Source organism: Crinia signifera, chromosome 3, assembly GCF_055691185.1.
Source record: "Crinia signifera chromosome 3, ASM5569118v1, whole genome shotgun sequence".
Classification (NCBI taxonomy): Eukaryota; Metazoa; Chordata; class Amphibia; order Anura; family Myobatrachidae; genus Crinia; species Crinia signifera.
The window spans coordinates 332,911,792-332,983,880 of NC_139219.1; the positions used below are offsets into that span (position 1 = coordinate 332,911,792).

The 72,089-nt window shown below is 51.5% G+C and overlaps 1 protein-coding gene across 1 annotated transcript; it reads right to left on the minus strand.

Annotated features, from left to right (window-relative positions):
* Positions 1 to 328: 328 nt before the first annotated feature.
* On the minus strand, positions 329 to 48,353 carry LOC146062823 (DNA (cytosine-5)-methyltransferase 3A-like). The gene is made up of 16 exons (XM_083174833.1): positions 48,198 to 48,353; positions 42,361 to 42,431; positions 41,390 to 41,458; positions 37,550 to 37,642; positions 36,028 to 36,072; positions 34,502 to 34,581; positions 34,291 to 34,403; positions 28,065 to 28,248; positions 27,769 to 27,853; positions 17,813 to 17,958; positions 17,551 to 17,641; positions 17,213 to 17,361; positions 13,263 to 13,348; positions 11,281 to 11,350; positions 9,305 to 9,423; positions 329 to 740 (listed from the first exon to the last, which is right to left on the minus strand). Exons 2-16 carry the CDS (start codon positions 42,425 to 42,427, stop codon positions 599 to 601), a joined length of 1,539 nt encoding a protein of 512 aa, XP_083030959.1. The 5' UTR covers positions 42,428 to 42,431; positions 48,198 to 48,353; the 3' UTR covers positions 329 to 598.
* Between the last annotated feature and the right edge of the window lie 23,736 nt (positions 48,354 to 72,089).

Genomic DNA, 72,089 nt, shown 5'->3' on the forward strand with positions numbered 1-72,089 from the left:
GCAAGCAGGGGGTTACACGGCTGTGACATGTATAACTACGGGACATGCAGCAAGCAGGGGGTTACACGGCTGTGACATGTATAACTACGGGGCATGCAGCAAACAGGGGGGTTACACGGCTGTGACATGTATAACTACGGGACATGCAACAAGCAGGGGGTTACACGGCTGTGCCGTAAGTAGGAACAAGTCCGGTGACTACAGGACTTGATAACATGAGAAGAGACAGTGAATAAATTACTGGCCAATGGCTGCTATCATGCTGGATATACATAGTACTAAGGGCCACAGAGAAGTCACGCAGGGCCACAGTTGTAAATCACACATCTGTTTTTTATAACCATCATTAATAACAAAACAACTAAACTATAAAAAAAAATGATATAATAATAATAATAAACCATGATTATACAATAACAGAAAGAACCTATAAAGGGAGATGTGCACTAAGTGAGAGTGATAGTAACCATTCAGCTCCTAACTGCCATGTTACAGGCTGTGCTTGACAAATGACAGGAGCTGATTGGTAGTTTACCTCTCTCCACATTATCTCTCCCCCATAGAATGATATATAGTCCTCCGAAGGGTTTGTGGTACATCAGATGCTGGAAAAATATTCTTTCAGGGGGGCGAAGAGGTGGTGAATCACTGGGACGCTCCAGGCCCTGCCCAGGAGTTTCTGCCTGTCGCTCCGGCTCAATTTGGAGACATCTGTGTAATGTGCAGGAAATCCAAAGACCCTGCAATAAGCATGATAAATGTGTCACATGTGACTATACATTCCGCACACAGACAGGTGACCCTACTCGTTCCTCACACAGACAGGTGACCCTACGCATTCCTCACACAGACAGGTGACCCTACGCATTCCTCACAGACAGGTGACCCTACGCATTCCTCACACAGACAGGTGACCATACGAGTCCCTCACACAGACAGGTGACCATACGAGTCCCTCACACAGACAGGTGACCATACGAGTCCCTCACACAGACAGGTGACCATACGAGTCCCTCACACAGACAGGTGACCATACGAGTCCCTCACACAGACAGGTGACCATACGAGTCCCTCACACAGACAGGTGAACCTACGCGTTCCTCACACAGACAGGTGACCCTAGGTGTTCCTCACACAGACAGGTGACCCTAGGCGTTCCTCACACAGACAGGTGACCCTACGCATTCCTCACAGACAGGTGACCCTACGCATTCCTCACACAGACAGGTGACCCTACGCGTTCCTCACACAGACAGGTGACCATACGAGTCCCTCACACAGACAGGTGACCATACGAGTCCCTCACACAGACAGGTGACCATACGAGTCCCTCACACAGACAGGTGACCATACGAGTCCCTCACACAGACAGGTGACCATACGAGTCCCTCACACAGACAGGTGACCATACGAGTCCCTCACACAGACAGGTGAACCTACGCGTTCCTCACACAGACAGGTGACCCTAGGTGTTCCTCACACAGACAGGTGACCCTAGGCGTTCCTCACACAGACAGGTGACCCTACGCGTTCCTCACACAGACTGGTGACCCTACGCGTTCCTCACACAGACAGGTGACCCTACGCATTCCTCACAGACAGGTGACCCTACGCATTCCTCACATAGACAGGTGACCCTACGCATTCCTCACAGACAGGTGACCCTACGCATCCCTCACACAGACAGGTGACCCTACGCATCCCTCACACAGACAGGTGACCCTACGCATTCCTCACACAGACAGGTGACCCTACGCATTCCTCACACAGACAGGTGACCCTACACATTCCTCACACAGACAGGTGACCCTACGCATTCCTCACACAGACAGGTGACCCTACACATTCCTCACACAGACAGGTGACCCGACGCGTTCCTCACACAGACCGGTGACCCTACGCGTTCCTCACACAGGCAGGTGACCCTACACGTTCCTCACACAGACAGGTGACCCTACACGTTCCTCACACAGACCGGTGACCATACGAGTCCCTCACACAGACAGGTGACCATACGAGTCCCTCACACAGACAGGTGACCATACGAGTCCCTCACACAGACAGGTGACCCTAGGTGTTCCTCACACAGACAGGTGACCCTAGGCGTTCCTCACACAGACAGGTGACCCTACGCATTCCTCACAGACAGGTGACCCTACGCATTCCTCACACAGACAGGTGACCCTACTCGTTCCTCCCACAGACAGGTGACCCTACGCGATCCTCCCACAGACAGGTGACCCTACGCGTTCCTCCCACAGACAGGTGACCCTACGCGTTCCTCACACAGACAGGTGACTCTACGCGTTCCCCACACAGACAGGTGACCCTATGCATTCTCCACACAGACAGGTGACCCTACGCATACCTCACACAGACAGGTGACCCTACGAGTCCCTCACACAGACAGGTGACCCTACTCGTTCCTCACACAGACAGGTGACCCTCTGCATACCTCACACAGACAGGTGACCCTACGAGTCCCTCACACAGACAGGTGACCATACGAGTCCCTCACACAGACAGGTGACCCTAGGCGTCCCTCACACAGACAGGTGACCCTACGCGTTCCTTACACAGACAGGTGACCCTACGCGTTCTTCACACAGACAGGTGACCCTACGCATACCTCACACAGACAGGTGACCCTACGAGTCCCTCACACAGACAGGTGACCCTACTCGTTCCTCACACAGACAGGTGACCCTACGAGTCCCTCACACAGACAGGTGACCCTACGAGTCCCTCACACAGACAGGTGACCATACGAGTCCCTCACACAGACAGGTGACCATACGAGTCCCTCACACAGACAGGTGACCCTACGCGATCCTCACACAGACAGGTGACCCTACGCGTTCCTCCCACAGACAGGTGACCCTACGAGTCCCTCACACAGACAGGTGACCCTACACGTTCCTCACACAGCCCGGTGACCCTACTCGTTCCTCACACAGACAGGTGACCCTACGCGATCCTCACACAGACAGGTGACCCTACGCGTTCCTCCCACAGACAGGTTGACCCTACGCGTTCCCCACACAGACAGGTGACTCTACGCGTTCCCCACACAGACAGGTGACCCTATGCATTCTCCACACAGACAGGTGACCCTACGCATACCTCACACAGACAGGTGACCCTACGAGTCCCTCACACAGACAGGTGACCCTACTCGTTCCTCACACAGACAGGTGACCCTACGCATACCTCACACAGACAGGTGACCCTACGAGTCCCTCACACAGACAGGTGACCATACGAGTCCCTCACACAGACAGGTGACCCTACGCGTTCCTCACACAGACAGGTGACCCTACGCGTTCCTCACACAGACAGGTGACCCTACGCGTTCCTCACACAGACAGGTGACCGTACGCGTTCCTCACACAGACAGGTGACCCTACGCGTTCCTCACACAGACTGGTGACCCTACGCGTTCCTCACACAGACTGGTGACCCTATGCGTTCCTCACACAGACTGGTGACCCTACGCATCCCTCACACAGACAGGTGACCCTATGCATTCCTCAGACAGACAGGTGACCCTATGCATTCCTCAGACAGGTGACCCTATGCATTTCTCACACAGACAGGTGACCCTACGCGTTCCTCACACAGACAGGTGACCCTACACGTTCCTCACACAGACAGGTGACCCTATGCGTCCCTCACACAGACAGGAAACCCTACGCGTCCCTCACACAGACAGGTGACCCTACGCATTCTCCACACAGACAGGTGGCTCTACAGGTTCCATAGACAGGTGGCCCTACGGGTTCCTCAGACAGGCAACCCTACACAATCCTCCAACAAACAGGTCACCCTACGCGTTTCTCCAACAGACAGGTGACCGTACGCGTTCCTCCAACTGACAGGTGACCCTACGCATTCCTCCAACAGACAGGTGACCCTAAGCGTTCCTCCAACAGACAGGTGACCCTACACATCCTTCACACAGACAGGTGACCCTACGCATTCCTCACACAGACTGGTGACGTAGTACATCAGATGCTGGAAAAATATTCTTTCAGGAAATCCAAAGACCCTATAATAAGCATGACAGATGTGTCACATGTGACTACGAGTTCCACACAGACAGGTGACCCTATGCATTCCTCATACAGAATGGTGACCCTACTCATTCCTCACACAGACAGGTGACCATACGAGTCCCTCACACAGACAGGTGACCCTACGCATTCCTCACACAGACAGGTGACCCTACACATTCCTCACACAGACAGGTGACCCTACACATTCCTCACACAGACAGGTGACCCTACGCGTTCCTCACAAAGACCGATGACCCTACGCGTTCCTCACAAAGACCGATGACCCTACACGTTCCTCACACAGACAGGTGACCCTACACGTTCCTCACACAGACAGGTGGCCCTACACATTCCTCACACAGACAGGTGACCCGACGCATTCCTCACAGACAGGTGACCCGACGCATTCCTCACACAGACAGGTGACCCTACGAGTCCCTCACACAGACAGGTGACCCTACGCATTCCTCACACATGAGAGAGCAAGGAGAGGGGGTAGATCTGCACTCCACCTATTAAACCCTTATGTACGGGTATTGGGTCCACCTTGTTTTGGATTTTACCGGTTGTCTTATCCTATATGTAGCATTCCTCACACAGACAGGTGACCCTATGCATCCCTCACAAAGACAGGTGACCCTATGCATTCCTCACACAGACAGGTGACCCTACACATTCCTCACAAAGACCTGTGACCCTACACGTTCCTCACACAGATAGGTGACCCTACGCGTTCCTCACACAGACAGGTGACCCTATGCGTCCCTCACACAGACAGGCGACCCTACGCGTCCCTCACACAGACAGGTGACCCTACGCATTCTCCACACAGACAGGTGGCTCTACAGGTTCCATAGACAGGTGGCCCTACGGGTTCCTCAGACAGGCAACCCTACACAATCCTCCAACAAACAGGTGACCCTACGCGTTTCTCCAACAGACAGGTGACCCTACGCGTTCCTCACACAGACAGGTGACCCTACGCGTTCCTCACACAGACAGGTGACCCTACGCGTTCCTCACACAGACAGGTGACCCTCTGCGTTCCTCACACAGACTGGTGACCCTATGCGTTCCTCACACAGACTGGTGACCCTACGCATCCCTCACACAGACTGGTGACCCTACGCATCCCTCACACAGACTGGTGACCCTACGCATCCCTCACACAGACTGGTGACCCTACGCATCCCTCACACAGACAGGTGACCCTATGCATTCCTCACAGACAGGTGACCCTATGCATTTCTCACACAGACAGGTGAACCTACGCGTTCCTCACACAGACAGGTGACCCTACTCGTTCCTCACACAGACAGGTGACACTACGCGTTCCTCACACAGACAGGTGACTCTACGCGTTCCTCACACAGACAGGTGACCCTATGCGTCCCTCACACAGACAGGTGACCCTACGCATGCTCCACACAGACAGGTGGCTCTACAGGTTCCATAGACAGGTGGCCCTACGGGTTCCTCAGACAGGCAACCCTACACAATCCTCCAACAAACAGGTGACCCTACGCGTTTCTCCAACAGACAGGTGACCCTACGCGTTCCTCCAACTGACAGGTGACCCTACGCATTCCTCCAACAGACAGATTACCATAAGCGTTCCTCCAACAGACAGGTAACCCTACACATCCTTCACACAGACAGGTGACACTACGCATTCTCCACACAGACAGGTGACCCTACGTGTCCCTCACACAGACAGGTGACCCTACACGTTCCACACACAGACAGGTGACCCTACGAGTTCCTCACACAGACAGGTGACCCTACTCATTCCTCACACAGACAGGTTACCCTACACGTTCCACACACAGACAGGTGACCCTACGAGTTCCTCACACAGACAGGTGACCCTACGAGTTCCTCGCACAGACAGGTGACCCTACGCGTTCCTCACATAGACCGGCGACCCTACGCGTCCCTCACACAGACAGGCGACCCTACGCGTCCCTCACACAGACAGGCGACCCTACGCGTCCCTCACACAGACAGGCGACCCTACGCGTCCCTAACACAGACAGGTGACCCTACGCGTCCCTAACACAGACAGGTGACCCTACGCATTCCTCACACAGACAGGTGACCCTACGCATTCTCCACACAGACAGGTGACCCTACGCATCCCTCACACAGACAGGTGACCTTACGCGTCCCTCACAGACAGGTGACCCTACGCGTCCCTCACACAGACAGGTGACCATACGCGTCCCTCACACAGACAGGTGACCCTACGCGTCCCTCACACAGACCGGTGACCCTACGCGTCCCTCACACAGACCGGTGACCCTACGCGTACCTCACACAGACCGGTGACCCTACGCGTCCCTCACACAGACCGGTGACCCTACGCGTTCCTCACACAGACCGGTGACCCTACGCGTTCCTCACACAGACCGGTGACCCTATGCGTTCCTCACACAAACCGGTGACCCTACGCGTTCCTCACACAGACAGGTGACCCTACGCGTTCCTCACACAGACAGGTGACTCTACGCGTTCCTCTGACTGAAAGGTGAACCAACGTGTTTCTCACACAGACAGGTGACCCTACGTGTTCCTCTGACTGAAAGGTGAACCAACGCGTTCCTCACATAGGGCCTTATTCTAGTTCACTCTTTCTGACAAAATCCTTCTTTGATGGACAAAACCATGTGCACTGCAGGGGGGCAGATGTCAAATGTGCAGAGAGAATTAGATTTGGGTGAGTTATTTTGTTTCTGTGCAGGGTAAATACTGGCTGCTTTATTTTTACACTGCAATATACTGTAGATCTCACTTTGAAGTAAAACTCCACCCAAATCGAATTCTCTCTGCACAAGTTACAACTGGCCCACCTGCAGTGCACATGGTTTTGCCCAAAAGGATTTTGTCAGAAAGAGTGAACTAGAATAAGGCCCATAGACAGGTGACCCTACGCATCCCTCACACAGACAGATGACCCTACGCGTCCCTCACACAAACAGACGACCCTACACGTTCCTCACACAGACAGGTGACCCTACATGTTCCTCCCACAGACAGGTGACCCTAAGCATCCCTCACACAGACAGGTGAACCTACGCATCCCTCACACAGACAGGTGACCCTACGCGTCCCTCCAACAGACAGGTGACCCTACGCATTCCTCCAACAGACAGGTGACCCTACGCATTCCTCCAACAGACAGGTGACCCTACGCGTTCCTCCAACAGACAGGTGACCCTACGCATCCTTCACACAGACAGGTGACACTACGCATTCTCCACACAGACAGGTGACACTACGCATTCTCCACACAGACAGGTGACCCTACGCGTCCCTCACACAGACAGGTGACCCTACGCATCCCTCACACAGACAGGTGACCTTACAGTTTCCTCACACAGACAGGTGGCACTATTCTGAAGAATCTGAGGAAACTGGTTTTTACAAGACTGGAGAAACGCGTCAAAAACCTCCCTTCCTAACAAGAAATCTTGGTGACACTATTGTTATCACCAAAGCAACAACTTGGTAACACACTTGAGACCCGGCACTTGAGAACCGGCAATTGCGAGTCACGCCGCAAAGCTCTCTCCGGACTACCACTCCCTCCTCTTCGGCATACGCAGGTGATGAGGAAACCATTGGTGTACTAGCACTCATACGTTGGGAGCCGACCCCGCACGGCGCAGGTATCTCTAGCCCTGTGGCTCACCGCCTGGAGCCGGAGCTCTGTGCTCTCTGCTGAAGTACAGCTGCCTCTCCATTGCCGTCTGAAGCGGGCAAACATTATCCTACCCTCTACCCACGTTTGCTGGTCTCTGGAAGAGTGAGCTCCTGCTGCTGCTGCCGCCAACAGCTACGGTAATAACACTCTGGCTTATAACTCTGTAACCTGTGAGGAGAGGTACAGGGAGGACTGGCCTAGGCTCTCTGGCGAAGCAGTGGATCTCCGGGTGGCTTAGGTGCTCTCCGTGTCCCTGGCCGCATGTAGCTGAGGGCGGGAAGGATCAGTGGCGGGAATCATTATGGGATATGCCACCTACTGTCCCCAGGGGAGTGGCTGTGAGGAGAGCCCACTCCCCCTGCTAGCAAATGGGCACTAGTGAATCTGCCTCATGCAGCGCTGGAACAGTGGCGTGAATCCAACGCTCCCCAGGTGACCCCCCTACCGGCACTGCTACACACACACAAAGTCTTCCTGGTGGTCCAGCAGTGTAAAGAACAAGAATTCTAAATTCTAAATGAAGAAGTATAGCTGCATATAGCAGCCTCTCTATGGTGCGTGTGGCTCCTGCCAGGACTGGAAAAAACTGAGCTTCCTGACCTGGAGGATGGGAGGAGCCTGGCTGCCTGGGAGGCGGGGTAGAGGGTTGGAGCCTGGCCTGGAGGTGGGGTAGAGGAGGGGAGGAGCCTGGCTGCCTGGGAGGCAGGGTAGAGGGTTGGAGCCTGGCCTGGAGGTGGAGTAGAGGAGGGGAGGAACCTGGCTGCCTGGGAGGCAGGGTAGAGGAGGGGAGGAGCCTGGCTGCCTGGGAGGCAGGGTAGAGGGTTGGAGCCTGGCCTGGAGGTGGAGTAGAGGAGGGGAGGAACCTGGCTGCCTGGGAGGCAGGGTAGAGGAGGGGAGGAGCCTGTTTTCCTGGGAGGCAGGGTAGAGGAGGGGAGGAGCCTGGCCTGGAGGTGGGGAGGATCCTGGGAGGCGGGGTAGAGGGTTGGAGCCTGGCCTGAATGCGGGGTAGAGGAGGGGAGGAGCCTGGCTGCCTGGGAGTGTGGTAAAGGAGGGGAGCAGCCTGGCCTGGAGGTGGGGTGGAGGAGGGGAGGAGCCTGGCCTGGAGGCGGGTTTGAGGAGGGGAGGAGCCTGGCTGCCTGGGAGGCGGTATAGAGGAGGGGATGAGCCTGGCTGCCTGGGAGGCGGGGTAGAGGAGGGGAGGAGCCTGGCTGCCTGGGAGGCGGAGTAGAGGAGGGGAGGAGCCTGGGAGGCAGAAGAAGTTTAATCTCTTGGGTGCTAGACGCTCTCTCCCACTCCCACTAACCAGCGGGCTCCCATTAACCTGTGGCCCCTGATGTGTCCCGAAGAATAAATGTTCATATTACTAGTGATGGCACAGCCCTGATACAGTGGTTAAGTCCCCTCTTCAGTTCTCTGTACCCCTCCCTCCGCCATTATAGGTGCCTGAGTTTGGTCAAGTCCTACAACTCGCCCACCCTGCAGTCACCTACTGCCACCCTATACCTGTAGATAATCACAGTGTATGCAGGAGGTATTGCTCCGTTACCTCTCCATCTCCGTGCACCACAGGACGTCCTCCTTCCCGTTCATAGTCACTGGGAATCTGTGCTCCTTCCCCTGCCGCAGGGAGCTGGGTTTGGTGGTTATAGTGCAGACTTTCTGGAACTGTAGACAAGAGATTCAGGTAAAGTAGTAACAGTGCAATGGTGGCGGAGAGAAAACACCGGGGGAAGAGGAGCAGGGTACCAGGGAGGGTACAATAAGGGGTCAGAATCCTAACCCTAGTCCAGTCCCACAGCCTAACGCTACCCTAACCCTACCGATACCCCCCACCTAGTGCCTAACCCTACCAATACCCCCCACCTAGTGACTAACCCTACCCATCACCCCCACCTAGTGTCTAACCATACCCCCACCTAGTGCCTAACCGTACCCATATCCCCCTCCAGGAGCCTTACCCTACCAATACCCCCCACCTAGTGCCTAACCATACCAATACCCCCACCTAGTGCCTAACCATACCAATACCCCACCCCTAGTGCCCAACCCTACCAATATCCCCAACCTAGTGCCTAACCCTACCAATACCCCCACCTAGTGCCTAACTCCACCAATACCCCTCCCACCTAGTGCCTAACCCTACCAATACCCCTACCTAGTCTCTAACCCTACCAATACTCCCCATGTAGTGTCTAACCCTACCAATACCCCCACCTAGTGCCTAACTCCACCAATACCCCTCCCACCTAGTGCCTAACTCTACCAATACCCATCCCCCACCTAACGCCTACCCCTACCAATACCCCCCACCTCGTGTCTAACCCTACCAATACCCCCACCTAGTGCCTAACCCTACCAATACCCCCCACCTAGTGTCTAGCCCTACCAATACCCCCACCTAGTGTCTAACCGTACCAATACCCCCACCTAGTGCCTAACCCTACCAATACCCCCACCTAGTGCCTAACTCCACCAATACCCCTCCCACCTAGTGCCTAACCCTACCAATACCCCTACCTAGTCTATAACCCTACCAATACCCCCCACCTAGTGCCTAACTCCACCAATCTGGGCATTATTTATGTTAACATTAAGATTTGGGCCCTCCCCATCTATACAGCACACCTCAATCATTACAGCTTAGAAGTAGTATGACTGGACTGTATCAGCTGTGCAGGGAAGTGACCACCAGGGGGCAGCAGAGAGCTGTATTACTGCAGGAGGCTGTTACCCAGTACATGGTGCAGAATTATAATCACATAGATCTGATACCGCTGTGTTATATAACATAGTATATGGAGAATTATACACTATGGGCGGTATTCAATGTGAATACCGGCGACGTGCAGCAAATCCTCTTTAGGATTCGCTGCACATTCGCCACTGCTCACTGCGTTCCGGATCCTCCCGGCTCCGGTATTCAACGAGTCAGGGGCTCGGACGGTGGCAGGCAGGGAGATGGAAGTCTCACTGCCTGCCCCAGAACGTTTGTGGGGGGCAGGTGGGCTCCCCGGGTGCCAGGCAGCACAGGCTACCCCCCGGGGGTGCCAGCAGGGGACCGGGTATATTCACTACACCCGATCATGCATATGTAATGATCGGGTGAAGTGAATATATGAATATCTAATGAGCGGCTCGGCTCCGGCCCCCTGCTGGCTGGTCTGTGTAAAAAAAAAAAAAATATATATATTTTTTTTAAAATTAAATATATGTTCATGTGCTTACAGCACATGAATAAAAATAGCATGCCCCTCCTCAGAATAAAATTCCTGATTTTTTGACACCAATTGTAAAAAACAAAACACTTTATTTTAAAAGTTCAGCTTCCACTTCACCATAAAAAGATAGCGATTGCTACTCGGTGAATCATGGCGAAAAAAACCTTGAAATGTATTCGCCATCTGGTCATTGAATAGGGTGATTCACCGTTTTAGTCAGAAATTCGCTAAACAGCACAAAATCGCCATAAAAACCTGGCGAATCAGCCTCATTGAATACCGCCCTATATCTCTGCCCCCTCACCTTTGCTTTCCGCCCAGGTTCCAAGCAGTCCTGAAGTTCCAGCTTGTCATGTAATGTGGAAACCAGCGGCCTAGAGAGACCACAGGTAATAATGGGGGGGTTAGAACATAGGGACCGCTGGTAATAATGGGGGGGTTAGAACATAGGGACCGCTGGTAATAATGGGGGGGTTAGAACATAGGGACCGCTGGTAATAATGGGGGGGTTAGAACATAGGGACCGCTGGTAATAATGGGGGGGGGGGGGGTTTAGAACATAGGGACCGCTGGTAATAATGGGGGGGTTAGAACATAGGGACCGCTGGTAATAATGGGGGGGTTAGAACATAGGGACCGCTGGTAATAATGGGGGGGGGGGGGGTTTAGAACATAGGGACCGCTGGTAATAATGAGAGGCGGGGGGGGGGGGGGTGTTTTAGAACATAGGGACCGCTGGTAATAATGGGGGGTTAGAACATAGGAACTGCTGGTAATAATGGGGGGGGGGGGGGTGTTAGAACATAGGGGCCGCTGGTAATAATGAGGGGCGGGGGGGGGGGGGGGGGGGTGTTAAAACATAGGGACCGCTGTTAATTACGTCAACTATAAAGTTACTATTCATTGACATGTGAACACACCTAAGGTCGATAGAAGCACTAGGTCAACATTGGGAAGGTCAAAAGGTCAACATGGTTTTTGACATTTTTTGGTCCCGAAGGTCTCACATGGACACAGAAAAAGTGCACAGCGTCCTCCCGCATGGCTCGCCGCGCACTGCATCCCCTCGCATGGCTCGCCGCGCACGGCGTCCCCTCGCATGGCATCCCCGCGCACGGCGTCCCTTCGCATGGCTCGCCGCGCACCGCGTCCCCTCGCATGGCTCGCCGCGCACCGCGTCCCCTCGCATGGCTCGCCGCGCACCACGTCCCCTCGCATGGCTCGCCGCGCACCGCGTCTACTCGCATGGCTCGCCGCGCACTGTGTCCCCTCGCATGGCTCGCCGCGCACCACGTCCCCTCGCATGGCTCGCCGCGCACCGCGTCTACTCGCATGGCTCGCCGCACACCGCGTCCCTTCGCATGGCTCGCCGCGCACCACGTCCCCTCACATGGCTCGCCGCTCACCACGTCCCCTCGCATGGCTCGCCGCGCGCCGCATCCCTTCGCATGGCTCGCTGCGTTATTCTCACTCTACGACCACTGGGATGGTGAAGTATGAGCAAGTCGGTTTAACATAAAATCATGAAAAACATGTCAAACTTTTTCCATGTCGACCTTTTGCCCATGTGGACCCATTCAGCCCGGTGGCCATCGCCCAAGGGCACCGGGGACACCCCCAGGCTTCAGCCTGGACAGGTAAATTCTGGAAAGGGGTGTGGGGGGGGGGGGGGGGGGGGCAGAGCCGGATTTGCCCCTAGGCCCGTGAGGCAGGGCAAATGTCACTAACTCCGGGTCTCTACGGGCAGCAGCATCGGTTAGCGGAGCAGGAGCACTAACATCCCCCTTTGCACATAGAGACTTGGAGCTAGTGACCTGCAGGCAGAGATGTTCCGGCGGCGTGGAGAGGCAGCTGGAGGACGCGCTGGCGGGGCCGCTTTCCAGCTCCGTCACCAACCTGCAGTGCGAGGAGCGGCAGCTGCAGGAGAAGGCAGAGAGGCTGAGCCGGGCGGCGGGACTGAGTGCCGGCCGGAGGCTGGCCAGGTACTCGGGGGAGGAAGGGGGGTGCCTGGGGGCAGCAAGACCCCTAAATCCGGCCCTGGGGGGGAGAACTCTGGCTAAAATTAAATAAAGATCCGTGACAAAATGAGCACAGATAGGGCCTGGTGTCACAGCCCCCGGTCTGATCTCACCAAATGTGCATGGACACTGTATTACAGAACACACGGGTCAGGTCCGCTGTACACGACAGGGTGGAACACCTGCAGAGGTACAATACAAAAGAGGGGTGCACACCCTTACACCCCTGCACCCACCACAGCGAGATGCGGGCACCTGTCTCACCAACCTGGTCATGCCGGGCAGGTTACCCCAGAAGTATCGGGCTCTGTGTGCCGCGGACACTTCCTTGGCATCGATCTTCACTGGGTTTGTCTGAGGAGAGAGGAGAATGTGTGAGATTCATACAACATGAACAACGCCTGTCGGGTTACTGGTAGCGGAGAGGAAATAATTCCCAGCAGCCCCGGGTACACCAGGTTATACAGCATTATACATGGACAGAGGGGGGGTCTGGGCCCCCAGGGTACAGTATGTGCAATACAGAGGGGTCTGGGCCCCCAAGGTACAGTATGTGCAATACAGAGGGGTCTGGGCCCCCAGGGTACAGTATGTGCAATACAGAGGGGTCTGGGCCCCCAGGGTACAGTATGTGCAATACAGAGGGGTCTGGGCCCCCAGGGTACAATATGTGCAATACAGAGGGGTCTGGGCCCCCAAAGTACAGTATGTGCAATACAGAGAGGTCTGGGCCCCCAAGGTACAGTATGTGTGATACAGAGGGGTCTGGCCCCCAAGGTACAGTATGTGTGATACAGAGGGGTCTGGCCCCCAAGGTACAGTATGTGCAATACAGAGGGGTCTGGCCCACAATGTACAGTATGTGCAATACAGAGGGGTCTGGGCCCCCAAGGTACAGTATGTGCAATACAGAGGGGTCTGGGCCCCCAATGTACAGTATGTGCGATACAGAGGGGTCTGGCCCCCAAGGTACAGTATGTGTGATACAGAGGGGTCTGGCCCCCAAGGTACAGTATGTGCGATACAGAGGGGTCTGGGCCCCCATGGTACAGTATGTGCAATACAGAGGGTTCTGGCCACCAAAGTACAGTATGTGCAATACAGAGAGGTCTGGGCCCCCAAGGTACAGTATGTGCAATACAGAGGGGTCTGGGCCCTCAAGGTACAGTATGTGCAATACAGAGGGGTCTGGCCCCCAAGGTACAGTATGTGCAATACAGAGGGGTCTGGGCCCCCAGGGTACAGTATGTGCAATACAGAGGGGTCTGGGCCCCCAGGGTACAGTATGTGCAATACAGAGGAGTCTGGCCCCCAATGTACAGTATGTGCGATACAGAGGGGTCTCGGCCCCCAGGGTACAGTATGTGTGATACAGAGGGGTCCGGGCTCCCAGGGTACAGTATGTGTGATACAGAGGGGTCCGGGCTCCCAGGGTACAGTATGTGTGATACAGAGGGCCCCGGGCTCCCAGGGTACAGTATGTGAGATACAGATGGGTCCGGCCCTCGGGGTACAGTATGTGTGATACAGAGGGGTCTGGGTCCACGGGGTACAGTATGTGTGATACAGAGGGGTCCGGGCCCCCGGGTTACAATATGTGATACATAGGGATCCGGGCCCCAGGGTACAGGATGTGTGATACAGAGAGGTCCAGCCCCTTGGGGTATATTATGTGTGATACAGAGGGGTCCGGGTACAGTATGTGTGATACAGATGGGTCCGGGCCCCAGGGTACAGTATATGTGATACAGAGGGGTCCGGCCCCCGGGGTACAGTATGTGTGATACAGAGGGGTCTAGCCCCCAGGGTACAGTATGTGATATACAGATGGGTCCGGGCCCCTGGGGTACAGTATGTGTGATACAGAGGGGTCTGGCCCCCGGGGTACAATATGTGTGATACAGAGGGATCCGGCCCCCGGGGTACAGTATGTGTGATACAGAGGGGTCCGGCCCTGGGGTACAGTATGTGTGATACAGAGGGGTCCAGCCCCCCGGATACAGTATGTGTGATACAGAGGGGTCCGGCCCCTTGGGGTACAGTATATGTGAATCAGAGGGGTCCGGGCCCCTGGGTACAGTATGTGTGATACAGAGGGGTCCGGCCCCCGGGTTACAGTATGTGTGATATATAGGGGTTCAGGCCCCGGGGTACAGTATGTCTGTGATACAGAGCGGTCCAGCCGCCGGGTACAGTATGTGTGATACAAAGGGGTCCAGCCCCCAGGGTACAGTATGTGTGATACAAAGGGGTCCGGGCCCCCGGGTACAGTATGTGTGATACAGAGGGGTCTGGCCCCCGGGTACAGTTTGTGTGCTATATAGGGCCCCGGGGTACAGTATGTGTGATACAAAGGGGTCCGGGCCCCCGGGTACAGTATGTGTGATACAGAGGGGTCCGGCCCCCAGGGTACAGTATGTGTGATACAGAGGGGTCCGGGCCCCCGGGTACAGTATGTGTGATATATAGGGGTCCGGGCCCCGGGGTACAGTATGTCTGTGATACAGAGCGGTCCAGCCCCCGGGTACAGTATGTGTGATACAAAGGGGTCCAGCCCCCGGGTACAGTATGTGTGATACAAAGGGGTCCGGCCCCCAGGGTACAGTATGTGTGATACAAAGGGGTCCGGGCCCCCAGGGTACAGTATGTGTGATACAAAGGGGTCCGGGCCCCCGGGTACAGTATGTGTGATACAGAGGGGTCTGGCCCCCGGGTACAGTTTGTGTGATATATAGGGCCCCGGGGTACAGTATGTGTGATACAAAGGGGTCCGGGCCCCCGGGTACAGTATGTGTGATACAAAGGGGTCCGGCCCCCAGGGTACAGTATGTGTGATAGAGAGGTGTCTGGCCCCTGGGTACAGTATGTGTGATACAGAGGGGTCTGGCCCCGGGTACAGTATGTGTGATACAGAGGGGTCTGGCCCCCGGTACAGTATGTGTGATACAGAGGGGTCCGGGCCCCCGAGGTACATTATATGTGATACAGAGGGGTCCGGGCCCCGGGTACAGTATGTGTGATACAGAGAGGTCCAGCCCCTTGGGGTACAGTATGTGTGATACAGAGGGCCCCAGGGTACAGCATGTGTGATACAGAGGGGTCCGGGCCCCCGGGTACAGTATGTGTGATACAGATGGGGGCGGGCCCCAGGGTACAGCATGCGTGATACAGAGGGGTCCGGCCCCCAGGGTACAGTATGTGTGATACAAGGGGTCTGGCCCCCGGGTACAGTATGTGTGATATATAGGGGTCCGGGCCCCGGAGTACAGTATGTCTGTGATACAGAGGGGTCCAGCCCCCTGGTACAGTATGTGTGATACAAAGGGGTCCGGCCCCCAGGGTACAGTATGTGTGATACAGAGGGGTCTGGCCACTGGGTACAGTATGTGTGATACAGAGGGGTCTGGCCCCGGGTACAGTATGTGTGATACAGAGGGGTCTGGCCCCGGGTACAGTATGTGTGATACAGAGGGGTCCAGGCCCCCGAGGTACATTATATGTGATACAGAGGGGTCCGGGCCCCGGGTACAGTATGTGTGATACAGAGGGGTCCGGGCCCCCGGGTACAGTATGTGTGATACAGAGGGGTCTGGCCCCCGGGTACAGTATGTGTGATACAGAGGGGTCTGGGTCCAAGGGGTACAGTATGTGTGATACAGAGGATTCCAGGCCCCCGGGTACAGTATGTGTGATACAGAGGAATCCAGGCCCCCGGGTACAGTATGTGTGATATATAGGGGTCCGGGCCCCGGGGTACAGTATGTCTGTGATAAAGAGGGGTCCAGCCCCCGGGTACAGTATGTGTGATACAAAGGGGTCTGGCCCCCGGGTACAGTATGTGTGATACAGAGGGGTCCGGGCCCCCGGGTACAGTATGTGTGATACAGAGGGGTCTGGCCCCCGGGTACAGTATGTGTGATACAGAGGGGTCTGGCCCCCGGGTACAGTATGTGTGATATATAGGGCCTCGGGGTACAGTATGTGTGATACAGAGGGGTCTGGGTCCACGGGGTACAGTATGTGATACATAGGGGTCTGGGTCCACGGGATACACTATGTGTGAACAGAGTCATGGTATTGCAGTAGTGTAGGGTTGTGTCTTGTCTAGTGTGTTTATTGTGGAGGACCCTAAAAGAAGCTTTTCTCTACATTACTCCATTCTGGCCATGTAAAATGAGGGGTAACCCATATCCCAAGGACCCAGAGTTTGTCCCTTACCTCCAGGTGTTGGGAGATAGTCCTCTTGGACATTCCGTCCATGGCTACCACGTTCTCAAACAGCCAGAAGAACGGGCGGTCCTCACCCGGTTTAGGCTTGACTTTATAAAGCAGACGAGGGAAGTCAAAGAAGAGGCGTCCGGTACCGGCTGTGCGAGGAGACAAGATAAAAGGGTCCAAGGTTTTATCCTCATTCCCGTAAAGAAAGAAAAAGGAACTACAGGTGCTGCTACAGCTGCTGTATCGGAAGGGTGTACGGCTCCCAGAAGAAGACTGAGGTTACCATAGTCAGGGGACTACATGTACCACGCACAATGACGTCACGGTGCTCCACGTACCATACAGACCTTTCCGTAATGGGTTTACTACACAGAGGTCATTGCATGGGCTTCCACCAATCAACAGATCAAAAGGTCCCCACTCCGCGATCTGAGAATAGAAGAGGCACAATGTCATGGAGGGGTCTATAAAAGGGGACTCGCCTTTAACACGGCACCAGATATTGGGTGCGTTCTCAAATAAAAACATTGGGATATTCCCAATACGCAGAATGGGTCAACGCGTTAAACACAACTGATGCGAACTCTGCGGGTCACCCACCTGCCTGCTGGTGATGAATTCCACATCGCCCACATACTCTATCTCTCCGGGATGCCGAACCATTCCCACCGCTATGGCGTCCTCACACACCTCCGCCGCCACGTATCGCCCTACCTGGAAACCGAGTCTCTTCAGTACTAATAAACCTACAAATGGCAAAGAATATGAATACGGTTACATAGACGATGACATCGGAAATAATGGGGGAGGGGGGGGCAGAGAGGACAGGTAATATTATATTCTCATGCACAGTAAGAATAGCGGGTGTGTCCCTTGTACTCCGCTGTGTTGTAGAGAGGATACACAAGACATCACAATACAATGAATGTATACTATATGTGGTGAGTACTGATGTCATCGCTGCGACTCTCGTGTCATATAGTGCACCGGCACCACCTATTCATACCCGGAGCTTCCTACCATCTACACACACTGATACCACCTATTCATACCCAGAGCCTCCTACCATCTACACACACCAGTACCACCTATTCATACCCAGAGCCTCCTACCTTCTACACACACACCGGCACCACCTATTCATACCCGGAGCTTCCTACCATCTACACACACTGATACCACCTATTCATACCCAGAGCCTCCTACCATCTACACACACCAGTACCACCTATTCATACCCAGAGCCTCCTACCTTCTACACACACACCGGCACCACCTATTCATACCCAGAGCTTCCTACCATCTACACACCGGCACCACCTATTCATACCCAGAGCTTCCTACCATCTACACACACCGGCACCACCTATTCATACCCAGAGCTTCCTACAATCTACACACACCGGCACCACCTATTCATACCCGGAGCTTCCTACCATCTACACACACTGATACCACCTATTCATACCCAGAGCCTCCTACCATCTACACAAACCGATACCACCTATTCATACCCAGAGCCTCCTACCTTCTACACACACCGGCACCACCTATTCATACCCGGAACTTCCTACCATCTACACACACCGGCACCACCTATTCATACCCAGAGCTTCCTACCATCTACACACACCGGCACCACCTATTCATACCCGGAGCTTCCTACCATCTACACACACTGATACCACCTATTCATACCAAGAGCCTCCTACCATCTACACACACTGATACCACCTATTCATACCCAGAGCCTCCTACCTTCTACACACACCGGCACCACCTATTCATACCCGGAGCTTCCTACCATCTACACACACTAATACCACCTATTCATACCCAGAGCCTCCTACCATCTACACAAACCGATACCACCTATTCATACCCAGAGCCTCCTACCTTCAACACACACCGGCACCACCTATTCATACCCGGAGCTTCCTACCATCTACACACACCGGCACCACCTATTCATACCCGGAGCTTCCTACCATCTACACACACTGATACCACCTATTCATACCAAGAGCCTCCTACCATCTACACACACCGATACCACCTATTCATACCCAGAGCCTCCTACCTTCTACACACACCGGCACCACCTATTCATACCCGGAGCTTCCTACCATCTACACACACCGGCACCACCTATTCATACCCAGAGCCTCCTACCATCTACACACACCAATACCACCTATTCATACCCAGAGCCTCCTACCATCTGCACACACCGATACCACCTATTCATACCCGGAGCTTCCTACCATCTACACACACCGGCACCACCTATTCATACCCAGAGCCTCCTACCATCTACACACACTGACACCACCTATTCATACCCAGAGCCTCCTACCATCTACACACACCGGCACCACCTATTCATACCCAGAGCTTCCTACCATCTACATACACCGACACCACCTATTCATACCCAGAGCCTCCTACCATCTACACACACTGACACCACCTATTCATACCCAGAGCCCCCTAACATCTACACACACAGATACCACCTATTCATATCCAGAGCATCCTACCATCTACTGACACCACCTATTCATACCAAGAGCGTCCTACCATCTACTAACACCAGCACCACCTATTCATACCCAGAGCTTCCTACCATCTACACACACCAACACAACCTATTCATACCCAGAGCATCCTACCATCTTCACACACCGGCACCACCTAATCACACCCAGAGCCTCCTACCATCTACTGACACCGGCACCACCTATTCATACCCAGAGCTTACAACCATATATAGACACCGGCATCACCTATTCATACACAGAGCTTCCTACCATCTACTGACACCGGCACCACCTATTCATACCCAGAGCCTCCTACCATCTACACACACCGACACCACCTATTCATACCCGGAGCTTCCTACCATCTACACACACTGATACCACCTATTCATACCCAGAGCCTCCTACCATCTACACAAACCAATACCACCTATTCATACCCAGAGCCTCCTACCTTCTACACACACCGGCACCACCTATTCATACCCGGAGCTTCCTACCATCTACACACACTAATACCACCTATTCATACCCAGAGCCTCCTACCATCTACACAAACCGATACCACCTATTCATACCCAGAGCCTCCTACCTTCAACACACACCGGCACCACCTATTCATACCCGGAGCTTCCTACCATCTACACACACCGGCACCACCTATTCATACCCAGAGCTTCCTACCATCTACACACACCGGCACCACCTATTCATACCCGGAGCTTCCTACCATCTACACACACTGATACCACCTATTCATACCAAGAGCCTCCTACCATCTACACACACCGATACCACCTATTCATACCCAGAGCCTCCTACCTTCTACACACACCGGCACCACCTATTCATACCCGGAGCTTCCTACCATCTACACACACCGGCACCACCTATTCATACCCAGAGCCTCCTACCATCTACACACACCAATACCACCTATTCATACCCAGAGCCTCCTACCATCTGCACACACCGATACCACCTATTCATAACCGGAGCTTCCTACCATCTACACAAACTGGCACCACCTATTCATACCCAGAGCCTCCTACCATCTACACACACCGGCACCACCTATTCATACCCAGAGCGTCCTACCATCTACATACACCGACACCACCTATTCATACCCAGAGCCTCCTACCATCTACACACACAGATACCACCTATTCATATCCAGAGCATCCTACCATCTACTGACACCACCTATTCATACCAAGAGCGTCCTACCATCTACTAACACCAGCACCACCTATTCATACCCAGAGCTTCCTACCATCTACACACACCAACACAACCTATTCATACCCAGAGCATCCTACCATCTTCACACACCGGCACCACCTAATCACACCCAGAGCCTCCTACCATCTACTGACACCGGCACCACCTATTCATACCCAGAGCTTACAACCATATATAGACACCGGCATCACCTATTCATACACAGAGCTTCCTACCATCTACTGACACCGGCACCACCTATTCATACCCAGAGCCTCCTACCATCTACACACACCGACACCACCTATTCATACCCGGAGCTTCCTACCATCTACACACACTGATACCACCTATTCATACCCAGAGCCTCCTACCATCTACACAAACCAATACCACCTATTCATACCCAGAGCCTCCTACCTTCTACACACACCGGCACCACCTATTCATACCCGGAGCTTCCTACCATCTACACACACTAATACCACCTATTCATACCCAGAGCCTCCTACCATCTACACAAACCGATACCACCTATTCATACCCAGAGCCTCCTACCTTCAACACACACCGGCACCACCTATTCATACCCGGAGCTTCCTACCATCTACACACACCGGCACCACCTATTCATACCCAGAGCTTCCTACCATCTACACACACCGGCACCACCTATTCATACCCGGAGCTTCCTACCATCTACACACACTGATACCACCTATTCATACCAAGAGCCTCCTACCATCTACACACACCGATACCACCTATTCATACCCAGAGCCTCCTACCTTCTACACACACCGGCACCACCTATTCATACCCGGAGCTTCCTACCATCTACACACACCGGCACCACCTATTCATACCCAGAGCCTCCTACCATCTACACACACCAATACCACCTATTCATACCCAGAGCCTCCTACCATCTGCACACACCGATACCACCTATTCATAACCGGAGCTTCCTACCATCTACACAAACCGGCACCACCTATTCATACCCAGAGCCTCCTACCATCTACACACACCGGCACCACCTATTCATACCCAGAGCTTCCTACCATCTACATACACCGACACCACCTATTCATACCCAGAGCCTCCTACCATCTACACACACAGATACCACCTATTCATATCCAGAGCATCCTACCATCTACTGACACCACCTATTCATACCAAGAGCGTCCTACCATCTACTAACACCAGCACCACCTATTCATACCCAGAGCTTCCTACCATCTACACACACCAACACAACCTATTCATACCCAGAGCATCCTACCATCTTCACACACCGGCACCACCTAATCACACCCAGAGCCTCCTACCATCTACTGACACCGGCACCACCTATTCATACCCAGAGCTTACAACCATATATAGACACCGGCATCACCTATTCATACACAGAGCTTCCTACCATCTACTGACACCGGCACCACCTATTCATACCCAGAGCCTCCTACCATCTACACACACCGACACCACCTATTCATACCCGGAGCTTCCTACCATCTACACACACTGATACCACCTATTCATACCCAGAGCCTCCTACCATCTACACAAACCAATACCACCTATTCATACCCAGAGCCTCCTACCTTCTACACACACCGGCACCACCTATTCATACCCGGAGCTTCCTACCATCTACACACACTAATACCACCTATTCATACCCAGAGCCTCCTACCATCTACACAAACCGATACCACCTATTCATACCCAGAGCCTCCTACCTTCAACACACACCGGCACCACCTATTCATACCCGGAGCTTCCTACCATCTACACACACCGGCACCACCTATTCATACCCAGAGCTTCCTACCATCTACACACACCGGCACCACCTATTCATACCCGGAGCTTCCTACCATCTACACACACTGATACCACCTATTCATACCAAGAGCCTCCTACCATCTACACACACCGATACCACCTATTCATACCCAGAGCCTCCTACCTTCTACACACACCGGCACCACCTATTCATACCCGGAGCTTCCTACCATCTACACACACCGGCACCACCTATTCATACCCAGAGCCTCCTACCATCTACACACACCAATACCACCTATTCATACCCAGAGCCTCCTACCATCTGCACACACCGATACCACCTATTCATAACCGGAGCTTCCTACCATCTACACAAACCGGCACCACCTATTCATACCCAGAGCCTCCTACCATCTACACACACTGACACCACCTATTCATACCCAGAGCCTCCTACCATCTACACACACCGGCACCACCTATTCATACCCAGAGCTTCCTACCATCTACATACACCGACACCACCTATTCATACCCAGAGCCTCCTACCATCTACACACACAGATACCACCTATTCATATCCAGAGCATCCTACCATCTACTGACACCACCTATTCATACCAAGAGCGTCCTACCATCTACTAACACCAGCACCACCTATTCATACCCAGAGCTTCCTACCATCTACACACACCAACACAACCTATTCATACCCAGAGCATCCTACCATCTTCACACACCGGCACCACCTAATCACACCCAGAGCCTCCTACCATCTACTGACACCGGCACCACCTATTCATACCCAGAGCTTACAACCATATATAGACACCGGCATCACCTATTCATACACAGAGCTTCCTACCATCTACTGACACCGGCACCACCTATTCATACCCAGAGCCTCCTACCATCTACACACACCGACACCACCTATCCATACCCAGAGCTTCCTTCCATCTACTGACACCAGCACCACCTATTCATACCCAGAGCGTCCTACCATCTACACACCGGCACCACCTATTAATACCCAGAGCCTCTTACCATCTACACACACCGATACCACCTATTCATACCCAGAGCTTCCTATCATCTACACCAGGGGTGTCAAACTCAAATTCATCGGGGGCCGCATCAGCAGTTTGGTCACCCTCAAAGGGCCGCTGTATAATAATAATGCAATGACACCACAGGCTGCTCCCGCTGTATAATAATAATGCAATGACACCACAGGCTGCTCCCGCTTTATAATAATAATGCAATAACAGCACAGGCTGCTCCAGCTGTATAATATAACAATAGTAATGCCATGACACAAATTATTATACAGGGGGAGCAGCGTTATTGTCATTGCATTATTATTATACAGAGGGAGCAGCCTGTGGTGTCATGGCATTACTTTTATATTATACAGGGGGAGCAGCCTGTGGTGTCATGGCATTATTATTATACAGGGGGAGCAGCCTGTGGTGTCATGGCATAATGCCATGACACCACAGGCTGCTCCCCCTGTACAATAATAATGACACCACAGGCTGCTCCCCCTGTATAATATAAAAGTAATGCCATGACACCACAGGCTGCTCCCTCTGTATAATAATAATGCAATGGCATCACAGGCTGCTCCCCCTGTATAATATAAAAGTAATGCCATGACACCACCAGATATATTGTTTTTTTTTTTTGTAACTTACTGTATTTTATCCCTCAGGCTCCTTTACTGCTGCTGCGGCTCCAGTAATTTCAATTCCACTCTCTGCGCCGCGGACTGTCCTGCTGCGGCCCCCCGACTCGGCCTGCCTTCCTTCCTCTCTGCAGACGCGTGGGTGGGAGGCGTCATCGTCATGACGTCCCCACCCAGCGTCTGCCACTGCCTCGATAAGAGGTAAGAGGGAACAGGCTGCCAGCCCTCCTCCGCGTAGCCGTGGAGGCCGGCGGCCATGTTCCTGTGGCCGCAGACATCTTAAAAGACCACAGGAACATGGCCGCCGGCAGTGCAAAAAAAAACCTCTCAAAAAAGATCTAAAAAAAGAGAATAAAAGGTGAAGGCTGGCGGCGACTGCGCGGCCACATGACGAGGTCTGTCGGGCCTTGTGTTTGACACCCGTGATCTACACACACCGATACCACCTATTCATACCCAGAGCCCTCTACCATCTACACACACCGATACCACCTATTCATACCCAGAGCCTCCTACCATCTACACACACCGATACCACCTATTCATACCCAGAGCTTCCTACCATCTACACACACCGATACCACCTATTCATACCCAGAGCCTCCTACCATCTACACACACCGACACCACTTATTCATACCCAGAGCCTCCTACCATCTACACACACCTATACCACCTATTCATACCCAGAGCCTCCTACCATCTACACACACCGACACCACCTATTTATACCCAGAGCTTCCTACCATCCCCCCCCCCGGCCACCACCTATTCATACCCAGAGCCTCTTACCATCTACACCAGTGATTTTCAACCTTTTTACCTTGCGGCACACTAAATAGGACTTTAAAATTGCAGAGGCACACCGTAAGATCCCCACAGGCCAAAACACATTGGCCACCACAGGAAAAAAACAAACCTATTGGCCCCCACATTAAAAACAATCACACTGATCCCCACAGGTAACAAAAATAAAATACATTGGCCCTTTAGATAAAAAGAAGAGACCAGTAAATAACATTTGAACTGGTGGTATCTGTAAATGGTTTGGGCATCTCTAGATCTGGGGGGCACACTTGAGAACAGCTCAAGGTGCCAAGGCACACTGGTTGAAAAACACTGATCTACACACACCAGCACCACCTATTCATACCCAGAGCCTCCTACCATCTACACACACGGACACCACCTATTTATACCCGGAGCTTCCTACCATCTACACACACCGGCACCACCTATTCATACCCAGAGCCTCCTACCATCTACACACACGGACACCACCTATTTATACCCAGAGCTTCCTACCATCTACACACACCGGCACCACCTATTCATACCCAGAGCCACCTACCATCTACACACACTGACACCACCTATTCATACCCACGGCCTCCTACCATCTACACACACCGGCACCACCTATTCATACCCAGAGCTTCCTACCATCTACATACACCGACACCACCTATTCGTACACAGAGCCTCCTACCATCTACACACACTGACACCACCTATTCATACCCAGAGCCCCCTAACATCTACACACACACAGATACCAACTAATCATACTCAGAGCTTCCTACCATCTACACACACCAATGCCACCTATTCATACCCAGAGCATCCTACCATCTTCACACACCGGCACCACCTATTCACACCCAGAGCCTCCTACCATCTACTGACACCGGCACCACCTATTCATACCCAGAGCGTCCTACCATCTACACACACCTGCACCACCTATTCATACCCAGAGCTTCCTACCATCTACTGACACCGGCACCACCTATTCATACCCAGAGCATCCTACCATCTACTGACACCAGCACCACCTATTCATACCCAGAGCGTCCTACCATCTACACACCGGCACCACCTATTCATACTCAGAGCTTCCTACCATCTACACACCGGCACCACCTATTCATACCCAGAGCATCCTACCATCTACACACCGTCACCACCTATTCATACCCAGAGCATCCTACCATCTACACACACCGGCACCACCTATTCATACACAGAGCTTCCTACCATCTACTGACACCAGCACCACCTATTCATACCCAGAGCTTCCTACCATCTACTGACACCGGCACCACCTATCCATACCCAGAGCTTCCTACCATCTACTGACACCAGCACCACCTATTCATACCCAGAGCGTCCTATCATCTACTGACACCTGCACCACCTATTCATACTCAGCGCTTCCTACCATCTACTGACACCGGCACCACCTATTCATACCCAGAGCCACTTACCTTCTACACACACCGACACCACCTATTCATACCCAGAGCATCCTACCATCTACACACCGGCACCACCTATTCATACCCAGAGCTTCCTACCATCTACTGACACCGGCACCACCTATTCATACCCAGAGCCTCCTACCATCTACACACACCGACACCACCTATTCATACCCAGAGCATCCTACCATCTACACACCGGCACCACCTATTCATACCCAGAGCATCATACCATCTACACACCGGCACCACCTATTCATACCCAGAGCTTCCTACCATCTACACACACCGGCACCACCTATTCATACCCAGAGCTTCCTACCATCTACTGACACTGACACCACCTATTCACACCCAGAGCCTCCTACCATCTACACACCGGCACCACCTATTCATACCCAGAGCGTCCTACCGTCTACTGACACCGGCACCACCTATTCATACCCAGAGCTTCCTACCATCTACACACACCGGCACCACCTATTCATACCCAGAGCCTCCTACCCTCTACTGACACTGGCACCACCTATTCATACCCAGAGCTTCCTACCATCTACTGACACTGGCACCACCTATTCATACCCAGAGCTTCCTACTATCTACACACACCGGCACCACCTATTCACACCCAGAGCCTCCTACCATCTACTGACACCGGCACCACCTATTCATACCCAGAGCTTCCAACCATCTACTGACACCGGAAGCACCTCTTCATACCCAGAGCCTCCTACCATCTACACACACCGGAAGCGCCTCTTCATAGAGATGACATCAGCGTTAATATTATGTAAGCAGAAATGATTGTACCCCCCCCCCCCCCCTGTTCCCTGTTTGCATGTTACTATGCGGTAGCACCTCTCACTGCAGTCTAGAAACCTGTTTCCCATATAATATTTATATTTGATGAATGTGCTACAGACGTTACCCTGGTCCATAGCGTCACTGTACCTGATAACTGAGAAGCAGACACTGTGAATAATATGGCAATGCTAGACAGCACGGCAGCCAGAGATATAACAGACAGGCCACAGAGTGTCAGCTCACCTGTCGCAATGCCATCAAACAAAGACAGCACCACAATTGGCTTCCTTTCCATGGGTGGGATTGGGGAGTAGAGCGGTGGAGGGTCCTGTGACACAAAAGTGATTGGATTAGGAGTTTGGCCCATTTACCCAGAGGGATGACACGTTTGTCACACAGGTATCATGCCTGTCATACAGAGGTCACAGCCTGGTACAGTGGCCTGAGCCATACCTACATCCCCGGTCTCCTCCGTATCCCCATCCCAGCACCCCCCCTGACGTGTACGTGTCCTGCAGTGTGCACAGTGCGGTACTTACATATTCTAGATCATGGTGGTTGGATAGGAGAGACTGAAGGTGGGAGCGCCAGTCATCCCGTCTCTGTAGCAGTCCCTTCACCCCATTCTGGTCACACATGACACAGTTCCAGGGGTCTTCCTGTATAGCTGCCTGTGCCGCACCCGGCCCAACTAACAAGTCCACGCAGTCCACACAGTAGCACCTGTCAGATAACATGTAGCAGAAGGGAAAGGGTTACTTACATTGGTTGTGTAGGTGTACATATATGTAGACATGTTATATGATACACGGTTGTATTGGACACAGTGATGCAGAGACGGTGATGCAGTTAAGGGCCGCAGAGACTCTCTGTACAATATGTCAGGAAGGGGCCGCAGAAACTCGCTGTACAATATGTCAGGAAGGGGCCGCAGAGACTCACTGTACAACATGTCAGGAAGGGGCCGCAGAGACTCACTGTACAATATGTCAGGAAGGGGCCGCAGAGACTCGCTGTACAATATGTCAGGAAGGGGACGCAGAAACTCGATGTACAATATGTCAGGAAGGGGCCGCAGAAACTCGCTGTACAATATGTCAGGAAGGGGCCGCAGAGACTCGCTGTACAATATGTCAGGAAGGGGACGCAGAGACTTGCTGTACAATATGTCAGGAAGGGGACGCAGAGACTTGCTGTACAATATGTCAGGAAGGGGCCGCAGAGACTCACTGTACAACATGTCAGGAAGGGGCGGCAGAAACTCACTGTACAATATATCAGGAAGGGGTGGCAGAGACTCACTGTACAATATGTCAGGAAGTGGTCGCAGAGACTCACTGTACAATATGTCAGGAAGGGGACGCAGAGACTCACTGTACAATAAGTCACGAAGGGGCAGCAGAAACTCACTGTACAATAGGTCAGGAAGGGGCGGCAGAGACTCACTGTACAATATTTCAGGAAGGAGAGGCAGAGAATCTCTGTACAATATGTCAGGAAGGGGTCGCAGAGACTCACAGTACAATATGTCAGGAAGGGGCAGCAGAGACTCACTGTACAATAGGTCAGGAAGGGGCGGCAGAGACTCACAGTACAATAGGTCAGGAAGGAGAGGCAGAGACTCACTGTACAATATGTCTGGAAGGGGCGGCAGAGACTCACAGTACAATATGTCAGGAAGGAGAGGCAGAAACTCGCTGTACAATATGTCAGGAAGGGGCCGTAGAGACTCACTGTACAATATGTCAGGAAGGGGCCGCAGAAACTCACTGTACAATATGTCAGGAAGGGGCAGCAGAGACTCACTGTACAATATGTCATGAAGGGGCTGCAGAGACTCACTGTACAATATGTCAGGAAAGGGCCGCAGAAACTCGCTATACAATATGTCAGGAAGGGGCGGCAGAGACTTGCTGTACAATATGTCAGTAAGGGGCCGCAGAGACTCGCTGTACAATATGTCAGGAAGGGGCGGCAGAGACTCACTGTACAATATGTCAGGAAGGGGCCGCAGAGACTTGCTGTACAATATGTCAAGAAGGGGCCGCAGAGACTCACTGTACAATATGTCAGGAAGGGGCTGTAGAAACTCGCTGTACAATATGTCAGGAAAGGGCTGCAGAGACTCACTGTACAATATGTCAGGAAGGGGCAGCAGAAACTCACTGTACAATATGTCAGGAAAGGGCCGCAGAAACTCGCTATACAATATGTCAGGAAGGGGCGGCAGAGACTCGCTGTACAATATGTCAGGAAAGGGCCGCAGAGACTCGCTGTACAATATGTCAGGAAGGGGCCGCAGAGACTCGCTGTACAATATGTCAGTAAGGGGCCGCAGAGACTCGCTGTACAATATGTCAGGAAGGGGCCGCAGAGACTTGCTGTACAATATGTCAAGAAGGGGCCGCAGAGACTCACTGTACAATATGTCAGGAAGGGGCTGTAGAAACTCGCTGTACAATATGTCAGGAAAGGGCTGCAGAGACTCACTGCACAAAATGTCAGGAAGGGGCGGCAGAAACTCGCTGTACAATATGTCAGGAAGGGGCCGCAGAGACTCACTGTACAATATGTCAGGAAGGGGCAGCAGAAATTCACTGTACAATATGTCAGGAAGGGGCCACAGCGACTCGCTGTACAATATGTCAGAAAGGGGCAGCAGAAACTCACTGTACAATATGTCAGAAAGGGGCTGCAGAGACTCACTGTACAATATGTCAGGAAGGGGCAGCAGAAACTCGCTGTACAATATGTCAGGAAAGGGCCATAGAGACTTGCTGTACAATATGTCAGGAAGGGGCCGCAGAAACTCACTGCAAAAATATGTCAGGAAGGGGCCACAGAGACTTACTATACAATATGTCAGGAAGGGGCCGCAGTGACTCGCTGTGCAATATGTCAGGAAGGAGCGGCAGAGACTCACTGTACAATATGTCAGGAAGGGGCCGCAGAGACTCACTGCACAATATGTCAGGAAGGGGCCACAGAGACTTGCTATACAATATGTCAGGAAGGGGCCGCAGTGACTCGCTGCACAATATGTCAGGAAGGGGCCACAGCGACTCGCTGTACAATATATCATGAAGGAGAGGCAGAGACTCGCTATACAATATGTCAGGAAGGGGCCGCAGAGACTCGCTGTACAATATATCATGAAGGGGCGGCAGAGACTCACTGTACAATATGTCAGGAAGGGGCCGCAGAGACTCGCTGTACAATATGTCAGGAAGGGGCCGCAGAGACTCACTGTACAATATGTCAGGAAGGGGCCGCAGAAACTCGCTGTACAATATGTCAGGAAGGGGCCACAGGGACTCGCAGCACAATATGTCAGGAAGGGGCCACAGCGACTCGCTGTACAATATGTCAGGAAGGGGCGGCAGAGACTCACTGTACAATATGTCAGGAAGGGGCCACAGCGACTCGCTGTACAATATGTCAGTAAGGGGCCGCAGAGACTCACTGTACAATATGTCAGGAAAGGGCCACAGCGACTCGCTGTACAATATGTCAGGAAGGGGCCGCAGAGACTCGCTGTACAATATATCATGAAGGGGCCGCAGAGACTAAGGGGCTTATTCTGGTTCACTCTTAGAGGCAAGTTTCTTCTCAAATGGAAAAAAAACATGTGCACTGCAGGTGGGGCAGATGTAACTTGTGCATAAAGAATTAGATTTGTTTATGTGCAGGGTAAATACTGACTGGTTTATTTCTACACTGCAATATAGATCTCATTTTGAAGAAAAACCCCACCCAAATCTAACTCTCTCTACACATGTTATATCTGCCCCACCTGCAGTGCACATGGTTTTGTCCATTTGAGAAGGAATTTTCCTCTAAGAGTGAACCAGAATACGTCCCTCAGTGTATGATGATTTATCAGAGAATAAAATCACCGGTAGCCCGGTATCACAATTCTAACTGCGGTATATACATATACACTATACCAGGAGTGCAGTATATCTGGAGCTTGGCATGCTGAGCATTAAGGTATATATAGCAGGAGTGCGGTACGCTTAATGAATTCTTGCGATTTACCAGGAACACGGTACAACCATAGTTCAGTATATCAGATGTGTGGTATAACAGTAGTGCAGTATACCACATGTACAGTGTAATAGGAGTGCAGTATACCAGATGTACTGTATGTTATAACAGGAGTGCAGTATACCAGACGCAGGAAAAAACGTATTTTTTGTGATACAGATGTACATACCGTACATCTGGTATACTGCACTACAGTTATACTGAACTGTTATACCGTGCATCTGAGTTCAGTATAACAGGAGTGCAGTATACCAGGAACACAGTAGAACAGGAGTGCAGCATAACAGGCGTGCGGTATAACAAAAGTGCGGTATACCAGATGGACGGTATAATAGGAGTGCAGTATGCCAGATGTACGGTAGAACAGGAGTGCAGTATACCAGATGTACCGTAGAACAGGAGTGCAGTATACCAGATGTACGGAATAACAGGAGTGCAGTATACCAGATGTATGTAAGAAAAGGAGTGTGATATACAGTATATGGAACGCAGTATACCAGGAACGGAGTGTAACAGGATTGCAGTATACTAGGTGCATGGAATACCAGGAGTGTGATAAACAGTATATGTAGTGCAGTTTACCAGGAACGTAGTATAACAGGAGTGCATTATAACAGGAAGATGGTACAACAGGAATGCAGTGCACGAGGAACAAAGTATAACAGGAACGCAATATAACAGGATTGCTGTATAACAGGAGGGCAGTATACCAGGAAAACTGTACAATATGGCTGCAATATAACGGGAGAGCAATATTCCAGATGCATGGGATAACAGCAGTACAATATACCAGGTGCATGGACTAACATGAGCATGATATACAGTATAAAGAGCGCAGTATACCAGGAATACAGTATAACAGTAGTGCAGTATAATAGGATTGCAATATAACTGGAGTGCAGTATACAAGATGTACAGTGTAATAGAAGTGCAGTTTATTAGGTGTATGGAATAACAGGCGTGTAATATACAGTATAAGGAGTGAGGTATAGCAGTATCATGGAGTGCAGTATAACTGGAGTAGAGTATACCAGATGTATGGCATAACAGGAGTGCAGTATATCAGATGTACATTATAACAGGAGTGCAGCATACCAGATGTAGTGTTCATTCTAGCACCTGCCACCTTTGAAAACCCATGCAGTTCCTGTTCCCTGCCCGGGGTGTTGCTGTCTGCTGTGGTGTTTATAGCACAGGTCTGGTTTACATATCAGTGCTGATATACAGACAACACTGTGCTAGAAGCACTACAGCAGACAGCAACACCCCAGGCAGGGAAGAGGAACTGCATGTGTTTTCAAAGATGGTGGGTGCTAGAATAAACACTACAGATGTACAGTATAACATGAGTGCAGTACACCATATGTACGGTATAACAGGAGAGCAGTATATTAGGAACACTGTATAATAGGATTCTGGTACAACTAGAGTGAACTATACCAGATGTAAGGTACAACAGGAGTGCAGTATACCTGGTGCATGGAACAACAAGAGTGCATACAGTATAATGAGTAAAGTATACCAGATGTACACTATAACAGGAGTGCAGTATATTAGGTGCATGGAATACAGAAAGTGTGATATACAATATAAGGAGCACAGTATACCAGGAAAGCGGCAACGGAATCCGCTGCGCTACATAAGAAACTGTTGAAAAATAAATAAATAAATAACTGGAGTGCAGTATACCTGATGTGCGGTATAACATGAGCGCAGTATACAAGGAATGTGATATAACAAGAGGGTAGTATACCAGGAATGCAGTATAACCGGAGTGAAGTATAATAGTATTGCAATATAACTGGAGTGCAGTATATCAGATGTACAGTATAACTGGAGTGCAGTATATTAGGTGTATGGAATAACAAGAGTGTGATATACAGTATATGGAGTGAAGTATAACAGGAATGCAGTAAACCAGGAACACAGTATAACAGGAATGCAGTATACCAGGAGTGCAGCATATTAGGGGCATGGAATAATAGAAGTGTGATTTACTGTATATGGAGTACATTAAACCAGGAACACGGTATAAAAGGAGTGCAATATACCAGATGTACAGTATAACAGGAGTGCAGTATATTAGGTGCATGGAATAACAGGAGTGTGATATACAGTGTAAGGAGTGCATTATATCATGAACGCGGTATACCTGTAGTGCAGTATATCCTAGGAGTGCAGTATACCATGAGTGCTGTATAGCACGAGTGCGGCATACCAGGAATGCAGTATACCAGGAGTGTGGTATATCCTAGGAGTGTGGTATATCCTAGGAGTGCGGTATGACAGGAGTGCAGTATACCAGGAGTGCAGTATACCAGGAGGGAGTATACCAGGAGTGCACTATATCAGGAATGCGGTATAACAAGAGTGCAGTATACCAGGAGTGCAGTATACCAGGAGTGCGGCATACCAGGAGTGCAGTATACCAGGAGTGTGGTATATTCTAGGAGTGCGGTATGACAGGAGTGCAGTATACCAGGAGTGCACTATATCAGGAATGCGGTATAACAAGAGTGCAGTACACCAGGGAAATGCAGCTGGGTCTTTCTGGCCTAATATCACTTCAATTACAGCTACAGCAGAGATACCAAAACTCTCTACATTTTAATGATGTAACAATACTTTGTGCTGGCACAATGCTCCATTATGAAACCAGACTGTACCCAGAAGACTTCTAATGCCCCCCACCCCCTCATACATACACTGTGACCTCACCTCCAACAGCCCTGACTGCCGCACATCAGAATCTTCTTCCCAGAGGAGCAGACGCTGCAGTAACACTGACGCCCGTCATCATCCACCAGGTAACCCCAGCTCAGGAACCAGTCCTACAGGATGGACAGGGTGACAGACAGCGCGGTGTGAGAGGAGAGACCGCCATATGATGTGTTAGTGTGCACCTGTTGTCAAATTGGTTCCATGGTACCTGGCATCTCTGGCACAAGCCCCCAATAAAGAGGGGGTGCTGACCGGCGACATCTAGACTGCCGCAGGCAATGCAGAAATCTGTAAGAGAGGAAAAAAGAGACATGGGACCTAATTCTGGTTGACACGCATTGCTGCATGTCATTTCTCGCCTGCCATTTGCATATGCCACCGCCCCCCTTCGCAGGGCGAATTCCCACGCACGGCTGCGACAACAACCGAATACTGTGCAAGGAACACTCTGAGGTGTCTTAGCTTTGCTTGTATTCCCAAGAGGAAAATGGCGGCCAGCTCTTGTGATGTCACCGGCACTCACGTCACTGGGTGATCACTATGGGAACGCCCATGGAAACCATGCACATATAATACCCCATCACGCTTGCATGCGACTTCACATGCGAGCATACAGACCAGAATGACCCCCATACTGTACAGGGATGAGGAGGCGTGTCATGGCGGACGGCTGTGGTTATATGGACATTACACAGTCACTAGATAGATATAAACTCCAGCATCTCCCAAACTAAGGCAGGATTAGTGCACCTTCATGCCACTTTATCAGCCAGCCATGGGTAATACCATGTCCCACTGCAAGGGAGCAGATGTGGCTGTGCAATTGGGTAACACCATGCTGCACTGCACAGGGGCAGATGTGGCTGTGCAAATGGGTAATACCATGCCGCACTGCAAGGGGGCAGATGCAGCTGTGCAACTGGGTAATACCATGCTGCACTGCAAGGGGGCAGATGTAGCTGTGCAACTGGGTAATACCATGCCGCACTGCAAGGGGGCAGATGCAGCTGTGCAACTGGGTAATACCATGCTGCACTGCAAGGGGGCAGATGTAGCTGTGCAACTGGGTAATACCATGCTGCACTGCAAGGGGGCAGATGTAGCTGTGCAACTGGGTAATACCATGCCGCACTGCAGCGGGTCAGATATACCATGTACAGAGAGTTAAATGTGTGTGCTCAAACTGACATTTAAATTGCATATGTGACCATCTATCATGTGTGGGCTACATGCAAAAGCAGCCAGTATTTCCCCTGCACAGAAACAAAGTACATGAATGTGGTCTCCTGCATGGCAGTATGGTGTCACCCGATTTGTTTTGCTGTACTAACAACCAGGAACCAGCCCCATAATATATTGGGAAGATAATACTGCCAGAATGACAAGTTCAGCCGTAATATACCCGCGCTCACACACACAGCTATAGAATCACTACAAGCAAATAGGCGAGCACTGGGGGCCCCACACTTGCCAGGGGCCGATTCCCCATCCGGCAGCTTATTACAGTAATAGAGCTGCTGAACACCAGCACTGTAATTAATATGTAGCTAATAATTTCCATCATAACCATTGCCCAGGGTGTACCCGGCGTCCTACATACACCCGAGTGCTGTACTGTGAATGAGCCCCTCACCCTGACACTTACACATGTCCCCCTCCTGATCTGTACATCTGTGTGCTCCCTGACATTCCATCGGCCTCAGATTATGTCGCTGAGACAGATCATTTACGAACCTTCCATCCCTATGTTCTCCTGCCGCACCTCACGGAACAGCCTCTCTGCAAAACAGAAGTACATGGAGACTGTGAGCCTGCGCTGGCCAGCGTGCGCCCGTGGAATGGGTGGTCATACCTAGAAGCCCCCACAGAACGCAAAGCCCCCACAGATGGCACAACTGGAGGTAAAACACTGTAACCAAGATGGCCATGCTCTTTGTGTTCAAGTGAAAAATGGCAGAGGGTACAACTCGTCTCCTGCCAGGCAGACCACCGGCACTGCTGAGTGCATTGGTGGAGCTGGCTGGTGGACTCCAAGTGTTATGGTGCCAGACTGGCCTGCCAACCTCCTTGTGGAAGCCTTGGCAGGCCAGGGCCTCTGTAGGGCAAAGGTCAATGCCCAGTTCACTCCGCACACTCCGCATTGCCCAGCAGGAGGCTACGGTAACTCATCAGCCATGCAAGTGCCCCCCAAACTTAGTCCTCGAGGTGCCATGACTGGCTCGGTCCAAGGGATATCCATAGGCGAGCACAGGGTCACAGAGTAACTGATACATTATTTAGGTGCCATGTACTGCTGTAATGCTGGGGATCGCGGAGCTGTGGTGATGATTGGCTGTCCTTATCCTGTGACACTGCTCTGCCTAGGTGCCATGTACTGCTGTAATGCTGGGGATCGCGGAGCTGTGGTGATGATTGGCTGTCCTTATCCTGTGACACTGCTCTGCCTAGGTGCCATGTACTGCTGTAATGCTGGGGATCGCGGAGCTGTGGTGATGATTGGCTGTCCTTATCATGTGATACTGCTCTGCCTAGAGAGATCCCAAGACCACAGAGGGATCCCGAGACCACAGCGACAAATGGTGGCAAGGTGTGTGATAGGCCTGGGCACATAGCTCATTATGGGGAGATCTAACGAGGACAAATAACGGGGTTGCACATTGCAGCCAATTAGATTGCAGGGGCCAAATGTCACAGGGTGTGGGAGATTTGGGGAGAGTTTTCTCATTGCTCAACGGAGAGATATCGCAGAACTTTCCTTCCGGCTGCAATCAAAATGTACAACTGTCATGGTCTGAAGAAGACCTGCATGTGCCTAGATTCTTGAGTTATATTGTTTGGATCTTGTCTTATTATGTGTGTTCTTATTGTTATGCTACTACTCTTATCTGTACTTGAACCTTGCTGTAACACTGACATTTCTCCATTGTGAGACGAATAAAGGAATTCTATATTGTTTCATGCCAGTGATTATTTACACCGCAGAACCATGTAATCGATTCCCTCTCACTCTCTGATTGTTGCACCCTGTTACATTTGGCCCCTGCTATCATTTACCAGGTATATTCTATAGGAGGATAACTATAATCTGTCTGGTTGCTATGTGAAACGTCTCCATCGGTTTAGGAGCTCCACAATAGCCACAGTCCTGGCCCAGTGTCTACCAGTCACCAAGACTATACAATAAACATATGAAGCATAACTCCCCCCCACCCCCCCCCCCCCCCCCCCCCACATTATCAGACCAGGATAGACGAACCTCGCACACAGTGGCCTTCATCAGTCTTCAGCCCTTTACCTGGGCCACCAGCAGAGCACAAGTCATCTTCTGAGTCAACATAAATGGAGCATTCTGCAACAAGAGAGAGGGAGGATCTCACTGGTTGTGTCAGTCTTAGTACTTCATTATAACATCCCCTTGGGTAGGGTACAAAATGCTGGCATTTAGGAATGCAAGACAGAAGATCACAAAGTCAACAGATCCCAGTAAGTATTCTAACCCTAACCTCCCCCTCCTACAGCCTAAACCTAATCCTGCGCTCCTATAGCCTCTCCCATAGCCTAGCACTCTCCTCCTGCAGCCTAACCCTAACCCTCCCCTCCTGCAGCCTAACCATCCCCTCCTGCAGCCTAACCCTAACCATCCCCTCCTGCAGCCTAACCCTAACCATCCCCTCCTGCAGCCTAACCCTAACCATCCCCTCCTGCAGCCTAACCCTAACCATCCCCTCCTGCAGCTTAACCCTAATCCTGCGCTCCTATAGCCTCTCCCATAGCCTAGCACTCTCCTCCTGCAGCCTAACCCTAACCTCCCCTCCTGCAGCTTAACCCTAACCTCTCCTCCTGCAGCTTAACCCTAATCCTGCGCTCCTATAGCCTCTCGCATAGCCTAGCACTCTCCTCCTGCAGCCTAACCCTAATCCTGCGCTCCTATAGCCTCTCCCATAGCCTAGCACTCTCCTCCTGCAGCCTAACCCTAACCATCCCCTCCTGCAGCCTAACTCTAATTCTGACCGCCTGTAGCCTCTCCCATAGCCCAGAACACTCCTCCTGCAGCCTAACCCTAACCTCCCCCTCCTGCAGCCTAACCATCCCCTCCTGCAGCTTAACCCTAATCCTGCGCTCCTATAGCCTCTCCCATAGCCTAGCACTCTCCTCCTGCAGCCTAACCCTAACCTCCCCCTCCTGCACCCTAACCCTAATCCTGCGCTCCTATAGCCTCTCCCATAGTATAGCACTCTCCTCCGGCAGCCTAACCCTAACCATCCCCTCCTGCAGCCTAACCCTAATCCTGACCACCTGTAGCCTCTCCGATAGCCCGGAACACTCCTCCTGCAGCCTAACCCTAACCCCCCCCCTTCCCACAGCCTAACCCTAACCTGTCATAGACTAAACCTAATACTGCCCTCCTGTATACCTTCCTCTCCCATAGCCTAGAACTCTCCTCCTGCAGCCTATCCCTAAAATCCCTCTCCTGAAGCCTAACTCTTCCACAGCTAAATCCTAACCCACCAGTCCCACAGCCTAACCCTAACCTCCCCCTCCTGCAGCCTAACCCTAATCCTGCGCTCCTATAGCCTAGCACTCTCCTCCTGCAGCCTAACCCTAACCTCCCCTCCCACAGCCTAACCCTAACCTGTCATAGACTAAACCTAATCCTGCCCTCCTGTATACCTTCCTCTCCCATAGCCTAGAACTCTCCTCCTGCAGCCTATCCCTAAGATCCCTCTCCTGAAACCTAACTCTTCCACAGCTAAATCCTAACCCACCCATCCCACAGCCTAACCCCAACCTCCCTCTCCTGCAGCCTAACCCTAGTCCTGCGCTCCTATAGCCTCTCCCATAGCCTAGCACTCTCCTCCTTCAGCCTAACCCCTTACCTCCCCCTCCCACAGCCTAACCCTAACCTGTCATAGACTAAACCTAATCCTGCCTTCCTGTAGCTATACCTTCCTCTCCCATAGCCTAGCACTCCCCTCCTGCAGCCTAGCCCTAACCCACCCGTCCCACAGCCTAACCATAACCTTCTTCTCCTTCAGCCTAACCCTATTCTCCCCCTCATGCAGCCTAACCCTCCTCTCCCACAGCCTAGCAAATCCTTTAATGTAGCCTAACACTAACCTCACCCTCCTGCAGCCTAACCCTAACCTCTCCCTCCTTAAGTCTAACTATTTCCTCTTGCAGCCTACCTGGATCTTCTACTCTCTCCTCAGCTCACCCTCTTCTATTCCTCCCCCTCTATCTCTTCAGCTTCCATTCTTCTCATTTTCTCTCTAGTCAGCTGCTCATCTTCTTTTCCTTTTCTCTTTCCTCAGGTCACCCTCTTCTTATCCTATTCTTCTGCTGGACACTTTCTTCATTTCCCCTCTTATTCTCTCATCTTCCATTCTTCTCTTCTCTCTACTCAGCTTCTCCTCTTCTTTTCCTCCTCTCTGTCCTCAGACTCCCACTTCTTATACTAATTTCTTCTCCTCCTCAGCTGCCCCCTCTCTTTTTGCAGCTTCTCCTCTTTGTGTCATCAGCTTCACCTCTGTGTATCCTTATCCCCTCATCTCTCTCTTCAGATCATCTTCTTCTCCTTCTCTCTCTACTCAGCTTCTTCTTCTGCTCTCTTTCCTCAGCTTCTCGTATTCTCCTTCTCCTCTCTCTCATCAGCTCCTCCTCTTCTTCTCATCCGTTCTCCTCAACTCCTCTCCTCAGCTCCTTCACATCTTTTCCTCTCTCCCCACAGCTCCCCCTCTTCTCTTCAGCTCCCATTCTTGTCCTTCTAAATCTCCTCAACTTCACCTGTTCTATCTCCTCAGATCCTCCTCTTTTTCTTATCCTCATTTTTTTCCTCAGCTCCCCTTCTTCTTCCCTCTCTACTCAACTTCTCCTCTTCTTCTCCTCCTTTGTTTCCTCCACTCCTCTTCTTCTCCTCCTTTCCTCGGCTCCTTCTTTTTTTCTCCCCATCTCTCTCCACAACTCTCCCTCTACTCCTAAACAGCTCCCATTCATCTCCTCCTCCCTCTTCTCAGGTCCTCCTCTTATTCTTGACCTCCTATTTCACCTCAGCTCCTCCTCTTCTCATCCATTGTTTCCTCTGCTCCTCCTCTCTGTCCTCCACTTTTCTTCTCCTCCTCACCTCAGCTCCTTCTTTTTTTCTCCTCACCTCTTTCCACAACTCCCACTCTACTTCTATTCAACTCCCATTCACCTCCTCCTCCTTCTTTTCAGCTCCTCTTCTTCTTGACCTATTTCACCTCAGCTCCTCCTCTGTTGTTTCCTCTGCTCCTCCCCACCTTTCTCCACAACTCCCACTCTACTCCTACTCAACTCCCATTCATCTACTCCTCCCGCTTCTCAGCTCCTCCTCTACTTCTTAACTCCTATTTCACCTCAGCTCATCCTCTTCTTCTCCTTCTTTGTTTCCTCCTCTCCCCAGCTCCTTCTTTTCTATTCCCCATCTCTCTCCATAACTACTACTCAACTACCATTCATCTCCTCCTCCCTCTTCTCAGCTCCTCCTCTTCTGATCCTCTCTCACCCTCTCCTACTCTCTCCCCAGCTTCCTCTTCTATACTTCTCTCTCTCCTCAGCTTCCACTTTTCTTCTCCCCCATCTCTCTCTACAGCCCTCCTTTTCTCCTCTCTCTCATTAGTTCTCATTCTCCTCCTCTCTCTCTCATCAGCTACCCCTCTTTTTGACATCCTCTTGCTCCTCATCTCCCCATATTCTCCTACTCTCTCCTCAGCCCCGTCTTTTTCTCCTCTCCCTCCTCAGTTTCCACTCTTCTTCTCCTCCTATCTCTTTCCGTTATCTGTTTCTCTTATCACCACTGATTTTATTGTATCAATTATCCTTAGAATTACCTTTTTTTCCTTCTCATCTTTACCATTTAATATATGTATTTCCTACTGTTTAGAAGCACCCTTGTGTGTTTTACATTGTACGTGTTATGGAGCAAGTGCTTAGTGTTTTATATATTCTGCGTATAAAGGCTGAAATGTGAAGGACAGATATGAGGAAATAAGTGACACAGTGATCCCAGGAAACAAACGGCACGGTCACAGGTTACATTAATACGCCAATCTATCATGGTTCCCAGCGGATGTCTCACCCACGTAGTCTTCCTCATCCGAGATCACAATCACGGACTCCTCATCTTCAGACACCACGTAAATGTTGCCTTGTGTAGAAGAGAACGCATCATTCTTCTCATTGACTATACATATACATAACGTGAACATACTCCAAGGTGCTGTACAGTCAGGGATGTTGGTAAATTCAATTGTCTTTTGGGTGCCCTGTGCTCAGTGGAGCAATTCAATTGTTACTCTGAGTAGGCACAAATCCGGCAAACGCTTATTATTTCTATTTGCCGCCTCCAACTTATCGCATATGTGCCCTGGTCTATTAGGGCGCTACATGCTCCAAAAGTATTGGACGCCCAATTGCTCATTCCCACTGGTAAAATCAATTGAATATCGCCTGACCTAAAGTGAAGCTCCCATTGTGTATGTCAGTGGCACTATTGACGCTCATACAGTATACAGTGATACCTTTAGGGTCCACAGCACCCCTAACACCTCATCATCTGCCCACACTCACCTCTAGGGCCTACAGCACCCCTAACACCTCATCATCTGCCCACACTCACCTCCTCTAGGGTCCACAGCACCCCTAACACCTCATCATCTGCCCACACTCACCTCTAGGGCCTACAGCACCTCTAACACCTCATCATCTGCCCACACTCACCTCTAGGGCCTACAGCACCTCTAACACCTCATCATCTGCCCACACTTACCTCTAGGGTCCATTATACATCTATCATCTCATCACCTACCCACACTCACCACTAGGGCCCCTTACACCTCATTGTCCAACCACTCGCACCTGTATGGGCCCCTGAGATCTCTAACATTTTCATCTCTCAGGTTCTCAAGACCTATAATACCTCATCCTCCCCCTCACCACTAGGGGCCCATCTCTAATGCTAAGGACATTTACCCCTCTAACAAATCATATGTTCACTATCACCTATTGTGGGCCCCTAAAACCTGGAGCAGCTCAGCCTGGTTATCTCACCTTCAGGGCCCCGCAGGTCACTGCTCACCGGCTCCACACATTCAGCTGTGTCCATCTGGCCATCCATCTCCCTGTGCATGACCAACAGGTGTAGTTACACTGGCTGTATCATCCCAAGAATGTTACACACACAAATGTGCACAAACACACACATACACACACGTGCGCAAAGACACACATATACACACTGGCAAATTCCTGGTAAAGGGCACACACTTGCAGATGCCTGGTACAGGGCACACACATTGGCAATTGCTTGGTACAGAGCACAAGGGCGCACACACACACACACACACACACACACACTGGCAGATACCTGGTACAGCGCACACACACACTGGCAGATCCCCGACACAGGCTACACACACACTGGCAGGTCCCTGGTAAAAGGCACCCACACACTGGCAGGTCCCCAGTACAGGGCACACACACACTGGCAGATCCCCAGTACAGGGCACACACACACACACACTAGCAGATCCCCAGTACAGGGCACACACACACTGGCAGATCCCCAGTACAGGGCACACACACACTAGCAGATCCCCAGTACAGGGCACACACACACACACACACACACACTAGCAGATACCCGGTACAGGGCACACACACACTGGCAGATCCCCAGTACAGGGCACACACACACACTAGCAGATACCCGGTACAGGGAACACACACTGGCAGATCCCCAGTACAGGGCACACACACACTGGCAGATCCCCAGTACAGGGCACACACACAGTGTCAGATCCCCGGTACAGGGCACACACACATTGGCAGATCCCCAGTACAGAGCACACACACTGGCAGATCCCCAGTACAGGGCGCACACACACACAAAGGCAGGTCCCCGGTAAAGGGCACCCACAGACTGGCAGATCCCCAGTACAGGGCACACACACACTGGCAGATCCCCAGTACAGGGCGCACACACACTGGCAGATCCCCAGTACAGGGCGCACACACACTGGCAGATCCCCAATACAGGGCGCACACACACTGGTAGATCCCCAGTACAGGGCGCACACACACTGGTAGATCCCCAGTACAGAGCACACACACACTGGCAGATCCCCAGTACAGGGCACACACACACTGGCAGATCCCCAGTACAGGGCACACACACACTGGCAGACCCCAGTACAGGGCACACACACACACTGGCAGATGCCCAGTACAGGGCACCCACACACTGGCAGATCCCCAGTACAGGGCACACACACACACTGGCAGATCCCAGACACAGGGTACACACACAAAGGCAGGTCCCCGGTAAAGGGCACACACACAAAGGCAGGTCCCCGGTAAAGGGCACACACACAAAGGCAGGTCCTCGGTAAAGGGCACACACACAAAGGCAGGTCCCCGGTAAAGGGCACACACACAAGCAGATCCCCAATAAAGGGCACCCACACACACGGGCACAGTGGCAGATCCCCAGTAAAGAGCACACGCACACTGGCAGATCCCCAGTAAAGAGCACACTCACTGGCAGATCCCCAGTACAGGGCACACACACACACTGGCAGATCCCCAGTACAGGGCACACACACACAAAGGCAGGTCCCTGGTAAAGGGCACCCACACACTGGCAGATCCCCGGTACAGGGCGCACACACACTGGCAGATCCCCAGTACAGAGCACACACACACTGGCAGATCCCCAGAACAGAGCACACACACTGGCATATCCCCAGTACTGGGCACATACACTGGTATACAGGACACACAGACACTGGCAGATCCCCGATACAAGCCGCACACACCCACACACACTGGCATCATCCCAATTATACGGAACACACACTAACAGATCCCCAGTACAGGGCACACACACACTGCCAAATCCCTGATACACGGCACACACACACGCACACTGGCATACAGGGCACACACACTGGAATACAGGGCACACACACTGGCATACAGGGCACACACACTAGCAGAACCCTGATACAGGGCATACACACACACACTGGCAAACAGGGCACACACAAACACACACACACACTAGCATACAGGGCACACACACTGGGATACAGAGCACACACACTGGGAGATCTCAGGTACAGGGCACACACACTGGCAGGTCCCCGGTATAGTGCGCACACACACACACTGGCAGATACCAGTTACAGGGCACACACACTGGCAGATCCCCAGTACAGGGCACACACTGGTAGATCCCCAATACAGGGCACCCACACACTGGCAGATCCCCAGTACAGGGGGCGCACACACACACACTGGCAGATCCCCGGTACAGGGCACACACACTGGTAGATCCCCAATACAGGGCACCCACACACTGGCAGATCCCCAGTACAGGCCACACACATGGGCACACTGGCAGATCCCTGGTAAAGAGCACACGCACTGGCAAATGTCCAGTACAGAGCACACACACTGGCAGATTCACGGTACAGGGCACACACACTGGCAGATCCCCTGCACTAGGCACATACACTGGTATACAGGGCACACAGACACTGGCAGATCCCCGATACAAGCCGCATACACCCACACACACTGGCATCATCCCCATTATACGGAACACACACACTGACAGATCCCCAGTACAGGGCACACACACACTGACAGATCCCTGATACACGGCACACACACGCACACTGATACAGGGCACACACACTGGAATACAGGGCAGACACACTGGCATACAGGGCACACACACTAGCAGAACCCTGATACAGGGCATACACACACATTGGCAAACAGGGCACACACACACAAACACACACACTAGCATACAGGGCACACACACTGGGATACAGAGCACACACACTGGCAGATCTCCGGTACAGGGCACACACACTGGCAGATCCCCGGTGTAGGGCGCACACACACACACTGGCAGATCCCCGGTACAGGGCACACACACTGGCAGATCCCCAGTACAGGGCACACACTGGTAGATCTCCAATACAGGGCACCTACACACTGGCAGATCCCCAGTACAGGGCGCACACACACTGGCAGATCCCCGGTACAGGGCGCACACACACTGGCAGATGCCCAGTACAGAGCACACACATGGGCAGATCTCTGGTACAGGGCACACACACTGGCAGATTCACGGTACAGGGCATACACACACTGGCAGATCCCCAGTACTGGGCACATACACTGGTATACAGGGCACACAGACACTGGCAGATCCCCAATTCAAGGAGCACACACCCACACACACTGGCATCATCCCCATTATAGAGAACACACACTGGCAGATCCCCGGTACAGGAAACACACACACTGGCAGATCCTCGGTACAGGGCACACACACTGGCATAAAGGGCAAACACACTGGGATACAGAGCACACACAATGGCAGATCCCTATTACATGGAACACACACTGGCAGATCACCGGTACAGGGCACACACACACTGGCAGATCCCCGGTACAGGGCACACACACTGGCAGCTCCCCAGTACAGGGCACACACACTGGCAGATCCCCGGTAAAGAGCACATACACTGACAGATCTCCGGTACAGGGCACACACACTGGCAGATCCACGGTACAAGGCACATACATACTGGTATACAGGGCACATAGATACTGGCAGATCACAGATACAGGGCACACACACTGGCAGATCCCCATTATAGTGAACACACACTGACAGATACCTGATACAGGGCACACACATGCACACTGGCATACAGAGCACACACAGACACTGGCATACAGGGCACACACACACTAGCAGAACCCTAATACAGGGCATACACAAACACACAGGCCAATAGTACACACACACACACACAAACAAACACTAGCATACAGGGCACACACACTGGGATACAGAGCACACACACTGGCAAATCTCCGGTATAGGGCACAAACACTGGCATACAGGGCACACACACTGGCAGATCCCCATTACATGGAACACACACTGACAGATCACCGATATAGGACACACACACACTGCCAGATCCTGATAAAGTGCACACACACACACACTGGCATCATCCCCATCATAGAGAACACACACTGGCAGATCCCCGGTACAGGGCACGCACACACTGGCAGATCCCCGGTACAGGGCACAAACACTGGCATATCCCCAGTACTGGGCACACACTGGCATACAGGGCACACACACTGGGATACAGCGCACACACACTGGCAGATCCCCATTACATGGAACACACACTGGCAGATCACCGATGTAGGACACACACACACACACACACTGGCAGATCCTGATAAAGTGCACACACACACACTGGCATCATCCCCATTATAGAGAACACACACTGGCAGATCCCCGGTACAGGGCACGCACACACTGGCAGATCCCCGGTACAAGGCACACACACTGACAGATCCCCGGTACTGGGCACACACACTGGCATACAGGGCACACACTGGGATACAGAGCACACACACTGGCAGATCCCCATTACATGGAACACACACTGGCAGATCACCGATATAGGACACACACACACACTGGCAGATCCTGATAAAGTGCACACACAAACACACAGGCCAATAGTACACATACACACACAAACACTAGCATACAGGGCACACACACTGGGATACAGAGCACACACACTGGCAAATCTCGGGTACAGGGCACAAACACTGGCATACAGGGCACACACACTGGCATACAGGGCACACACACTGGCAGATCCCCATTACATGGAACACACACTGGCAGATCACCGATATAGGACACACACACACTGGCAGATCCTGATAAAGTGCACACATACACACTGGCATCATCCCCATTATAGAGAACACACACTGGCAGATCCCCGGTACAGGGCACGCACACACTGGCAGATCCCCGGTACAGGGCACACACACTGGCAGATCCCCGGTACTGGGCACACACACTGGCATACAGGGCACACACACTGGGATACAGAGCACACACACTGGCAGATCCCCATTACATGGAACACACACTGGCAGATCACCGATATAGGACACACACACACACACACTGGCAGATCCTGATAAAGTGCACACACACACACACACACACTGGCATCATCCCCATTATAGAGAACACACACTGGCAGATCCCCGGTACAGGGCACGCACACACTGGCAGATCCCCGGTACAAGGCACACACACTGGCAGATCCCCGGTACTGGGCACACACACTGGCATACAGGGCACACACACTGGGATACAGAGCACACACACTGGCAGATCCCCGGTACTGGGCACACACACTGGCATACAGGGCACACACACTGGGATACAGAGCACACACACTGGCATATCCCCATTACATGGAACACACACTGGCAGATCACCGATATAGGACACACACACACATACACACACACTGGCAGATCCTGATAAAGTGCACACACACTGGCATCATCCCCATTATAGAGAACACACACTGGCAGATCCTCAGTACAGGGCACACACACTGGCAGATCCCCGGTACTGGGCACACACACTGACATACAGGGCACACATACACTGGCAGATCACAATACAGGACACACACACACTGGCAGATCCCCATTACATTGACCACACACTGGCATCCTCCCAATTATACACACACTGACACATCCCTGATACAGGGCACGCACACACACACACACTGGCATACAGGGCACACACACACACACACACTGGCATACAGGGCACATATACTGGCAGAATCCTGATACAGGGCATACACACACACTGGGAAACAGGTCACACACACGAACACACACTAGCATACAGGGCACACACACACACACTGAGATACAGGGCACACACACTGGCAGATCCCCTGTACATAGCATGGCACCATGACATCCAGCACTATGTCCCCAGTACCTACCTGAGCTGGTGCTGGGATTGGGAGAGGTGGTCTCGAACAGTCTGGACTCCGAAATAGAGACTACCGATATCCTGGAGCTGCAGAGTAGTGCGCCCCACGGGTGTGTCCGGCTCCTCCCTCTGTGCACCGGCTTGTGCGCGTCCCGTTGCACCGGCCCCTCCCTCTGTTCAGTGCGCCTGTGCGGGACCCGCTGCACCGGCCCCTCCCTCTGTACAGTGCACCCGCCTGTGCGGGTCCCGCTGCACCGGCCCCTCCCTCTGTACAGTGCACCCGCCCGTGCGAGTCCCGACTCCCTGAGCTGCTGCTGTAGCCGCCATACACGGCATATGGGGATGGGGAAGTGACACAGATGATGCCATGCCCATTGCTGATGGTGGGAGGTTAGGGGATGTACAGTAACACGGAGTGAGCGGGGCACAGTCTGGTATCGTGTTGACAGTCAATATGTCAACACCATATGGTCAACACGCACAACTTCATCATAGACATAAGGATTTTTTTCCTGCGCTTTTGACTTTTTAACTTCTGGGAGCCAGATTCTTGGAGGGCATCAAAATGGGCTGCAATCCACCTTAGAGGGCACATCTGGGTGACGGAAAGGGGCACAGACCACTTTAGAGGGCACATCTGAGTGACGGGAAGGGGCGCAGACCACCTTAAAGGGATCAGACGTCAAACACATCCAATTGTTACATCCAATAGGCACCCTAACCGCAGCCTAATCCTAACCCTACAATCACCCTAACCACAGCCTAACCCTACAGTCACCCTAACCACAGCCTAATCCTACAGTCACCCTAACCGCAGCCTAATCCTAACCCTACAGTCACCCTAACCACAGCCTAACCCTACAGTCACCCTAACCGCAGCCTAATCCTAACCCTACAGTCACCATAACCACAGCCTAACCCTACAGTCACCCTAACTGCAGCCTAATCCTAACCCTACAGTCACCCTAACCACAGCCTAATCCTAACCCTACAGTCACCCTAACCACAGCCTAATCCTACAGTCACCTTAACCACAGCCTAATCCTACAGTCACCCTAACCACAGCCTAATCCTACAGTCACCATAACCACAGCCTAACCCTACAGTCACCCTAACCACAGCCTAATCCTACAGTCACCCTAACCGCAGCCTAATCCTAACCCTACAGTCACCCTAACCACAGCCTAACCCTACAGTCACCCTAACCGCAGCCTAATCCTAACCCTACAGTCACCCTAACCACAGCCTAACCCTACAGTCACCCTAACTGCAGCCTAATCCTAACCCTACAGTCACCCTAACCACAGCCTAATCCTAACCCTACAGTCACCCTAACCACAGCCTAATCCTACAGTCACCTTAACCACAGCCTAATCCTACAGTCACCATAACCACAGCCTAACCCTACAGTCACCCTAACCACAGCCTAACCCTACAGTCACCCTAACCACAGCCTAATCCTAAAGTCACCTTAACCACAGCCTAATCCTAAAGTCACTTTAACCACAGCCTAATCCTACAGTCACCTTAACCACAGCCTAATCCTAAAGTCACCTTAACCACAGCCTAATCCTACAGTCACCCTAACCACAGCCTAACCCTACAGTCACCCTAACCACAGCCTAATCCTAACCCTACAGTCACCCTAACCACAGCCTAATCCTAACCCTACAGTCACCCTAACCACAGCCTAATCCTAACCCTACAGTCACCCTAACCACAGCCTAATCCTAACCCTACAGTCACCTTAACCACAGCCTAATCCTAACTCTACAGTCACCCTAACCACAGCCTAACCCTACAGTCACCTTAACCACAGCCTAATCCTACAGTCACCTTAACCACAGCCTAATCCTACAGTCACCTTAACCACAGCCTAATCCTACAGTCACCTTAACCACAGCCTAATCCTACAGTCACCCTAACCACAGCCTAATCCTACAGTCACCTTAACCACAGCCTAATCCTACAGTCACCCTAACCACAGCCTAACCCTACAGTCACCCTAACCACAGCCTAATCCTAAAGTCACCTTAATCACAGCCTAACCCTAAAGTCACTTTAACCACAGCCTAATCCTAAAGTCACCTTAACCACAGCCTAATCCTACAGTCACTCTAACCACAGCCTAACCCTACAGTCACCCTAACCACAGCCTAATCCTAACCCTACAGTCACCCTAACCACAGCCTAATCCTAACCCTACAGTCACCCTAACCACAGCCTAATCCTAACCCTACAGTCACCCGAACCACAGCCTATCCCTAACCCTACAGTCACCCTAACCACAGCCTAATCCTAAAGTCACCCTTACTGCAGCCTAACCCTACAGTCACCCTAACCACAGCCTAATCCTACAGTCACCGTAACCGCAGCCTAACCTTACAGTCACCCTAACCACAGCCTAATCCTAAAGTCACTCCAAACAGCAGCCTATCTCTAACCATAAAGTCACCTTAACCACAGCCTAACCCTACAGTCACCCTAACCACAGCCTAATCCTAACCCTACAGTCACCCTAACCACAGCCTAATCATAAAGTCACCCTAACCACAGCCTAATCCTAAAGTCACCTTAACCACAGCCTAATCCTACAGTCACCCTAACCACAGCCTAACCCTACAGTCACCCTAACCACAGCCTAACCCTACAGTCACCATAACCACAGCCTAACCCTACAGTCACCATAACCACAGCCTAATCCTATCCCTACAGTCACCATAACAACAGGCTAATCCTACAGTCACCCTAACCGCAGCCTAACCCTACAGTCACCCTAACCACAGCCTAATCCTAAAGTCACTCCAAACAGCAGCCTATCACTAACCATAAAGTCACCTTAACCCCTGCCTAACCCTACAGTCACCCTAACCACAGCCTAATCCTAACCCTACAGTACCCTAACCGCAGTCTAATCCTAACCCTACAGTCACCCTAACCACAGCCTAATCCTAACCCTACAGTCACCCTAACCACAGCCTAACCCTACAGTCATCCTAACCACAGCCTAATCCTAAAGTCACCTTAACCACAGCCTAATCCTAAAGTCACCTTAACCACAGCCTAATCCTACAGTGACCCTAACCACAGCCTAACCCTACAGTCACCCTAACCACAGCCTAATCCTAACCCTACAGTCACCCTAACCACAGCCTAATCCTAACCCTACAGTCACCCTAACCACAGCCTAATCCTAACCCTACAGTCACCCTAACCACAGCCTAATCCTAACCCTACAGTCACCCTAACCACAGCCTAATCCTAACCCTACAGTCACCCTAACCACAGCCTAATCCTACAGTCACCCTTACTGCAGCCTATATCTACAGTCACCCTAACCACAGCCTATCCCTAACCCTACAGTCACCCTAACCACAGCCTAATCCTACAATCACCCTTACTGCAGCCTAACACTACAGTCACCCTAACCACAGCCTAACCCTAAAGTCACTCCAAACAGCTGCCTATCTCTAACCATAAAGTCACCTTAACCACAGCCTAACCCTACAGTCACCCTAACCACAGCCTAAACCTAACCCTACAGTCACCCTAACCACAGCCTAATCCTAAAGTCACCCTAACCACAGCCTAATCCTAAAGTCACCTTAACAACAGCCTAATCCTACAGTCACCCTAACCACAGCCTATCCCTACAGTCACCCTAACCACAGCCTAACCCTACAGTCACCATAACCACAGCCTAACCCTACAGTCACCCTTACTGCAGCCTAACACTACAGTCACCCTAACCACAGCCTAATCCTACAGTCACCCTAACCGCAGCCTAACCCTACAGTCACCCTAACCACAGCCTAATCCTAAAGTCACACCAAACAGCAGCCTATCTCTAACCATAAAGTCACCTTAACCACAGCCTAACCCTACAGTCACCCTAACCACAGCCTAATCCTAACCCTACAGTCACCCTAACCACAGCCTAATCCTAAAGTCACCCTAACCACAGCCTAATCCTAAAGTCACCTTAACCACAGCCTAATCCTACAGTCACCCTAACCACAGCCTAACCCTACAGTCACCCTAACCACAGCCTAATCCTAAAGTCACCTTAACAACAGCCTAATCCTACAGTCACCCTAACCACAGCCTATCCCTACAGTCACCCTAACCACAGCCTAACCCTACAGTCACCATAACCACAGCCTAACCCTACAGTCACCCTTACTGCAGCCTAACACTACAGTCACCCTAACCACAGCCTAATCCTACAGTCACCCTAACCGCAGCCTAACCCTACAGTCACCCTAACCACAGCCTAATCCTAAAGTCACACCAAACAGCAGCCTATCTCTAACCATAAAGTCACCTTAACCACAGCCTAACCCTACAGTCACCCTAACCACAGCCTAATCCTAACCCTACAGTCACCCTAACCACAGCCTAATCCTAAAGTCACCCTAACCACAGCCTAATCCTAAAGTCACCTTAACCACAGCCTAATCCTACAGTCACCCTAACCACAGCCTAACCCTACAGTCACCCTAACCACAGCCTAACCCTACAGTCACCATAACCACAGCCTAACCCTACAGTCACCCTAACCACAGCCTAATCCTAACCCTACAGTCACCCTAACCACAGGCTAATCATACAGTCACCCTAACCGCAGCCTAACACTACAGTCACCCTAACCACAGCCTAATCCTAAAGTCACTCCAAACAGCTGCCTATCACTAACCATAAAGTCACCTTAACCACAGCCTAACCCTAAAGTCACCCTAACCACAGCCTAATCCTAACCCTACAGTCACCCTAACCACAGCCTAATCCTACAGTCACCCTAACCGCAGTCTAATCCTAAAGTCACCCTAACCACAGCCTAATCCTAAAGTCACCTTAACCACAGCCTAATCCTACAGTCACCCTAACCACAGCCTAATCCTAACCCTACAATCACCCTAACCACAGCCTAATCCCAACCCTACAGTCACCCTAACAACAGCCTAATCCTACAGTCACCCTTACTGCAGCCTAACCCTACAGTCACCCTAACCACAGCCTAATCCTACAGTCACCCTAACCGCAGCCTAACCCTACAGTCACCCTAACCACAGCCTAATCCTAAAGTCACTCCAAACAGCAGCCTATCACTAACCATAAAGTCACCTTAACCACAGCCTAACCCTACAGTCACCCTAACCACAGCCTAATCCTAACCCTACAGTCACCCTAACCACAGCCTAATCCTAAAGTCACCCTAACCACAACCTAATCCTAAAGTCACCTTAACCACAGCCTAATCCTACAGTCACTCTAACCACAGCCTAACCCTACAGTCACCCTAACCACAGCCTAACCCTACAGTCACCATAACCACAGCCTAACCCTACAGTCACACTAACCACAGCCTAATCCTAACCCTACAGTCACCCTAACCACAGGCTAATCCTACAGTCACCCTTACCGCAGCCTAACCCTACAGTCACCATAACCACAGCCTAACCCTACAGTCACCCTAACCACAGCCTAATCCTAAAGTCACTCCAAACAGCAGCCTATCTCTAACCATAAAGTCACCTTAACCACAGCCTAATCCTACAGTCACCCTTACCACAGACTAACCCTACAGTCACCTTAACCACAGCCTAACCCTACAGTCACCCACAGGCAGCCTAATCCTACAGTCACCTTAACCACAGCCTAACCCTACAGTCACCCTAAATGCAGCCTATCCCTAACCCTACAGTCACCCTAACCACAGCCTATCCCTAACCCCACAGTTACCCTAAACGCAGCCTATCCCTAACCCCACAGTTACCCTAATGCAGCCTAACCCTAACCCAAGTCCCAGAGTCACCCTAACTACAGCCTATACATAACCCCCCAGTCACCCTACCTGCAAACTAACCCTACAGTCCCCCTAACCCAAGGATATCCCTAACCCTATGGTCACCCTAAAGGCAGCCTAACCCTACAGTCACCCTAAACGCAGCCTAACCCTAATCCTACAGTCACCTTAACCGCAACCTAACCCTATGGTCACCCTAACCGCAGTCTAATCCTACAGTCACCCTAACCCCAGCCTAACCCTACAGTCCCCCTAACCCAAGGCTATCCCTGACCCTATGGTCACCCTAACCGCAGCCTAACCCTAATCCTACAGTTACCTTAACCGCAACCTAACCCTACAGTCACCCATACCACAACCTAACCCTACAGTCACGCTAACTGCAGCCTAACCCTAATTCTACAGTCACCCTAACCACAACCTAACCCTACAGTCACTCTAACCACAACCTAACCCTACAGTCACCCTAACCACAGCCTATTCCTAAAGTCACGCCAAACAGCAGCCTATCGCTAACCATAAAGTAACCTTACCCACAGCCTATCCCTACAGTCACCCTAACTGCAGCCTAATCCTACTGTCACCCTAACCACAACCTAACCCTACAGTCACCCTAACCGCAGCCTAACCCTAATCCTACAGTCACCCTGACCGCAACCTAACCCTACAGTCACCCTAACCGCAACCTAACCCTACAGTCACTCTAACCATAAATTAACCCTACAGTCACCCTAACCGCAGCCTAATCCTAAAGTCACGCCAAACAGCAGCCTATCTCTAACCATAAAGTAACCTTACCCACAGCCTATCCCTACAGTCACCCTAACTGCAGCCTAACCCTACAGTCACCCTATCCGCAGCCTATCCCTAACCATACTGTCACCTTAACCACAGCCTATCCCTAATCCTACAGTCACCTTAGCCGCAACCTAACCCCACAGTCACCTTAACCGCAGTCTATCCCTAACCCCACAGTCACCTTAACTGCAGCCTATCCCTAACCCCACCGTCACCTTAACCGCAGCCTATCCCTAACCCCACAGTCAACTTAACCGCAGCCTATCCTTAACCCCACAGTCACCTTAACCGCAGCCTATCCCTAACCACACAGTCACCCTAACCGCAGCCTATCCCTAACCCCACAGTCACCTTAACTGCAGCCTATCCCTAACCACACAGTCACCTTAACCGCAGCCTATCCCTAACCCCACAGTCACCTTAACTGCAGCCTATCCCTAACCCCACAGTCACCTTAACCGCAGCCTATCCCTAACCCCACAGTCACCTTAACTGCAGCCTATCCCTAACTCCACCGTCACCTTAACCGCAGCCTATCCCTAACCCTACAGTCACCCTGACCACAGCCTATCCCTAACCCTACAGTCACCTTAACCGCAGCCTATCCCTAACCCTACAGTCACCTTAACCGCAGCCTATCCCTAACCCTAGTCACATTAACCGCAGCCTATTAATAACCCTAGTCACCTTAACTGCAGCCTATCCCTAACCCCACCGTCACCTTAACCGCAGCCTATCCCTAACCCTAGAGCCACCCAAACTGCAACCTAACCCTACAGTCACCCAAATCACAACCTAATACTACAGTCACCTTAACCGCAACCTAACCCTACAGTCACCCTAACAGCAGCATGTAATGCTGCTATACACACGTGTATGGGCGCTCAGGGACTCCCCAGTCATACCGCCCATGTGCATGTAATGCTGCTATACACACGTGTATGGGCGCTCAGGGACTCCCCAGTCATACCGCCCATGTGCATGTAATGCTGCTATACACACGTGTATGGGCGCTCAGGGACTCACCAGTCATACCGCCCATGTGCATGTAATGCTGCTATACACACGTGTATGGGTGCTCAGGGACTCACCAGTCATACTGCCCATGTGCATGTAATGCTGCTATACACACGTGTATGGGCGCTCAGGGACTCACCAGTCATACTGCCCATGTGCATGTAATGCTGCTATACACACGTGTATGGGTGCTCAGGGACTCACCAGTCATACTGCCCATGTGCATGTAATGCTGCTATACACACGTGTATGGGCGCTCAGGGACTCACCAGTCATACTGCCCATGTGCATGTACTGCTGCTATACACACGTGTATGGGCGCTCAGGGACTCACCAGTCATACTGCCTAGGTGGCCACCGATTATTGAATATATATATATATATATATATATTGCAAAAGAACACTGGTAAAATTAGCGCTGAATTGAGTCCAACCAGCTGGTACACACTTCAAGAGTTTCAGACTCTATGAAGGAAAAAACACCAAGTCCTCTTTCCAGACTGCTGCTCACTCCAAATTAGTTCCCAGGATTTAAGGAACGGGGGAAGATCTGTCAAAATAGAACAAAGGAGGAGCGCTCCATAGTGTAAAACCACAATATTTTAATGGGCAGTAAAAAGCTCCAAGGTAACAGCCAATATAGTGCTCGTACCAAAAGACACACTGCTGTGGGCTGGCTACCACACAATATGATATATACAATCCAGGCAATCACTCCTACCGCCTCCGGAGCTCTGGGGGAAGCCGCAGCAAGGAACGCTGGTCACTCCACGTGGACTCGGCGTCTCGGGAACCCAACACAGGAACAGCGGGTAGTAGGGGGATGCCTGGTAAGGAGAGCGATCGTCACCTGGCTCCGCCCTAACGCGTTTTGTATTAAAACTTCGTCAGAGGGTGTATTCAGACATTGGTCACCTTAACTGCAGCCTATCCCTAACCACACAGTCACCTTAACCGCAGCCTATCCCTAACCCCACAGTCACCTTAACTGCAGCCTATCCCTAACCCCACAGTCACCTTAACCGCAGCCTATCCCTAACCCCACAGTCACCTTAACTGCAGCCTATCCCTAACTCCACCGTCACCTTAACCGCAGCCTATCCCTAACCCTACAGTCACCCTGACCACAGCCTATCCCTAACCCTACAGTCACCTTAACCGCAGCCTATCCCTAACCCTACAGTCACCTTAACCGCAGCCTATCCCTAACCCTAGTCACATTAACCGCAGCCTATTAATAACCCTAGTCACCTTAACTGCAGCCTATCCCTAACCCCACCGTCACCTTAACCGCAGCCTATCCCTAACCCTAGAGCCACCCAAACTGCAACCTAACCCTACAGTCACCCAAATCACAACCTAATACTACAGTCACCTTAACCGCAACCTAACCCTACAGTCACCCTAACAGCAGCATGTAATGCTGCTATACACACGTGTATGGGCGCTCAGGGACTCCCCAGTCATACCGCCCATGTGCATGTAATGCTGCTATACACACGTGTATGGGCGCTCAGGGACTCCCCAGTCATACCGCCCATGTGCATGTAATGCTGCTATACACACGTGTATGGGCGCTCAGGGACTCACCAGTCATACCGCCCATGTGCATGTAATGCTGCTATACACACGTGTATGGGTGCTCAGGGACTCACCAGTCATACTGCCCATGTGCATGTAATGCTGCTATACACACGTGTATGGGCGCTCAGGGACTCACCAGTCATACTGCCCATGTGCATGTAATGCTGCTATACACACGTGTATGGGTGCTCAGGGACTCACCAGTCATACTGCCCATGTGCATGTAATGCTGCTATACACACGTGTATGGGCGCTCAGGGACTCACCAGTCATACTGCCCATGTGCATGTACTGCTGCTATACACACGTGTATGGGCGCTCAGGGACTCACCAGTCATACTGCCTAGGTGGCCACCGATTATTGAATATATATATATATATATATATATATATATATATATATATTGCAAAAGAACACTGGTAAAATTAGCGCTGAATTGAGTCCAACCAGCTGGTACACACTTCAAGAGTTTCAGACTCTATGAAGGAAAAAACACCAAGTCCTCTTTCCAGACTGCTGCTCACTCCAAATTAGTTCCCAGGATTTAAGGAACGGGGGAAGATCTGTCAAAATAGAACAAAGGAGGAGCGCTCCATAGTGTAAAACCACAATATTTTAATGGGCAGTAAAAAGCTCCAAGGTAACAGCCAATATAGTGCTCGTACCAAAAGACACACTGCTGTGGGCTGGCTACCACACAATATGATATATACAATCCAGGCAATCACTCCTACCGCCTCCGGAGCTCTGGGGGAAGCCGCAGCAAGGAACGCTGGTCACTCCACGTGGACTCGGCGTCTCGGGAACCCAACACAGGAACAGCGGGTAGTAGGGGGATGCCTGGTAAGGAGAGCGATCGTCACCTGGCTCCGCCCTAACGCGTTTTGTATTAAAACTTCGTCAGAGGGTGTATTCAGACATTGGTGATACTAGATCCGGTCCATTGATCCAGGTTACTGTTTGCCATTGGAGAAAAAATCCTTTCCATTTATTATTTACTGGAAAATTCCTTCTGGCTGGATTAAAGTCAGTTCTGGCACACTGTCAATCCACAAAGTAGGATACATTCCTTAAACATGTGTTTCAAAGAATTTAAAACTGTCCCATGATGAAGTCGTATAAGACGAAACGCGTCGGGTATCTGTTTTTTGAAGACCTGCAGTTCAAAACCTGTGTCTGAAAAATAAATAATTTATTTTATTTGAATTTTATGTGTTGTTGTCTACCGGATAATTATAATCCTAAAGTGGTGGACATCACTGAGCGCACTCTATATCTTTTCTTTCTATATCTACATTCTTGCCCTCCACTAACAGGGAGGACTTATAGAGAGCTGCTACCATTCATAGCGCAAACAAAAGTCTACTTTTCTGTTATATATATATCTTATATATTTATCCTGATCTGTCACTCATGCCCTGTGTATATAATGTTCCCGCCCAGCGGCATACACAAACCCACCCACCCCCCCTAGGGAAAAGACCAGTGTTTTATGTGTATAACGTTTTCATGCACCCCCCCTCTGCCAGCACCCCCCCCCCCGGACCTCCGCGAACCCCCCCACCCGCGATTCGCAACCCCCCCTCCCACAATTTGCGGACCACCGCCCCTCCCGTGATTCACGGCAGCCCCCTCCTGCGATTCGCGCCCCCCTCCCACGGTGCTAGCCCCCCCACGTGATTTGCGGACCCTCAGCCGGCTCATTTGGAAGATCCGGCTCTTTGAACCGGCTCCCACATGAGCTACCCATCTCTCTAGTACACGCCCACCATCTACCCCATTACTCCACAGCCACCATCCACCATTACTCCCGCAACCCCCCCCCCTGCCAGCACCCCCCGCGACCCCCCCATGATTCGCGGGACCCCTTCGACCCTCCCTCCCGTGATTCGCGGGACCCCCGCGACCCCACCTACCGCGATTCGCGGGACCCCCGCGACCCCCCCTCCCGTGATTCGCAGGACCCCCGCAAACCCCCCCTCCCACGATATGCGTACCACCTCCCCCTCCTGTGATTCGCGGCACCCCCCCTCCTGCGATTTGCGACCCCCCCCCTCCTGCTCTCATGCACCCTAACTCCCACCCAGTAGGAGGAGACTCTGACTCAGGGTCACCGTCCTGTACTCCTATGCTGCCATTCTGGACCCTCACCCACTGGCAGAAGCTGCACAGTGTCCCCCACCCTCCTCTTTAGTCCCCCTTATGCCCACACACCCCTATCACTACCCAGCCTCCTGTTTTCCTGTGTTGTGACCTCCGCCAGTGTGGAGCCGCTGACCCAAAAACACCCTACTATACTATTGCACACACACACACACCTAAACAACCGCTTTTTAATTAAACAAAACAAAACAATACACACCCCCTTCCACATCATATGCTCTCTATGTAACACATTTCACCTATAACTCAAGTTGCAATACAGGCATCTTTCATACAATTCTAACCATATTTCTCACAATACAAACGTTCACAAATTAAGGGGGTGCAGCCCCTTACGATGGTGTGAAGAGCGCCCGTAGGGCGCGATGAATCACCTAGTAAATATATATATTTTTTTTTCTATTGTTGAAAATAACATTATACAAATATACTTTTTAATTAAAAAAAACTTTTCCTATATAAAAGTGTTCAGTATTAATTCAGACCTACATGCACCTTGGGTGCCGGACGCGGTCCCGACAGTCGGGATCCTGACAGTAATTTACCCGACGTCGGGATCCCGACTGTCAAAACTCCGAAAGACAGGTGCCCGGCGGCCGCCCGCTATTTTGCCTCATGGGGGTCCGAGTACAGCGAGCCTGCAAGGGGCTTTGTTGCGCTCATCATGCTCTCTGAGTCCGAAAGTCGGGATCCCTTTATAGGACGGCCCATGCAGCATACCATCTAGTGCATGTGTTACGTCATAGTAGATTCCACACACAATCCCTGATGTGCCCACTGGCTATTGCACTATAATCACATCTCATTGAATGTAGCATCTCTGGTAAGCATAGAAACATAGAATTTGATGGCAGATAAGAACCATTTGGCCCATCTAGTCTGCCCCTTTTTTACCCTTCAGGTAATTTCAACCCTTTTTAATCCTTATTTCTTTGTAAGGATATCAATATGCCGATCCCAAGCATGTTTAAATTGTACTACGGTATTAGCCTCTACCACCTCTGATGGGAGGCTATTCCACTTATCCACTACCCTTTCTGTAAAGTAATTCTTTCTAACATTTCCCCTGAAGGATTCAGTACGAAATCCCGGCGGTCGGGATCCCGGCATTCAAAATCCCGACGCCGGAATCCCGACCGCCGAAATCCCGACAAGGGGGGGGACGTGGATCCCCCCCCTTGCGGGCTCGCTGCGCTCGCCACGTAGTGGGCCCGGTGCCTCGCTACGCTCGGCACGCTAATTTATTAAAAGTGTCGGGATTTCGGCGGTCGGGATTCCGGCATCGGGATTCTGAACGCCGGGATTTTAACTGCACCCCCCCTCAATCTACCTTCCTCCAGTTTCAGTGCATGTCCTTGTGTTCTATTACTTCTTTTCCTTTGAAGAAAATTTCCCTCCTGTACTATGCTAAAACCCTTGATATATTTGAAGATTTCTATCATGTCCCCCCTTTCCCTTCTCTGCTCCAAACTATACATGTTAAGATCTTTTAGTCTACCTAGGTAAGTTTTGTGATGTAGGCCATGAACCATTTTAGTTGCCCTTCTTTGTACACTCTCCAATGTATTTATATCCTTCTGAAGATATAGTCTCCAGGACTGGACACAGTATTCCAGATGAGGCCGTACCAATGACCTATAAAGTGGCATTATTACGTCTTTCTTTCTGCTACTGATTCCTCTCCCTATGCAACCAAGCATCTGACTAGCCTTCCTCATTGCTTTGCTACATTGCTTTCCTGCCTTTAAGTCACTTGAAATGGTGACTCCTAGATCTCTTTCCTCCTCAGTAGTTTCCATTATAGTACCCTTGATACTATATTGAGCCTTTGGGTTTTTGATTCCCAAGTGCATAATTTTGCATTTTTTTTGCATTAAACTGTAGTTGCCATGCTCTTGACCAATTCTCAAGTTTACTTAGATCATCAGTCATTTGATTTACCCCCTCCTGGTGTGTCTACTCTGTTGCATATCTTTGTGTCATCTGCAAAAAGGCATACTTTCCCTTCAATACCATTTGCAATGTCACTAACAAAGATATTAAAGAGCACTGGTCCAAGTACAAATCCCTGGGGTACTCCACTGGTAACATGTCCCTCCATAGAATTCACTCCATTTACTACAACTGTCTGTTTCCTATTTTGCAACCAGGTTCTTATCCATTTAATTGTTTTATAATCCAATCCCACACTTTTATTCAAGTTTATTTAGTAGCCTGCGATGTTGGACAGTGTCAAATGCCTTACTAAAATTTAGATATGCCACATCTATAGCCGCCCCTTCATCTAGTATTTTGGTCACGGAGTCAAAAAAGTAAATGAGACTTGTTTGGCATGATCTCCCTGCAGCAAAACCATGTTGTTTTGGATCCTGTAAGTTGTTTAATTTAAGATATATTCCACTATTCTTTCTTTTAATACTACTGATGTAAGGCTCACTGGTCTGTAGTTACTTGCTTCTTCTTTGCTTCCGCTTTTGTGCAGTGGAACTACATTTGCTCTTCTCCAGTCCTCTGGAACTGCACCTGTATCTAGTGACTGGTTGAATAAATCTGTTAATGGCGCTACCAACACATCTTTTAGTATCCTTGGATGCACTCCGTCTGGCCCCATTGATTTATCCACTTTCAGTCTTGAAAGTTCTGTTAGGACTTTCTCTCTAGTAAATGTACTTCCATCTACCTTATTTTTATGACTGTCCTTGCAACTTAACTGTGGTCCCTTCCTTCTCCTTCTATAGTGAATACGGAGCAAAAGTAATTACTGTATTTAGATGATCTGCAATTGCCTTGTCTCCCTCCACCAAATTCTCAGTGTCTGTCCGCAGTCTTATTATTCCTCCTTTCACTTATATACTTAAAAAAAGTTTTGTTTCCTTTATCTACTGACTGAGCCATTTTCTCCTCAGCTTGTGCCTTGGCACGCCTGATCACTTTCTTAGCCTCTTTGCGTCTGGCAAGATACACTTCTTTGTCATTATTATTTTGAGTCTGCTTGTATGTCCTAAAGGCCATCTTTTTTGCTTTTACACTAGTTGATACCTCTTTAGTAAACCACACTGGCTACCTTTTCCTGGTGCTTTTCTTAACCCTTTTGATACAAAAGGTCCGTTGCCTTTAGTATTGCACTTTTTAATTTTCTCCACCTCTCCTGCACTCCTTTCAAGTTCCTCCAATCTGCTAATGAGTCGCTTAAACATCTCCCCATTTTTGCAAAGTCAGCCTTCCTAAAATTCTACACCTTAGTTTTTGTGTGACTGGAGTTGGACCCTGCCTTGATACTAAACCATACTGCTTGATGATCACTGGATCCCAGGTTCTCACCCACATATATGTCTGATATCCTGTCACCATTTGTGAGTATTAAATCTAATATTGAGTCTTTGCGAGTAGGCTCCCTCACCAATTGCTTGAGAGAGGCTCCCTGTAGGGAATTTAGAAATTTGCCACTTGTAGATGATCTTGCAAAAGACTCCTCCCAATTCACATCAGGTAGATTAAAGTCTCCCATGATTATGACTTCTCCCTTTAAAGCCATTTTAGTGACATCAAGCAATAGGCTCCTGTCCAAATCCTGCCCCTGGCCTGGTGACCTATAGATGACCCCCAGTACGAATAATGTCCTTCTCCCCCATTTCTATGGTCACCCAAAGGGCCTCAGTTTTTTCTTCAATGTTTTGTATTAAAGTAGCATTTATGTTTTTCTTTACATACATTGCTACCCCTTCTCCGATTCTTCCCATTCTGTCCTTCCTAAATAAATTGTATCCTGGTATCGTTATGTCCCAGCCATGGTCCTCATTACACCATGTGTCTGTGATAGCCACGTCATATATTATTGGTGTTTCTGGATCCTACTGATATCAACCTGAATAAGTGATCTGATTGCAATGCGATTGTGCTGTGCATGGTGGAATTGGGGAAACATTGTTCTGTGAGAGCAACGAGTGTCGGTTCAAAGAGACAGCGCAATCTGTGTCTGAGGTTGGCTGCCGCTAGTAACCTTATTCTAAGGCAGACCTAGATTCCTTGGATTTAGTCTTGTGTAACATGTATGGAATGAGACACAGGTGAGATCCTGCCCTGTTCTGCCACCCTGTGTAATGTCTGCCTGAGATGGGCGATCACTGTACAGCGCAGGGAGAAAATGCACAGGCAGCTCTGTAGTAACCGTCTCTCAGCACTTACACATCTCTCTGATAGAATTACCATTAATTATCTGTGTAAAAGCTCAGGACGGTCTCTTTGTTTCTGCAGAAATAATTCCACCCACTGACTGTAAAAACAATTGATGAGAACAGCTGGAGTTTATTATCCAGTCAAGTCTAGAACAGACAACATGAATGAGTTATACAAAGGGTTCCTAACAGTAACTAGTCAGATGATTCAGCCCATGCAATCCAGAGAGCATACACAAGATCACAGCACTGAATGTGGTCACCGCACTGTACGCTGCTCTCCAGCATGGTCACCGCACTGTACACCGCTCTACAGCATGGTCACCGCACTGTATGACGTTCTCCAGCATGGTCACCGCACTGTACGACGCTCTCCATCATGGTCACCGCACTGTACGCCGCTCTCCAGCATGGTCACCGCACTGTACGAAGCTCTCCAGCATGGTCACCGCACTGTACGAAGCTCTCCAGCATGGTCACCGCACTGTACGAAGCTCTCCAGCATGGTCACCGCACTGTACGAAGCTCTCCAGCATGGTCACCGCACTGTACGAAGCTCTCCAGCATGGTCACCGCACTGTACGAAGCTCTCCAGCATGGTCACCGCACTGTACGCCGCTCTCCAGCATGGTCACCGCACTGTACGACGTTCTCCAGCATGGTCACCGCACTGTACGACGCTCTCCATCATGGTCACCGCACTGTACACCGCTCTCAAGCATGGTCACCACACTGTACGAAGCTCTCCAGCATAGTCACCGCACTGTACGCCGCTCTCCAGCATGGTCACAGCACTGTACGACGCTCTCCAGCATGGTCACAGCACTGTACGACGCTCTCCAGCATGGTCACCGCACTGTACGAAGCTCTCCAGCATGGTCGCCGCACTGTATGATGTTTTCCAGCATGGTCACCGCACTGTACGCCGCTCTCCAGCATGGTAACCGCACTGTACGAAGCTCTCCAGCATGGTCACCGCACTGTAGGCCGCTTTCCAGCATGGTCACCGCACTGTACGAAGCTCTCCAGCATGGTCACCGCACTGTACGCCGCTCTCCAGCATGGTCTCCGCACTGTATGACGTTTTCCAGCATGGTCACCGCACTGTACGCCGCTCTCCAGCATGGTCACCGCACTGTACGAAGCTCTCCAGCATGGTCACCGCACTGTAAGCCGCTCTTCAGCATGGTCACCGCACTGTACGATGTTCTCCAGCATGGTCACCGCACTGTACGACGTTCTCCAGCATGGTCACCGCACTGTACGCCGCTCTCCAGCATTGTCACCGCACTGTACGCTGCGCTCTAGCATGGTCACCGCACTGTACGCCGCTCTCCATCATGGTCACCGCACTGTACGCCGCTCTCCAGCATGGTCACCGCACTGTACGAAGCTCTCCAGCATGGTCACCGCACTGTACGCCGCTCTCCAGCATGGTCACCGCACTGTATGACGTTCTCCAGCATGGTCACCGCACTGTACGATGTTCTCAAGCATGGTCACCGCACTGTACGACGCTCTCCATCATGTTCACCGCACTGTACGCCGCTCTCCAGCATGGTCACCGCACTGTACACCGCTCTCCAGCATGGTCACCGCAATGTACCAGGGTCTCCAGCATGGTCACCACACTGTACGCCGCTGTCACGGCTAAAGGGCTGGATGGAGTCGTGTGGTGCACAGGAACTGGAGACGGACCAGGAGGAGTAGGATTGAAACGTGCCGGTTTAATAACGGATTTCATAAATGATAAACTTCACTCAAATACTTCTTTAAGTGACAGTTGGATAACTTAAATAGAGTCCAGCACAATACTAATAACGGGCAGGTAAATCTGGAAACGTATACTTGATGAGCCAGAGTACATAGAGGAAGATCCGGAAAGAGGTTGATTTGATGATAGAAGAAATGGATCCGGATGACTGAAAGATGATGGAATGAATGAGTTGAATGAAGAAGGACAGCGGAAAGCTGAGCAGGGTAATTCTGGGACACAAGCAGGAACAAGCACTAGGTAGGACTTGCAGCATTGGTGTCAGGAGAAAACTTCCTTGTAGAAAGATGCAGGGGGCAAGGCACCAGAGTCAGGAGAGAAAGAGCCAGGATCCAGGAAACAGCTAGGAGTTGTGAATGACTCCAAAGACTCATTGCACTGACACTGAACAGCCTAGGCAGATCCCCTATATCCCCAAAGGGCGGCTGCCATTGGCTGTCAGCGCAGGAAGAGGAGGGAACCTCCACTCTGGGCCAATCTGTCTCCTGCCCTCAACCAAGATGGCGACGCCGGCCTCCCCTGCTGCCATCCCTACCTGGAGCTGCCCCTACTCGCACGCCGCAGCCTGGGACCTGCACACGCTAGCCGGCGGCGGGCGCGGACGGGTGAGTACTGTACCCGCCGCGCTCCGTCGCGGCTACGTGTGACAGTACCCCCCCTTTTCAGGGTGACCCCAGGGCGCCTATGGGCCTTGTGAGGATTTCTCTGAAGAAATTGCTTTATCAGCTTCGGAGCGTGAAGATCAATGGAATCCACCCAAGAGTTCTCTTCGGGACCAAACCCAACCCATTCCACCAGATACTGGGTACGAGATTTGCGGCAGCGAGAGTCTATAATGCGTCTTACCTCGAATTCAGCCCCACTCTCGGAGTTAATCTTGGGCGGTTTGGGAATCCTATTTTGATAAGAGTTCAACCTTAAAGGCTTGAGGAGGGACACATGGAAGGAATTCGAAATCCTTAGGGAAGGAGGAAGTTGAAGTCTATAAGCGACCGGATTAATGACTTGGATGATAGGGTATGGCCCAATGAACCGAGGAGCCAGCTTCATAGAGGGCAGACGGAGGCGTATATGGCGGGTAGACAGCCATACCCGGTCTCCGACTTTCAATCGGGGCGCTGCCCTTCTTTTTCTGTCTGCCATCCTCTTGTATCGGGCGGAAGATTTAAGAAGAGCGGTGTGGACTTCTGACCAGATTTTAGCAAAGCGTTGTAATGAAGTGGTTGCTGCAGGAACTTCGGAAGAGGATAATTCTGAGAAATCCGGAGACCGTGGATGTTTGCCGAATACTGTAAAGAAGGGAGTGGTTCCGGAGGAAGAGTGATAGGAGTTGTTATGCATATATTCTGCCCACGGGAGAAGATCCACCCAGTCATCTTGGGAAGACGAGACAAACAGTCGGATAAAGGCCTCCAAGTCTTGATTCACCCGTTCTGTCTGGCCGTTGGTCTGGGGGTGAAAGGCAGTGGAAAACTTGAGTTTGACCTGTACCGCGGCACAGAGAGCTCTCCAGAACTTTGCAACGAACTGTACTCCGCGGTCGGATACAATCTCTTTGGGCAGTCCGTGGAGTTTAAAAATGGTTGAGATAAACAGCTGGGCCAGTACTGGAGCAGAGGGGAGACCTTTTAGTGGGAAAAAATGGACCATTTTAGAGAATCGGTCAACCACTACCCAGATTGCAGTATGACCTTTTGAGGGAGGTAGTTCACAAATGAAGTCCATTGACAGATGGGTCCATGGTTCTGTGGGAATGGTTAGAGGGCGGAGAGGACCAGCGGGAGTTGTTCTGGGCACCTTATGCTGAGCACATCTCACACAAGAGGCGACGAAGTTGGTTACGTCGTGGCGGATGGTTGGCCACCAATAAGAACGTGACAGGAACATCAAGGTCTTTTGTGCTCCTGCGTGCCCTGCGAAGCGGGAAGAATGTGCCCATGTCAATATTTTCTTGCGGAGTTCAGGGGGAACAAACGTTTTACCTGGAGGAGGAGATGGCTGTATGGTTACTTGGGCGAAGACCACCGGATCGAGGATTGGACGAGGAGGTGTCTCTAGGTCAGAAGTCGTCTCAAAGGAGCGGGATAGAGCGTCCGCCTTAGTATTCGTGGTTCCAGGTCGGAATTTAATTTGGAAATCAAAGCGTTCAAAAAACATCGCCCAACGGGCTTGGCGGGCAGTAAGGCACTGAGCCTGTTTAAGAAAGGACAGATTTTTGTGGTCTGAATACACGGTGATCTTATGCCGTGCCCCCTCCAGAAGGTATCGCCACTCCTCTAACGCAGCCTTGACTGCAAGCAACTCCTGTTCCCCGATGGGGTAATTCCTCTCTGCCGGAAGGAATTTTTTGGAGAGGAAGGCACAAGGGTGTAATTCTTGATCCTCACCTTTTTGTGACAAGATGGCCCCGATCCCTTCCGAGGATGCGTCCACCTCGAGAATGAAGGGCCTGTCGAGGTCTGGTTGGAGGAGGATTGGTGCCGTCACGAATGCTCTTTTTAACTGCTGGAAGGCAGAGGATGCTTCGGGCGACCATCGGCTTGGATCAGCTCCTTTGCAAGTGAGAGCAGTGAGGGGAGCAGCGATAGTAGAGAAGTTCCGGATAAATCGCCGGTAATAGTTTGAGAACCCTAGGAATCTCTGAATTCCTTTGAGCGTTGTGGGGGCTGCCCAGTCTTGGATGGCTCTCACCTTCTCTGGGTCCATCTCTATCCCAGTGGCGGAGAGAATGTGACCCAAGAATGAAATGGACGTGACCTCAAAAACGCACTTCTCCAACTTACAGAACAGTTGATTTTGGCGAAGACGTCGTAGGACTTCGGACACTGTCTGTCTGTGAAGTTGAAGATTTGGAGAGAAGATGAGTATATCGTCTAGATAGACTACGATGGAGTGGTACAGCAAGTCCCGAAAGATATCATTTACAAACTGTTGGAAGACGGCGGGGGCGTTACAAAGGCCGAAGGGCATCACCAGGTATTCATAGTGACCATCGCGCGTATTAAAAGCCGTCTTCCACTCGTCACCTGGACGGATCCGGATCAAATTGTAGGCCCCTCGCAGGTCCAATTTAGTAAAGATTGCCGCCCCTCTGATCTTGTCGAATAGTTCTGCAATAAGGGGTAAGGGATAGCGGTTTTTAATGGTGATGTCGTTCAGGCCCCTATAGTCGATACATGGCCGAAGACCGCCATCCTTCTTTTTCACAAAGAAAAACCCGGCCCCGGCCGGAGAAGTAGATGGTCGAATGAACCCTTTGTTTAAGTTCTCTTGAATGTACGAGGACATGGCCTCAGTCTCGGGTAGCGACAGAGGATAGATGCGGCCACGAGGAGGGAATTTCCCGGCCACCAGTTCTATCGGGCAGTCCCAAGGACGGTGAGGAGGCAGGGTGTCGGCACCTCCTTTACTGAAGACATCTGTAAATGAACGGTATGGTGCGGGTATAGGCAAGGGTGGAGCTGAAGAGGATGAAGGACAGTTATCCTCATGTTGTGGATGGGTCTGGTAGACCGGAAGGATCTGAGGAATGCAGGTAGACTGGCAATCTGTTCCCCAGGCCTTGACCTCCATATTGGTCCAATCGATGTGTGGGTTATGTTTAGAGAGCCAGGGAAGGCCCAGGACCATTGGATGTGAGGACTGTGGAAGAATGAAGAATTCGAGGGTCTCTTGATGTAGAGCTCCTATGAGCAGTGTCACCGGGGTGGTCTGATGGGTGATTTGTCCACTACGAATTCGACTCCCATCCACTGCAGTGAGGACCAGCGAATGATCCAGGGGTTGCACCGGCAGGGCATGTTGGGTGACAAAAGAAGACGAAAGGAAATTTCCCGCTGCCCCAGAGTCCAATAGGGCCTGAACTCTTTTTCTCCCTTGGGGACACACAAGGGTAACCGGAATGGTGGAATCAGAAGAAGAGGGAGATGGAAGCAAGACTCCTAATCGGACCTCCCTCGTGGAGATTAGGAGCGGTCGTTTCCCGGCCGCAGCGGGCAGGAAGCCAACAGGTGAGCTGAGGAGCCACAGTACATGCACAGATTCTCTTGCCGTCTTCGGGACTTCTCTTCGAGAGAAAGACGAGAGCGGTTGATTTGCATGGGCTCATCTGTTGACACCGCAGGAGGCGGGGTTGGTCTGGAAGCGGGTGCGACATTGGAAGGGAATCGAGGGCGAAGGCGATCAGAGCGATTCCTCTCAAGTTGGCGTTCTTGGAGTCGCAGATCGACCTTGTTACATAATGAAATGAGTTCAGCCAGGGTGGAAGGAGAATCGCGAGTTGCTAACTCGTCCTTGATGCGGCCGGCTAGGCCGTTCCAGAAGGCAGAGACGAGAGCCTCTTCGTTCCATCTGAGTTCGGAAGCCAGGGTTTGAAATTGCACAACATATTGTCCCACTGGGCGACTGCCCTGACGAATTCTTAGGATCTCCGTGGCTGCGGAGGACACTCTGCCAGGCTCGTCGAAGATGCGACGGAAGGAAGCCACAAATTCTTCATAGTTGTTGAGGATGGGATCCGCACGCTCCCAGAGGGGGGACACCCACTCCAGGGCTGGGCCCGCCAGTAGGGACACGATGTAAGCCACTCGAGTCTTGGGAGAGGGGAAATTGGAAGGCTGGAGGGTAAAATGGACGTCACATTGATTCAGGAATCCTCGACACCCCCTTGGGGACCCGTCATATTTACTGGGGGTTGACAGCTGCAGATGGTGAGGAGCAGCTGGCCCCGGAGAAGCAGCAGAGGCCGAAGCTCCGGAGGTAGGTGCTGCCGAAACTGAGGGAGCCGCCTGAGGTGGTGACAAGGTCTGGAGGAATTGAGCCACTTGACGCTGGGTAGCCTCTACTTGTTCCAAGCGAGCCATGATGCCTTGAAGAACATCCGTCATGGAGGCCTGTGCTTCACCCGATTCCATCGGGTCAGTGCAAACTGTCACGGCTAAAGGGCTGGATGGAGTCGTGTGGTGCACAGGAACTGGAGACGGACCAGGAGGAGTAGGATTGAAACGTGCCGGTTTAATAACGGATTTCATAAATGATAAACTTCACTCAAATACTTCTTTAAGTGACAGTTGGATAACTTAAATAGAGTCCAGCACAATACTAATAACGGGCAGGTAAATCTGGAAACGTATACTTGATGAGCCAGAGTACATAGAGGAAGATCCGGAAAGAGGTTGATTTGATGATAGAAGAAATGGATCCGGATGACTGAAAGATGATGGAATGAATGAGTTGAATGAAGAAGGACAGCGGAAAGCTGAGCAGGGTAATTCTGGGACACAAGCAGGAACAAGCACTAGGTAGGACTTGCAGCATTGGTGTCAGGAGAAAACTTCCTTGTAGAAAGATGCAGGGGGCAAGGCACCAGAGTCAGGAGAGAAAGAGCCAGGATCCAGGAAACAGCTAGGAGTTGTGAATGACTCCAAAGACTCATTGCACTGACACTGAACAGCCTAGGCAGATCCCCTATATCCCCAGGGGGCGGCTGCCATTGGCTGTCAGCGCAGGAAGAGGAGGGAACCTCCACTCTGGGCCAATCTGTCTCCTGCCCTCAACCAAGATGGCGACGCCGGCCTCCCCTGCTGCCATCCCTACCTGGAGCTGCCCCTACTCGCACGCCGCAGCCTGGGACCTGCACACGCTAGCCGGCGGCGGGCGCGGACGGGTGAGTACTGTACCCGCCGCGGCTACGTGTGACAGCCGCTCTCCAACATGGTCACTGCACTGTACGCAGCTCTCCAGCATGGTCACCGCACTGTACGACGTTCTCAAGCATGGTCACCACACTGTACGACGCTCTCCATCATGGTCACCGCACTGTACCCCAGCTCTCCAGCATGGTCACCGCACTATATGACGCCCTCCAGCATGGTCACACCACTGTACGACGCTCTCCATCATGGTCACCGCACTGTACGCCGCTCTCCAGCATGGTCACCGCACTGTACGAAGCTCTCCAGCATGGTCACCGCACTGTACGCCGCTCTCCAGCATGGTCGCCGCACTGTACGCCACTCTCCAGCATGGTCACCACACTGTACGAAGCTCTCCAGCATGGTCACCGCACTGTACGCTGCTCTCCAGCATGGTCACCACACTGTACGCCGCTCTCCAGCATGGTCACCGCACTGTACGAAGCTCTCCAGCATAATCACCACACTGTACACCGCTCTCCAGCATGGTCACCGCAATGTACCAGCGTCTCCAGCATGGTCACCGCACTGTACGCCGCTCTCCAACATGGTCACCGCACTGTATGCAGCTCTCCAGCATGGTCACCGCACTGTACGACGCTCTCCATCATGGTCACCGCACTGTACCCCAGCTCTCCAGCATGGTCACCGCACTGTATGACGCCCTCCAGCATGGTCACACCACTGTACGCCGCTCTCCAGCATGGTCACCGCACTGTACGACGTTCTCCAGCATGGTCACCGCACTGTAAGCCGCTCTCCAGCATGGTCACCGCACTGTACGACGTTCTCCAGCATGGTCACCGCACTGTACGACGTTCTCCAGCATGGTCACCGCACTGTACGCCGTTCTCCAGCATTGTCACCGCACTGTACACCGCTCTCCAGCA

What these genes read in the sequence shown, in the direction of transcription:
- LOC146062823 (XM_083174833.1), bottom strand. Translation starts at nt 42,427, where the DNA reads ATGGATGGCCAGATGGACACAGCTGAATGTGTGGAGCCGGTGAGCAGT. An exon ending in TGAAGGCCACTGTGTGCGAG is followed by an intron (nt 36,073 to 37,549) that starts GTTCGTCTATCC and finishes TCTGTTTTGCAG; the next exon opens with AGAGGCTGTTCCGTGAGGTG. An exon ending in GCTTGTGCCAGAGATGCCAG is followed by an intron (nt 34,404 to 34,501) that starts GTACCATGGAAC and finishes TCCATCCTGTAG; the next exon opens with GACTGGTTCCTGAGCTGGGG.